This window comes from Motacilla alba, chromosome 13 (assembly GCF_015832195.1).
Source record: "Motacilla alba alba isolate MOTALB_02 chromosome 13, Motacilla_alba_V1.0_pri, whole genome shotgun sequence".
In the NCBI taxonomy this organism is placed as follows: Eukaryota; Metazoa; Chordata; class Aves; order Passeriformes; family Motacillidae; genus Motacilla; species Motacilla alba.
Window position 1 is genome coordinate 6,163,102 of NC_052028.1, and position 70,227 is coordinate 6,233,328.

At 41.4% G+C, this 70,227-nt stretch overlaps 4 protein-coding genes across 8 annotated transcripts; 1 reads left to right on the forward strand and 3 right to left on the reverse strand.

The window, feature by feature from the left end:
- Nucleotides 1-4,520: 4,520 nt before the first annotated feature.
- MAT2B (methionine adenosyltransferase 2B) lies at nt 4,521-17,645 on the reverse strand. 2 transcript variants are annotated; one of them, XM_038150112.1, is made up of 7 exons: nt 17,539-17,645; nt 12,431-12,625; nt 11,477-11,591; nt 11,035-11,187; nt 8,167-8,360; nt 7,150-7,263; nt 4,521-6,140 (listed from the first exon to the last, which is right to left on the reverse strand). In XM_038150112.1, exons 1-7 carry the CDS (start codon nt 17,605-17,607, stop codon nt 5,970-5,972), a joined length of 1,011 nt encoding a protein of 336 aa, XP_038006040.1. In that variant the 5' UTR covers nt 17,608-17,645; the 3' UTR covers nt 4,521-5,969. The 2 variants fall into 2 exon arrangements, with proteins under 2 accessions (XP_038006040.1, XP_038006042.1); XM_038150114.1 differs by lacking the exon at nt 17,539-17,645 and adding an exon at nt 15,571-15,736.
- Nucleotides 17,625-31,717, reverse strand: HMMR (hyaluronan mediated motility receptor). 4 transcript variants are annotated; one of them, XR_005258525.1, is made up of 19 exons: nt 31,571-31,717; nt 31,044-31,142; nt 30,382-30,458; nt 29,492-29,572; nt 28,603-28,791; nt 28,285-28,371; nt 27,918-28,018; nt 26,770-26,844; nt 26,456-26,634; nt 25,511-25,659; nt 25,005-25,219; nt 24,291-24,407; nt 23,318-23,476; nt 22,035-22,187; nt 21,826-21,925; nt 21,399-21,575; nt 20,754-20,916; nt 20,052-20,145; nt 17,625-17,646 (listed from the first exon to the last, which is right to left on the reverse strand). XR_005258525.1 is itself a non-coding variant. In XM_038150109.1 (18 exons), the coding sequence occupies exons 1-18, from the start codon at nt 31,623-31,625 to the stop codon at nt 20,126-20,128; spliced, it is 2,196 nt and encodes a 731-aa protein (XP_038006037.1). In that variant the 5' UTR covers nt 31,626-31,717; the 3' UTR covers nt 19,025-20,125. The 4 variants fall into 4 exon arrangements, 2 of the variants coding, with proteins under 2 accessions (XP_038006037.1, XP_038006038.1); XR_005258524.1 differs by lacking the exon at nt 17,625-17,646 and adding an exon at nt 17,764-17,984; XM_038150109.1 differs by lacking the exon at nt 17,625-17,646 and having other exon boundaries at nt 19,025-20,145.
- A 55-nt stretch (nt 31,718-31,772) lies between these two features.
- Nucleotides 31,773-36,372, forward strand: NUDCD2 (NudC domain containing 2). Its single transcript, XM_038150115.1, has 4 exons — nt 31,773-32,097; nt 33,681-33,729; nt 34,947-35,098; nt 36,033-36,372. Exons 1-4 carry the CDS (start codon nt 31,909-31,911, stop codon nt 36,114-36,116), a joined length of 474 nt encoding a protein of 157 aa, XP_038006043.1. The 5' UTR covers nt 31,773-31,908; the 3' UTR covers nt 36,117-36,372.
- Nucleotides 36,373-39,525: 3,153 nt separating this feature from the next.
- On the reverse strand, nt 39,526-45,132 carry CCNG1 (cyclin G1). Its single transcript, XM_038150111.1, has 7 exons — nt 44,987-45,132; nt 44,346-44,609; nt 42,980-43,233; nt 42,312-42,390; nt 42,131-42,229; nt 41,691-41,885; nt 39,526-41,077 (listed from the first exon to the last, which is right to left on the reverse strand). The coding sequence occupies exons 2-6, from the start codon at nt 44,607-44,609 to the stop codon at nt 41,694-41,696; spliced, it is 888 nt and encodes a 295-aa protein (XP_038006039.1). The 5' UTR covers nt 44,987-45,132; the 3' UTR covers nt 39,526-41,077; nt 41,691-41,693.
- Between the last annotated feature and the right edge of the window lie 25,095 nt (nt 45,133-70,227).

Sequence of the window (70,227 nt, forward strand, 5' to 3'; positions counted from 1 at the left end):
CCTGGAGTTCTCTGAGCCTGTTCCCCAGCTGCTGACCATGCAGGCTGTTCCCTTTGCTCAAACAGCAGAGCCATGACTGTTGGTCCAAGGGGATTTTTTCCCATACAGTGTTTCTTCAATGTCTCTGCTTGACTTTTAGGCACTGTGAGCAATTAGCTTTCCCAGATTTCTTTAAAGTAACAACTACAAACTGTCTTAGCCCCCCCTTTGCCTTCTACCAACACAACAGCCCCATAAAATGCAGCGTAAGCCCTGTTTGCACACATTCTTACTTGTACAGCATTGTCACTGGGGCCGGGGTAGGAGCAGTGGCTTTGGGGATCTCATCAGGTCCATCCCCTCTGATTGCACTCACTGCCATCACCAGTTCCTAGACTGCAGTGAAAAGATTTGGAACTTAACTGCTGTACTCTTTGATACCAATTTGAATTACAGTATCCCCAACAGAGTACTATCAAAACTTAAAAATACATGGAAGTCCATAATCTGTATCCTTATTCACCTCTCATCAAGGTACTCCCAAGCACTGATGCTTAGAAGTTTTATCCTGTACTTAAATGTAAGCATAGTAAGGAACCCTACTGAAATCAGTGGAACATTAAGCACAGAGAGAAATCTTTTCTGTAATAGTTTTCTTAATGTAATTCCTAATCCCTGCTGCCTACACATTTTTTCTTTTTCCATACCTATTAATGACATTTTTTCATGCTGGCAAATGCCCTATGACATTACACAGCAGTCATTATTTTGGAAGTCAGTGTCACTGAACAGTCAATCCTACTCAAGAGACCTCTTTCAGGTTATAAAGAAGCCATTTCAGACAGAAGTCTCACTTCTCTAAGGTTTTAATTAAATACTGGCTCAGGCAAGTAACTGAATAAAGTTGTTATAAAGTAAACAAGCAACACTGCAAAGCCACAAGTTCCCTGAACTCAAAGCTGCAACTCAGGGACCCTCAAGACAGCACTAAGCTTGCCATTCAATGTATCTCTGAAGTCCAAAAGCTCATGAAAACCAGTGGATATTGTAAGAGGCTATATATTTTCATCTTGTTATACAGTTCATTTAAGTTCCTGCTATACTGTAATTGCTAGATGCACAAGCAGTTTTGTATGTGAGGGACTGGTTGTAAAGTAAACACATGAAGCAAATAGCTTAAATAAAGATGTGCCACTTAAAAAGAACATCCAGTTTCAATTTAATTACAGAGCATGTGGGATCAGAATGGTTGAAACTTGAATAATTTATGTCATTAGTGAGTTAATGTAAAACAGCCTCATGTACATTAGGGCAGAAATGACTGATATCATTGGAGATTATGGTACCTGCTCTGCCAGGTGCCCCACACTTACAGCTGGCTTAGGAGGCAGCTGGACCAGCAGCTTCCCTCCCAAACCCACCATGACCTTTGAGGCACAGGTCACAGCTCTGCAGCTACCTCCTGCAGGTACATCCAGGTGCTTTGGAGCAGTTGTTGTTCCCCTGCTGCCATCCTGCTGTCCACGAGCAGGTGCTTCCTGAGCCTCCTGGAGACACATGCAGTCCCTTCAGACACACATTGGGCAGTCTGAGGGGTGCCAGAAGGGAAATTCTCCTTAACAGGCTTATTTCTCCTTATATTAATCACTGAAAAATTGGTTTCAGCCAACTGTCCTAATTCCTATACCCATATTTGCCTCTGGGGCAGAACTTGAATTCAATATGCTGAGATAAAGGCTTACAGAGTGTGATGTTATAGGGGGGTGATGTCAGGCAAGGCTGAATGAATTATTTCAGCTGTTTCTTATGAACTTCAGCACACAGAAGAACTTCATCCGGAGGAATTATTTTTCGATGAAGCTTTTCTTCCCTGATTCAGTCCCTGTAATTCACAACAGCTTTTGAAACACATCTTTCTCAAAGGTAATGGTGAGTTTGGGAGGGAAGCTGCTGGTCCAGCTGCCTCCTGAGCCAGCTGTAACTTGGCACATCAGTGCATTACTGTTGGGTGCACTGCAGCCCAGGGAGGTGGAGATCAGAATGTCCTCTCTTTCTGATCAGGGGTGCAGCATTTGGTGCACTTGGCTTCTGCCTTCCTTCAGCTGCAGTAACTTATTGTGCAACTGACAGGTGCATTGATCACTTGGCCAGATCCTCTTCCAGACTGCAGATGGAAAAAAATGCCAAAATGACATTTTGTGACTTAGAATTCTTTTTGTGTGATGAGAAGTGTCACCAACTTCTGCCAACCTGCCTTTATTTGAAATCTACTGTATAACACAGACAAGGAAGTGAGAGACACCTAAAGGTTGGTTTGAGCTGATGCTTTCCTAGAGATTTCAATGTAAATTTCTAAAAATGTAGAATGTTTTGGTTCTTACTAACCAAAAAGATTTTGAGCATCACCTGATTTTCCTGTTTTGCTTTGACCCCATAAACCATGAATCCCAGAGTACTAAAAAGCAGACATGTAGAACTATGAGCATTTTTTCTTTCAGTTTTTACAGAGCAAGTATTAAATTTTGGCATTTAAGACAATCTAGCTCTCCAGAATCCAGCTATGTCAGTTAATACATTTACATTTTTCTTTTTTGTTTGCAAAATCCTTAGCAAACTGGCAATTTGCCTAATAGCAAACTGAAAATTTAGATTGCAAGGAGGCAGTTTAAACTTTACATAAAGGTTTAAACCTTAAAAGTGAAAACTAACAAAAACTGCAAAACAACCATAAAACTGGCAACAATTTGCTTTTTAAGTCTAATGGGCTTCAAATTCTAGCTCTGCACAAAAGTCCTTGGAGATTACATCCCTGGCACTTCCAAAGAGTTTCTACTGAAAAGCAAACACTTCTTACACTTGTGCTTCCCAAAACAACCAAGACATTTCCTCAAATGACTTACTCGTGGTTGTAAAGGATGACAAAAGCCAGGTCTGCAAAAGCTTATCAAGTTTTATTAGTGAGTTACACACTGGGCATGGAAATTGATAGCAGTTAGTCCCTGACCTCCTACATAAGCACATGGCAGGGGGTTTTGCATAAAGGAGTAGGGTGAAAGGAAAGCAAGAAAGAGGAAGAATTAAATTTAATTAAATGAATTAAAGAGCAGAGAGGAAGAAAGGGAGGAAAAGACATCACCAGTCCTGGCTCCAGTGCTGATCCAGCTGATGTGCCCTGGGTCCTGGGCTTGGTGGGGATCCCTTTCTCTAGGTAAGTTTTCCCTGCCCTAGAGATGAGTTTATCACTTTCTATGCAAATTAGTTATCCTGCAGTCCCTTCTTCTAAACCTTTCTGGAAATGGGTCAGAGAGCTTTGGGGTCTTTTCAAAAAAACATACACTCACTTCTGGGCCACACTTCTGTGCTTGTGCTCCATGTGTTGTGCTGATGTCCAGCAGCCAGAACAAGGACATTTGTCCCAGGAAAAGTGCTGCCCAACCCCTGTATGGCCCTTCACCAGACACCAACAGTCCTTGGCTGGCTCTGCAGCCATCCTGCTATCAGTGTTTGAGACACACATCAGCTCCTGCTCTGCTGGGCTTGCACAGCATCGCCAGCCTGAACAGAAAATGACACTCCACAGCCAGTGACTTTTCTTCCTTTATGCCCACTGCTGACAGACAGCAATGAATCAATGAGTGTGAACCTCCAACAACCCTCAAACTCGAGCAGGACTCTGCACTGCCATACTTCACAATCACTAACCTGGCAGAAACTGGCACTGCTTCTGTAAAAAGAGGCCACGCTTTCCTCCCAACACCAAGACTGGGTCTCATGCAAGCACAACAATTTTGACCCTAAAAGGTTCCTGGGCCCTTGTGGATGAACACAAACACCTCCAGTGTCACGGAGCCAGAAACCAAAAGGAAGAGTATGACAAGTTCTTTCCACAGCAACATATCTTGAAGTGACTAGAAAATGACAGTGTTAGTTCCACTGCCTCTTGTAATATTTATTGGTGCTGTCTTAGACTTCTACAACCAAAGGAGGGAAATGTCATCCAAGGTACCTGTCCAGCAGCAAAATGCCTCAAAACTGCAGTCTCCAAGGGGGATGCTGAGGACACAGATCCCCTCTGACAAGCCGTAACTGGACAGTGGGACTTAACTTGCTCAGTGTGGAAAAAAAAAAGTTCAAATATTTCAATTTTGTCCTCCCAGTAAAATACCCAACTCATCTCACCTAAGTCAACTTAGGTCCTTTATCTTTGGGAGAGAAGTCATCCTTTTTTCATTCCTGGTCAAACTGCTCTCTGCAAGGGGAAGGGACATACAATCTTCTTGATCCAGCCCTGAGGCCCAAGATGTTTCAGGGCTCACATTTTCAACACCTTCTGTATCTTTGATGTGTACATTTATCACATTTCCAAGGCAGTGACACTGACAGAGAAACTGATCCAACCTAATCCAAGTCTGGAAATAATTACTGAATCAAAGAAGGAAAAAAACCCCAACGCTGAAAGGGCACACAGATTTCAAGAAGAATTGCAAACATTTCTGATTCCGACAAACAAATCCTGATAGTAAAGAAAGAATCGACGACTGTTTCCTCATGCTGGAAATATATATTTATTGACATTTTGGAGATAGGTTACCATGTGTGTATCAGGACTTCAGACTAAAACAGATTGGGATTATGACTGCTTAGCATATGCCAGTTGAAATGAAATGACTGAATGTGAAGCTCACCCTCGCAAGACCTTCAAATGGTCTATTTTTGCATGTGTCTCCCCCATACACTTAAAAAAAAAAATTAAATCTGATAATCTTTCCCTTCCCCTTCATTTCAGCCTCAGAAAAATAAATGATCAGCCAACTGGACCCTTTACTATCTTTACTAATAATCTGCTAGCAATATCAGAACATTCATATAGTTGATTCTACAACTTCAGAAGGAAGAAAAGCTTTACAATGTTCTTCCTCCACGTTATCTGGCAATTGAGTCCAGCTTTAAAGACTGCCTTATATTAGCCTACTGCAGTTTTATCATGCTGCAAACCTTCACCACACACACTTTACTGCTCCACAACAAGCTGCAGCAGTGCCAGGTCTGACAGTCTGTGCAAAAGCTGCTGCAGTGCTACAAATTATTGAACACCTTTCCTCTCCATCTCCCATGTACTGACTAACAAACATCTTCCATTAATTTAACAAGTTGCAAATGCTGTCCCCAGAAAGGGAAGGGAAGGATGAAGATATTTTGTGCTTTCATACAAAAAACAAACAACCACCCAGAAAAAAAAAAAATCAAAAATCCTTCAACTCCAATCCCCCACCCAAAAAAAAACCCAGGTCAAAACTATTGGTTGCCCACTGTCCCCACCCTCCCCTAGCTTTTGTAAGTCACCAATAAAACAAATGCATACAACTTACTGTACAAATACAAAGCTGCAGGCATTCAATGTACAGAACATTCTGAAAATATTTCAAGCATAAAAAGTACACTTGATAATTGCAAAAATAAAGTTTCACTTTTTTAAAAAACATCTTGATCAGAGCTCAAGCAAAACAAACATTTAAGGATTCCTACTTCAGCTTAACTCCCTAAGAACACCATCTTCAGAAATTAAAAACAAAAACCTCAGATTTTTGGTGATAAAGTAACTGACCATGTCTTCTGATGAAGAGAAATGGTATATACAACAATGGCACAGACCTGAAGCATCAACAACGTATTTCAGCCAGAAGTAAGTCAGCAAGTGATCTGAGTCATTCTTAGCATCACACAGTACTCATTACTAAGAACCTCAATCCACCAAGAACAGATATCAAGTTAGACTGGTATAAATGGAAGGAAAAAATCCATGACATCAAATAGGCTCAGTTTTTGTCACTGAACTTTTTGTAGGCTAAGTTTCACTAGTGCAAGACCATTTGTTTACCCAATTAAATGAAAGCTCATAAATGTCACAATTTAAGAACACTCATACAAAACTATTTTTTTTTCTTTTAAAAAAGTGCCACATACCATACTTTTACTAAAAAAGTTACAAACTAATGGAAGACTGTCTGTCTCCATCTCTTGTCAACAAGGAAAGGCCAAAGTGATTCTCTGATCCCAGCTCGAAATGGAGTTCTCTGACCTATCCCCAGCATCTCCAACTTGGAGCAGTCCAGCTGAGCGTTCTTTGGACGAAGAGCACCCACAACTGGACTATCAGTAATCTAGAAACAGAAACAGAAGACAAAAAAAAACCTCACACCAATAAGTAAACAGAAGTGACAGAAAAATACTTGTACATGTACATTAGAACTTATTCTTCACAGCTTTCTATATAGGTATGGTTGCCTCCTCCCTTCTATTTTGTGGGAGTTTCTACAGTTTGGATTTTTTTGCTATTTGCTTGTTACATAGTTAACTTTATTTCAACCCATCAGGCCATGTGAACTGTCTTAAGACAAATTTTTCTCACTCTCATTACTGCTACTGTTTGTGATTTTCAACATTTTATTCATATTTTCACTCTGTAATTATCGTCACAAGGTAAGGAATACTCCAGAATGTAAACAGAACCATGTCCTGATCAATATGAAGACAACCATGTCTTGACAAGAAATAGAGTTGGGCAGAAAAAATTAAGTGTTCTCCACTGTTTTTCTTCCATCTTCCAAGTCACATTTCAGCTCCAGTGTTCACCAATTCTGAATCCTTAGAATTTATTTTGTATATAGGTAAAATCTTCTTGACACATCATATGCCCATCACATTACCAATATGTCTTTAAGAGCAGACTCAAGTGTCAATAAAACTGCAGGACAGGTGTTTTAAGCAGAGCAAAAATAATTTGCAGTTCTTAAGTGCATGTACTCAGAAATAAATCTGGACATTGCACAGCTTTTATAGAGCCCTATCTTCAATGTTCTATTAATCTGAAACATTAAAGTATAGATTTGCTTGTGACTACGGGGAACTGTTCTGCAGAAATACCATTACACTACAGACTGGGAAACTGGTGACTGACTGACTGTGTAATTTTCCTAATTCAGCAGGTCAAAGCAGCTGTTTTTTTCCTGAGCTTGATATCAGCCAGTCCCCTCAGCAACAGAGCTGCTGTGCTGGACATGGACAGCCTGTCCTGAAGGGGAAGCTCACTTGTACAGCCAGTGGGAGACCTGCTACTTGCAATCATCAGGCACATCTGTCTGCCTACAGGTCCAACAACACATCACTTACTGGTCTCAAGTGGCTGCTGGGAAGGTTGAAAGCATCTGCAATTGCACAGGCCATCTCATACTTAGTCATCTGTTCATTGCCAGACCAGTGAAAGGTTCCTTTTATTGATGGGTCCTAGAGAAGAAAGAGGAAACAGATGAAAGGAAGCAGTCAGCTGGCCCTCAGGCTAATTCCTGTGCAAGAACTGTGCAGAATTAGCATCCAGCAAGACCCTATCTCAAAAGGCATCTTACAGCACCTTGGTGGTGTTCTAGAAACATCTGTACCCTTTCAGAGAACACCTGACCAGGACCTGAGACCAGAAACTGACTTCACAGACAGTTTGTGTCCTGTAATATGAACAGGAGGGAAAGGAGCTGCCCACCAACCAAGCGAGGTCAAAGAGCTGGGGAGGAGGAACTCAGCTGTTCTGTGATGTTCACTTACTCTAAAACAAAGGCAAAAGGCATCACACACATTCTGAATGTTAAACTGCAAACCCTGTACAAGTCCAGTCCATGTTTTCAAAGTTACTGTGTGAAAACATAAAGGTGGCTGTTTGTTGTTTTGTTCTGTTACCTTGCAAAGATGGTAATCTGAGGGTGCTGTGGTGAACAAATACAAGGAAGTACTTCAGTCCAGGGGCATTGTTTGACCACTTCAGTGTTGTTAATACAATAAACAAGGGCATCTTTGAGAATTACATTCAACCACGTAGGTTTTTTTAGTTCAAACTAGCAATCTGTAAAAGGTATATCAGAGTAAGTTGGCATTTCTAATTCTCTCCTCTATACCAGGAGACTCAAGACAGTTTTCAGAAAGTTCTGTCTGATCTCTTTAACCACTTTTGTTTCAAAGACCACAATACCCTCACAGTCATGCACAGATCCTGTAATATTACTGCCAGTTCCTTCCTTCCTCCCAGCATTCCAGAAATGCAAATAATCCAAGTGATGTGCAGTTCTCAGTTGTTCAGAAGCAAAGCTGACAACTCAAACTGTTTTCCCCTTGCAGAGGCTCATTTCTTGCCATTCTTACCAACATTCTCTTCTCTGCTAGTTGTCTGCAAACAGCTGCTACATCCTTGACATTGGTAGGGAATCTCTGTTGCCAGTGGTCCATGTTGGCAGATTTATTACTGAACTGCACTTTATCAAACATAACTGTCACAGCACTTTCCTCCAGTCTTTCCACCTCTCCATACAAGACAGGAATCCTAAGTACTGCAGTTTCTAAAAGAAAGAATATTTTAGATCATGGGTGGGTACCAATGTTGCAGCATAATCTGAAAAGTGGAAGTGTTAAGAAATATGCTGATCATATTTAGCATCTACAAATCACAAATAAAATGCAAGCAGTATGTTAGCTCACAGAATATAATTTAAATTGATATCAAAACCAGTTTATAAACACTAAGATTATAGACAGTATTGTATTATTATGATTTATTTTCATTTATGCCATGGATTTCCAGAAAGTAAAGAAGCTTTCAGTAATTACAGAAAGATGCCTGTTTGGGTTAGAACAAAAATTAAAAAACCCGACTACTCTGTGTAGTTACTCCAGCACTCCCCATCCTCACTGGGTAAGAGCAAGGAGAAAAATTCCCACCAATCCCGGGTCACCATATTCAAGCATAAATTACCAAGATTTTTCACCCATCATGCAGAAGCCTCCTGTAAAAAGGAGGATATTATTTACCAGAAAAAAAAAGACATGAACCCTGAAATAAATTAAAAGCTTGACAAATAAGGAATAGGTTCACAGAACATAATAGTAAACAATGTTAAGATTCCAGGACAGTGATTGGAGAAATTAACAAAATGCAAAGAGAAACATATTTCATGATGGAATTCATCATACTAGTCTATCTCTGTCATGAAGACTCAAAAAGCCTCTGAGGAGAAATCCAAGGCTATGACAAATTACTTAAAAGTAACAGTTTTGCTGAAAGAGAAAACAAAAAAATTGACCTGAAATTAGAAGCTGAAGTCATCAAAACCTTGCCATTCTTAATATACTTGGAGGAAAATGCTATAGCTATTGGAGAGACAAACAGGAAAAGCTAACAGAGAAGTAAACCAGAATAAGTACACAGACAAGAAAAACAAACAGAAAACCCAACATGACACTGATTTCCTGCTGCTCTAGATGCAGTTATTTGGTCACTCAGCAGATTTTCTCTTCTCTTTAAATACTAGTTGAAACATCTATTTTTAAATTGCTTTAGAAATATTTATTCTTTGAGAATAAAACTGCCTTCCTGTCATTCTCAGCTCTCTGGGATGTGGAGAGGATCAGCCTCATGACTAACAGCTCTGAGAACCTCCTGACACTTTGCCGTTCCATAAGCATGACTTTATACACGTATAAATATACATATACACACATACATATTACACACATATATATATATTTATTTCATTTTTTTAGTTTTTTTAATAAACATGTATCTTCTAACCAAAGTAAAGTATATTTTTTAAAAAGTGTTAAACCTACTTACTGAACATTCTTGCATTTTACAACAGAAATGGACAGGGCAGTTCCTCACACAGTTACAGATTTGACCAGTGGAATTCTACCTACACCGTATCAACAAATTAGTGGCTGGAACACCAGAACATGGAAAGCATTTGTATTTGTATGAATCAAGAGAATTCATCTTTTCAAACTCTTTACTCAGCATGACCTCAACACTCCTCCTGCTAATAATACACTGCTGCAACCCACTGCTGCCTGTCAGATCCTGCTCCAAAAGGTTACGAAACCAAACTGCAGTGCTGAGCTGGGGGAAGGCTCTAGCAGCATACCCACACATCCCTGGATTTGGTAAAGTCTTATCTCCATTACCTAGAAGTCCAGAAGAGGGAGCAAACAGCATCACTGTCCAATTTGGAGATGGTATTTAATCAAGAGGTGGAGTGAATAACTTGCCATTTGAATTTATTTTTACTTAAATGAGACTTTTCCTACCAAAGTATTTTTTTACAAAGTTTCTTTCTTACTAGTAATGCCAAATCCATGGTACACAGCATATGTTTACTTACTGGAAGAACATCACACTAATTTATCAGTAGCTTGGTTCTCTGGTTGGGAAGCACAGAACCACAGTGTGAGTATCAGAAGCCTCTTCTGCACGTGTACTGAGATTACTTTCTTCAGATTTTTTGATTGAATACAAGTGCTTCTTTCCTTATAATCTGTGACTGGACACTGACAGTGCACTACCTAGAAACAGCCAAATCTCTCTTTCATACAAGAAATACATCTTAAATTAAAAAGAACATGCTCTTTTCCCTTAAATAGAACTTTAAAAATTATATTGGTATATTTCATGTGCCAAATTTTCATTAAGAAAAAACGTAAACAAATTTTAAAAATCTGGTTATTTAAAACCATGAATATGTTATTAAACCTTGTGTTACAAGCAGGAATCTGATGTGTGCAGGTGAGTAAAACCAAAATGGGTGGCCTGTTGGCATACCTAACAGAGCAAAACCCAAAGAGTAACAAGACTGCATGTTGATTTGAGCTGTGTTATTACTGAATCACAAGTCTGGTTTTCCCTTTAAGTAAACATACATTGACAACACTTGCAATGCATCCCCATAAATTACTGCACCTATATATTGAATGAAGTATTTTATTTTTCCTTGGGAACAGCAGATTCACAATAGACAAAGGCTTATGAATGTCCATCATGGAGGGACAAATAACATGAATGAAGATTGGAACAGGTAAGAAATAAAAGCTTTAGTCAAGATATAAGCAAGAGGAATTGCTCATGAACAAGGAGACCAACTTCTAATCACATTCTTCTCTGAAACTCATTTCCATGGTTTTCTAAGCTAATACATAACTGAGCAGAAATAGAAAGCCTGTATAAAAAGTGGATGAGTGTCTTACCTTCATTGTTTTCCAGAACTGCCTTTTCACCCTCCAGTTTGGTTTTACCATATAAATTCAGGGGATTTGGCACATCAGTCTCTTTATATGGAGGGCTTGTTCCATCAAATACATAGTCTGTACTAATGTAGATCAGAAATGCTCCAACTCCAGCTAGGAAGGAAATGTTTATAGATCATTTATATCAATTCATGCCTTCTTTGAAATCCCAATAGACTCTTAAATCTCCCAAGGATCTCATCCTCCATGCACATTGATTCCTGCTGTTTTGTCTGTTCTCTGATCCTTCACAGAGTTGTGCACATTACTATTATGGAAAACAGATCAACAGCACACTGATGGCAGAAGTGGCATTAACATTTGTACTGTTTGTACTGATGTCCCTGTATAAAGAGAGGCAGGATTTGAACCAGACAGCAAATCCATGAGATGGTCTCCTTACCTGCCTCCTTTGCTAAGTTTGCTGAAGCAGCCACATTGAGCTGAGAAGCAGCATCTGGTTGACCTTCTACAACATCTGGCCTTCTCTCAGCAGCACAGTGCACTATAACATGAGGCTGGAAATTAAAGACTAATTTTAAACAACCAACATGTCAAGAGATGGCAGTTGCACCCTAACTCTAGTGATGATACCCCTCATCAAAAACTAAGTAATAAAAATAGGATTGTTGTTTTTAATTACGGCATTCTGAGGAACACCTTTTCCTTAGTGTCTCTTTACAATAAAACCATGTGTTTCAAGAGAAGAAAAACATTCATCATGAAATGTGCAATTATGGTCTTTAGTAGCTTCAATCTTACAGCAACTTTGAAGTTGTGGGGATTTTTTATTTTTAACTCCGTACAGTAAAATATATATATTAATATAAGATAGATCTCTCTCACGCACAAGGGTTCTAAAAATTTTTAGGTAAGCTATTTACACATGGCTTACTTGATTTTGCAGATTATTAAGATGATATTTACTATTTTATAGAATGGCACCCTGGATCACGTATTTCAGGTTTCATATATTCCTCTTGGCACTCAGACTGAAAAAACAGTAAACATTGCACACTACACAGAGTTACTGCTGTTGTATTTAAATATTCCTCCACTTGCCCAGAACGGTATATTGACACATTACTGTGTGAATAACTCAAAAGTGTCTTTTCCTTTGCAGTGTGCTGGCATGTAGAGCTGTGCCTGCAGCCTGCCTGTGGTGAGCACAGCAAAGGCCAGAGCTGTCTGTATCCACAGAGCAAAGCTCTGCTCTGGGTGGGGCAGAACACACACCTCTGTGAGAGCTCTGCCAGAGCACCAGCCCCACTCACGCCCCAGAACTCAGCAGCACTATCAGCTGACTGCTGCACACATAAAACACCCCTCCCATCCACTTTATACCACAGAAACTCACCTGAAAATCATGGATGATGTCATGAACTGCAATAGAGTCCAGAAGATTAACATGTTCAAATCTGGGCTGAGCTCTCCTGTATCCACAACCAACTGTGTTCCAATGATTTTCATTGAATTCTTTAAACACAGCTCTGCCAAGAAGTCCCGTAGCACCAGTGATCAAAACTCGCCTACTGGGAACGTCAACATCTTCCTAGGGAAATGACAACAGGAAAAGTTTTGTTTCCACTGTAATTTTTTACAGTTTTTTCTTTAAAAGTATGCAAAACTACAGTTAAAGGCTAGTCTATTAAAAAAGCTTCTCCTGAGTCTCTTGGAGTATCCCACTGAACACCAACATCTGGGAGGACCAATACTGCAGCCACTCAAGCATCTAACCACATATTCAAAGGTAACGAAACAAAACTTCAGTAAGAAAGTCATTTACTTCTACAACAATCCAAACCACTAGAGAAAACAGAATTTTAAGTTCATTCAAAAGGTGATAACTTAGTGCAATCTGAGAGAACTAACTTCTTTAGAAAATGGACCTAAAAGATGTAACATATAGGGTCAAAATCCTACAACAAGTATTTCTGGATAGACTGTGCCTGTTAAAAGCTGCAGCAATAAAATAGCTTATTGTAGTAATTAAAATATTGGATTTCATTATCAAATAGAAGAGTAATTCATTGTTATTCAACACAATAGTCTAATAGTAAGTAAAAACAAGATACAGACCTCTTGTCAATTTTACAAAATGCATCTGGAAGCAATTTGACAATTTCAGCTCTCAATCTAACCAACAGACCACAGCTGCACTTCAGCTCCTGCACATTTTGGTACTTAGGACAGCTGTGAACCTCAGCACACACAAACTTCATCCCACCTCTCACTAGAACATCAGGTTTTCAAGACAGCAAACAAGATCCATGTCTGTTTCTGCAATCTTTATTTTCCATTAATGCATTCCTTCTGTATCTGCCATGAATAAACCCAAAACCCGCCTGCTAAAAACAAAAATGAAACCATATATTTACCATGCCTGTGCAGAAAAAACTCTGGGTGTGCAGAACCCACAAATCTTGTATTTCCTGACCACTTTAAACAAAAGAACCATTTGTGACAAATTACTATAATTGTGTACATCACAGAATGCTTTCTGCTATGCAATCTCAACAGCCCAGTGATTTCTAAGCATCGTACCAGACTGCTTCTTTTTGATTGCAGCACAGGAAGCCAGAGCAATCGCTCCCAAATTACTGTCTATAACCCATGAAGTTACAAAGCTTTTGTTCCATAAGGGTTTATGCAGAGGGGCACATGGAAACAGCCTACCCAAAACAATTGTTCCAAGTTCGCAGCACAGCGCACACATTTTTCTCAATTCTAAATCTCCAGATAAAAGCTGATTTATTCCTATTAGTACTAGATGAAAATTAATAATTTACATCTGGACAGTTGCCTGAAAATGACAGACTATAGCAAGTGACATTTCAAAAAGTTTTTATCCTTAAATTTTATCCAATAACACCAGCTGGTTTACCATTTTTAAGGCTACCCAAGCTTCTCTGAACAGCATGAGCAAAAACATGCTACTACTACTTCCTTCTGTACTACTTCTCTTAGCAAAGTCTGCACAGGACCTATGATTAGGGCTTACACGGCCAGAGGTGCCCACTAATATCCAACACTTGCTGCAGAACAAAGTCAAAAGGCTCTCCAAAAACATCACTGAGTATCTTCAAGAAGTAGGAAGTGACCAACCCAACACCAAGTGTCACTTGCAATACCTGAGGTTTTAGAACTTCATTCATCTAAGTTTGTCTATTTTATGAATCATGAGGATGTGACATCAGCAGCACAGCTTGAACTGGACACAAACACAGCTTTCACCAAACACAGCTCGCATGCTACTGCTGTTGTCTGCAAGACTAATTGATTCCAGTCACTTGTTTCTGAAAGAGCAAGACAAATGATAGATGGTTCTCAGATATCCAACACCAACTATTCACCAGTTTGAACCTTTTCTTGCCAGAAATTTTAACGTTCTGGTGACAAAAAAACTTGAACAGATGAACTCTTTCCCTGTATGCTACCTTGCCCCTTCACAGGACATCACCTAGCTGCAGCAGCATTCCTATGGCCCTCTAACACTACTGAAACATGCAATTATGAGGTTTATAATTAACCATGTTATCTGATGTCTATATTAACCAAGAAAAATAAAAAAGTATTGTGTTTAGAAGTCTAATTCACATAAAAAAATACAAGTCACAGCACTATCAGATTAAATGGCATTTATGGGACACCAGATCACTTTGCAGACACTACCAAAATATAAAATAACAGTATAATTTATAAAAAGAACCAAACATGATGCATGTCAAGTTGAAAACCAGAAACAAGTACTTTTAGAGTTTATTATAAAGCTTTTTAAGCTTTATATTTTTATTTAGAAAATCACGATGAACTCAAACCACCAAATTTAAGGAAGGGCGCGGAAGCTATTGGTGTAAAAGATTTGCAACATAATCCAATGAGATCCAAGTCACGACAGGGAAGGGAACGTGAGACCGAGCTCTCTCATCTCCGACATGCCCGGCAGCCACAGAACGCAGAAGGCACAGCCCGGGGCTTTCCGCAGGCTCGCAGTGACAGGTGAACGCACACCGGCGCTGCCAGAAGTTGTGCTGCCCCTCCCTACGCGCCCATCCCTCATTGCTGCGGCAGCTCACGTACACCTGTGGCTCACCACCGACCCCGCCCGGGACAGCGGGCGCGGACGCGCCTCGCAGAGGAACGGATCCTCTGCGGCAGCACCGCACACGGTCTCTAGCGCCGAGCCCTGTCCGGTGCCTCGGGCCCGCCGATAGCGGCGCCGCGACCCCCGAGCGCCGCGGGCTGCCGAGCGCAGCGTGCCGGGGCCATTCCGGCGGGGCCGTGCGGATACAAAATGACCCAACTCCAGGAGCCCGCGGGCGCTCCCAGCCGCGGCTCTCAGGCCCCCGCGGCCCCTCCGAGCGCAGCCCCAGCGGCCGCGGCCCCCGGGCCCGGCCCCGCCGCCAACGCGTCAGAGCTCCGGGCCTGCCCGCCCGGCCCCGCGCTGCACAGCGGCACAGCCGCCCCGCGGCGGGCTGCCGGCCCCTCCGCCCTCACCTCCACGAGCTCGCAGCGTCCCGGCGCGAAGCGGATCCTGAGCTCCTTCTCCCGGCCCACCATGGCGGGGCCGGGCCGGGCCTGGCACCGCTCCGCGCCCGCGGCTCCCGGCGCTGCGCGACGCAGGCTCCGCGCCCCTGCTCGCCGCCGCGCCACGGGGGGGCGCCCTGGCCGCGCCGCGCGCCCCACGCACGCGCCTCCCGCCGCCGCGCGCTGATTGGCCGGGGTGCGCCGGAGGGGCGGGGCCTAGACGGGTATTTAAAGGGGCAGGGGGGGGGCCCCCCCCCCGCCCCGGGACGGAGACAGCCCGCATCGGGCGGGCAGGTACGGCGGGCGGGCCGGGGCTTCCGAGGGGCCGTCAGCGATGGTGGGGCCAGCCCCACCGTACAGCCACGGCAACACGCCACGGCCAGCCCGTCGCTGCTGGCCTCCGGGGAGAAGGACAGCGGGGGACAGGGTACCGGGGTACCGCACCTGCCCCGCCGCTCCCCTGCGCGAGTTCAGGGTGCTGTAAACAGTAACAGGACGCTGCACTCAGCAGGGGTGGGGCCGCGTTTAAACACCGGACCACACTTCCCCTACTGAAACTGTGTTTTACAAACGAGACCTCTCAACAGAAAGTTCCCAAAGTGAAACTTCAGAATTAGACCAAAATACCATATGATTCTGCACCTAGCTCTGCCACGTGATAGTGGAGAAAAGCATTTCCAATTGCCTTTGATGTAAAAGCAACTGGTAAATCGCACAGAGAAGGGGGGTTGTTTTTGAGAGAGCAGTCACCGCTTCGAGTACTGATCCTGTATGTATCAGTGCATGCCTACAAGGTGACAGATTTGATTTTTTCAATGCAGAGTTTCGAAGGTAACAGGATACTGTATACAAAGTGTTACTGTACCATTTCTGACCCACAAAGGCAGAGACTGTGCCTGGCAAGAGATTTTTTTTTTTTTTTGCAAGAGAACTGAGGATAAGTAGATGCATAAAAACTACTGGCCAAAACTCACTGTACCTACTTCACACTTGTATCTATGCCAATGAATTATTTCAACTTGATTAAAACAGTTTTAATTAGTAGTACTCAAGGAAGAAAATCAGAAAAATCTACCAGAATTTAATAGAATCATACTAAAATTTTATATTGTAAAATACCTTTATGACAAACAGCTAACGTTTAAACAACAAAAAATGTGCATATAGATAAAAAAAATTAAACCACTTCAGCCAGTTTCTGCCTTCATGGAATACAGATGCCCTTTTTTCCCCTGTAACAAGCTATTGACATTTGATTCCCTCCCATTAACCTTAGAATTTTATTTCAAAACATCAGTAATTCATAACTTGAAATCAAAAAGAAAAAACTACAAACAAATACCAAACTGTTTAGCAGCATGGAGGCAAGAACTCCCAGTACACCTGATGTCACACTATCTCCTCCCAACACAGCTTGGAAAAGCTCCCTGTGCATTTAAAAAAAAAAAACATGACGGAGAAATAAAAATTGTATTCTGGGCTCAGAGCAAGAGAAAAATAGCAAAAGCATGAACACTGAAACCTCAAGCTACAATTATCAATCAGCCTGTAAAAGATCTGACCATCTTGGTCACCAGATTAAGTTAAATTATATGCTGTTTTTGTATTATATAATGTAATCTATTTTTCCTCAAATATTTACCTCAAGTTCTGTAGTGATCTACCTATACTTCCAATTTGTTTATTATTGTTACATCCACTTTGTGAAACACTATCATTTTACAGTAAGAACTGTATTGTTGTCTAGATCACAGTCACTTAAGCTTTATGCATCCCTGGGTGATTAAATGGACCATTCATTAAATTAACATTTCAGACTGTAATTCACAGAGACTACAGCATCCTTAAGTCTCCCTCTCTCCTCCCCGTTTGTTTTTCCCTTGATTTTGCAACCAAAGTGTGGTAGCAACCTGTTAATGCAAATATGCAGAGCCTTACCTGCTCCATTTCCAGCAGCATTTCAGGCACTGCCAAAGCACAGAGGGAATTAGCAGCCTGGGAAATCATTGCAGTTCAACTGTGCACTTGTGCCTTTGTCTGCTGTGCCTGCAGAGAGCACATGGACTGAGAGCAGCACTGCCTCTGCTGACCTTTGAAACCAAAACACACATCCAAGCCCTGCATCACGTGTGGCTCTGATTCCTGTTAAGCTTTTGGTTTGGTCCCAGTGGTACCATTTAAGCAGCTCAGTATGAGCTTAAATTTTTACCTCATAACAAGCCAGCATGAGCAAGCACAGCCATTGTGTGCATGAGATCCATTCAAAGCACTGGCACTGAGTCTTATACAGTTTGTCTTTTATAGCAAACAGGAGGAGGGCTCTAATTAGGTCAGGCAGGTTGAGTGTTCCAGGAGCTCTTCAGCTGAGCACAGCCCAGCTCTTGCTACAATACAGCAAGACGAATGATCAGAGATTTGTGTTAAATCATGGATTTTTCAATTACAAAAATCTTCCACAACATGAAAGGAATGGATTCCTGCAGTGAATACTAATGCCAGTTGAGTTACAAATGTCAAGGTTTCAGTTTTTAATACTTCATTTCCTAGCGCATGAAAGCAAAAACACCTTCTAGACTGAAGTTGACAAAAAGCCCTCAACTTCCCCTTGACTTCCACCCTATTCTTCTCTCTCCCCACTCTCCTCTACGATTTAACGTTTTAAAGCTCAAGGATCACCCTTGCTCTAAGGATAGCAGAATTATTTGCAGGAGTTTGTCTTTTTTCTGTCAGTCTAAGCATGCTCATGCCAGCTGTATCAACAAGAATGTAGGAACCCTAAAAGCAGAGTCCTGTGACACCTGCCACTCTTAGCTTCTCTTGGCATATTTATACCTTCAGTCAAAAAAAAAAGAAGTATCTTAACTCAGTGTCTCCATTTTTATGATTTGAGTTTGGTGGAACCTTCCATCAGCATTCAGACAAATGTCTGTTTCCTCTACAGTTTTTTTTACTCCATTTACATCTTTTAGACAAGAAAGCTTTCATTTTTTCCTCCACAAGGAGAGAACTCCAGTATAAAATACTTCTATAGCAACTTCTTCATCAAAATCTCTCAACACTTCAGGCTGAATACCAAGTGCTCTCTTAATTAAAAGACCTGAAACTAATCCTCATCCTCAATCTTCAAAGGATCAAGTAATCCAGCAAATACACGAAGGTGACATTAACAGACAACATCTAGCAACTCCTTTCCTTGGACTTAATGTGCATTTTTTGTATATAATTTCCTAGGATTTATGAAGCCTCTGTAAGCTCAAGATGTCAGCATAAATGCAAATGAATTCTACCAGCTAAGCTTTGGGTACTGCCTCTGCAGCACCTTTGTGTAAGACACACAGACACACAATAACACAATAACACAGACACACAATAACAAAAACACAGTTCCATCTTTGACAAAAAATCAGTATTTATGTTTGTATTAAGAGAATTGCAGGTTCTATGTATTGTACAGTGTTTTTGAGACAAGACTGACATTTGGCTTTGTTTTGAAGACAAGACTACAAAAAAGAATATTAGGTGAATCCCACTGTAATATAATTTTGGGTTTTATACCTGGTTTGCAAAGGAAATTGACAAATTCTTTAAATTAAAATTTTTATTGAGCTAAAATGTTGTTAATTTTAAATGCAGTTTAACAGATTCTTTCCCCATTGTCAAAGTTCCAGTCTGTGCAATGCATGTGAGTTCTGTGGTGTCCTCCCACCCAGTGAGAGAAGTTCTGCTGTTATTCCCTGTCACTGTAGCACTGCTCGCCTACAACAGCTGGCTACCAAGATTTTATGGCAGTTCAGGAGTCCAGCAGACACAGCATTGCTCTTAAGACACTAATCTTGGGCACAGTACACAAACATTTAGATAAATGCAGTCAACTGGACTTTGACCTGCAAATGCTCTTCTGAAGATCAACGGCTGCAACACCCAGCCCCCAGATTTAAGTTCACATATACTGAATATAGATCCTGTAGAATATCAAAATTAAGTGTACAGTCCCATTTCTGCTCTGGTTCTATAGTGTGTAAGCCACAGAAGTAAAAAGGTCTCTTGGCAGTATTGCTGCCATTGGTACCAAAGCAGCTATAAACAGCAAAATTAATTTAACATAGAATTGCATACACTGGATAGATGAAAAAAAAATTAAAAACATATAAAAGTCAAAAAACTCATATGAAATCAGATTTCATTTGTAATCTTAATGTCCAGTGCTTATTCTCCTTTTCCAAACTTAAAATGCTCTGTTCAAAACCTAACTAAGCAGCCTCAGCATATCCAAAATGTGCAACAGTGAACACTTTGCAGAGTTCATGCCTGTAATGATGTTACCAGGAGTCAGGAATGTGCTGTCACCTGTTGCTTCTCAGTAAAACATAAGTTTTTCTAAAAATATATAATTTTAGATTAATACAAATCAGTAGAAGCCCTAGAGAAATTTATACAGCATTCAAGTTCACCTTGAAGAAGCAGTCTGTTGAAGTCTCCTGTAGTCACCTTATGGGTCACTTATTTTCTTGATACCAAGAAGACTTCAAATTTTGTTTTTATTACCTGCAATGGAAAAATATTAACAAGTTTGAGTTTTTCACCTTCTGCTCCCACCACATTTAGTTATTTCTTGTCTCCTGGGGGGCAGAAGGCCCTACAATGAACCTCGCAGGCAAGCCAGGATTTCAGACTCTGGAACAGACACTATAATGAAACTCTCTCCCCCACCCTGCTTCCCTTGGTGTGCCCCCATGTTCTCTCCATCTGTTCCTCCACTTCACATTTATCTGCAGACCTTTTGACCTTACCTCGACACCTACAGTGGTGTAAGGTCCTGCCAGGAGCAGCTAAAGAGCCAGGGTGCAAAGGGGTCTGGCTGAGCCACTTGTACCCCATCATCTGTGCAGGAGACACTTACTGTAACCTCATCAGCAGTGATATGAGAGCTGGTGACAGAAGGAAAATGGCTCTGCTCTCTGACCTGGTACACCACCTATTCCTGCCAGGTTGTAGGGATCTGGGCTGGAAGGTACACCGGGAGTGCCTCCAACCTCTGCTGTGGAACAAGAGACACCATTCACCTCCCTCAGGTGCAGCAGACTATGCAAGACTCTCATACCTTCCTTGGTTAAGCTTAAGAGGGACAAAGGCTACATCAATCTCACACTTACCTTCTTTTAAAGGTGTTTTTGGAGGAATATTTTCCTTGCTATCGTGCTGGAAAGCTTTGGAAGGATCAAAACGCTTAATGCCCTGTACTGCACACAGCTGCTCCTGAAGCTGCCTGTTGGTTTGCTTTTCCTTGGCTAGCAATGCACGCAGCTTTGAGACATCCTAGGGAAAACAGGACTTGGAAGTTAGATGAAGAACAGGAGAAGAGTCTGCTTCATCATTTACTGAGGGAGCCATTTTGCCTAATGCTAAACATATAGACAATTATTGGTGGCACTAAAACCCAAACATACAGGTGCAGAGAAACCAGCAGCACATACAGGTACTGTGTAACACCAATAAGCAGTATGGCAGTCTGAAACTTTCAGCAGATAGCTTATTAAGTCTAGGATCCCCCCCAAAAAAAAAAAGAGTAGAGGTACTTATTTGTACTGCTGATCCCTCTGTATATTGGAAATTCAGTCAAAAATAAAATTTTTGGCATTTCTGGAGGCTGGTGGTTTATTGTAATCTGCTTTGTGCAGGGAATTTAAGAACCAAGAAATAAGTAGCTCGAAGGACTAGTCTATAAATATTTAGAGTAACAAACAAAGGCATCAAGCACGTTAGTAACTTGCAGATTTCCAATTTTTCATTTCACTAACCTGCTTCAGGTGGGCATTGTCTTCCTTCAGCTTCATAACATGCTTGATTTTTTGCTTCATGTTCTGGTGGCCAAGTAGTTTTGCATATGCATCACTCAGTTTATTCAGTTCTACCTGGGCTGCCCCGTGCTCCTCCAGGAGAGCATTCTTCTCTGCTTCAAAAGCATCTAGTTGTTGCTGAAATACATTTGAAAATGTCTTCAAAATCTTTCAACTAAACATAACTTTTTACTGAACTGAAATCTACCAAGGAAGATTAGTTTGGGAAGGGGAATAGCTGGCTCATTGGATAGTGACTTCAGAAAACACTGCAGAATAGATGCCTTAGAATGGGAAGCAGCATATTTACTTCTCAAGAGTAGAACTTGAGCCAAGTGTAAAAGTCTTATGTCAGCAGATACTAACAAACACCTACTTCACCACACACCTGAAAAGGCTTAACTTTGTTATGTAAGTCTTCATACAGTTTACGCCAGGTCTGGATCTCTTTCTTTAGGCTAGAGGTCACATCTTCACTTACAGTTTTCCTAAAAAGCAAGAAGCAGAGTTTTGTTATGTTCCTTGTTAGCTCTCAGCACTTCTTCCCAATAAAACTTAGCTGTGCCATCATGTGCAGTTTAAGTTTGAGAAAGTCACCTTGATCTTTCTGCTTCAAGTTCTCTTTTCAGATCTTCAGTTTGCTCCTCAAGTTTTTCCTGAAGTTTAGTCACTTGTGCAAGGCACGACTCCTTTGTTCTCTCTGTTTCTGCTTCTTTTAGTGCAAGCTTGGTCTGGACTTCTAAAAGCATCCTGAGGAAAATACCATAATTTATTAATGAGCCCTTGATTTTTACTTTTTTTCCACTATACTAAATCTAAATCCCACAAGTAACCATGGTTGAAAAGCTGTTTGTAGAACTGAAATAAAGGTTTGCACAAAAAGGGCCACAAAGAAAACAATAGTACAGAAGGCAATTAAGTTTAAGATGAACAACATTTTAACCTTTTTCTGTAAAGATGCAAGCAGTCCTTTCAAAGCAAAGAAAGATCATGTTGTTTATTTAAGGTTGCTCAAGCCAACAGCTTTTATCAGGGATGGTTTACTAGTTAGGTTTTATATGGAGAGATTTGCTCAAGCAGGAACTAATCAAGACTGTTCAGTGTGGACATATGCAAGACTTCAAAAACCCTACACCTAAAAGCACTGACCCCTCTTCAGCCCCTGCTGTTTGCTCTATCCCTCCCCTGCCACCTCAGCCAGGAAACAGCTCTAATGAAAACTGGAGATATTAAACAGGTGGGAAGAAAGCAAGGGCAGCATCTTAACCAACACAGAACCACAGAGAACATGGATCACTAAACTGCTGTCGAACAGTCAGAAGCACGTCCTCAGCTACTGGCCTAACACAACTTCTTTGGTGTTGTTTCTCATCAGCTGCACTGCAATGCCTTGTATTAGGCAGAGAGAGGACTTAGTTTATATCATCACAGTGTGGCAACTCATGGGTGATTAATTGGCATCTGCTTGTGAGCAGAATTTGAGGTGACATCATTCAGACTGGAGTGGTAGAGAGTGAGTTCTACATTAAGTGTTTGTTTGCCACCCCTGGGGATTTCATTTGCAGAGCAGCCACTGTAACTGATATTTCTGAAACAGACAATATTCCAACGTATTTCATTCAAGTATTTTCCTTTTCCTCTATGTTCCACATATAAACAAAAGTCAAAATAACTGTTTGGACAGACCAGTTTCCTAATGCATATAAACTGAATAAATTTTATCCATCGGAATTTTCAGCTTTCTGCACTGGGAAAAACAAGAAACTTCAGCATACACCAAATACTGATCTGATCTTTAGAGCATCACATAAGGTTCTAGGTAGAAAGGCAAGCCTCAGTTTGCATTCTTTAGCTTAAGGAAAAGTTTGTCTGTGTAGTACCTTGCATATTCTTCATTTGCTTTGTTTTTAGTGTATTCTGCTTCTTGAAGCAACTGCAGAGTCTCTTGACCTACTTTTTTTAGGTTGGCAACTTCTTCTTGCAGAGAGGAATTCTCCAGTTTAAAACTGCAAATTTCTTCAGCTGATGTTTTCTTGTAGCTGGTATTACAGTACAAATGAGAAAAACCTTGTTACTTCAGGCAAAATACAGATTGAAATGTTCACACCTTACAAGAGAAATATGAGCTCATGTTAGCAAGTATCAAAGATTTTATAACCTGAAGAGCTGGCAGTGTACAGGCACTGATAAATCCAAAGGTAAGAAAGAAACCACAACACAGCTCCATCAAGCCATAAGCAGTAACACTATGACAAATTCTGTAATACAGATATTACTATGTTTTGTAGGTATTTTAAAACATATAGGACCTACTCACTCTGAAGGTTATTTTAAACAGCAAAGCACCTACTGTCTGTAGTTGACATTGGCAAATATCCCACAGGATCCTTCATGGGTGACACACATACCTCATAATAACAGTATCACTTCTTATATACTTTCTAAACCTGAATATTTTAAGTTAAAAGAATTGCAGTAACTGTAGGAAACTACTTTCAATTCAGTGCAAATTTTGAGTCTATATAAGTCTCTTTACAAGATATTTCAGTGTCAAGAACACGATCACTAGTTACAAATCTCTTTGTGATTCAAGACCACTGAACTCCTCCAACTGGTTACATTCTGGAAGAAGAAATACCCAATTTCCTGAACTTGATAGTGATACTATCTAGTGATACTGTGTCACTACATTTGCCTAGTACTCAAGAAATAAATTCTTAATGCCACCAAACACCATCACAAAATCCTCTGCTCAACCATGCCAGCACTCACATGTGGCACATAAACGAACAGTACATTTTACTGTCATCTTAGAGATAATGCTTGTCCTATACATTAATAAAACCTAAATACCTTTCAAAGTCAGCAATAGTCTTCCCAAGTTCCTGCAGTGTATTGCTGTGCTCTTCTTGGATTTTCAACACAGCACTGCTATGCATTGCCTTGATTTGCTCCAACTCTGCATTCTTCCTGAAATAAAAATTCAGCATAGCACTCTGAAGAGAAGCATGTGTGAACACATCACCAAATGCTGCTATCAGTTACAGAAAGCTTGAACAGCAGCAATGAATTGTGACAAACCAGTAACTTCTCACATACAGGTGTTACTAAGGATTTCCCCTCTCCTTATTTTCCAAGAGAGCTATAGAATAGACTGAAGTCTATTACCTAATAGTAAACTTAAACAAGAAACAACTGGCTTGAAAGTATTTTTGTCATAGCCTTTTACAGGACAGAAATAGCCAGTACAACATGCACATACCTCATCCAGCACAGCAAGGTCAGAGCACTACAATACCAGCCTTTCAAGCAAATCCCAATGGGCTTTTTTTTGTTTTGTTTTAAATTACAACAATGTAAAACTGACTAACATTACTATTAATACTGACTCTAGTTACTAGTGCTAGTGATGGGATCTCATCACTATCAGTAATTAAAAACCAGCAAGAAATAACTTCAGATCTGCAAAGGTCTCTAAAACATGAATTGGGCTCAGAAGCTCTGCTTACACTACTAATTTAACATTTTTCCTTTCAAAACTTGAATCAGAAAATTTCTTTCACAAACCCTTTCAACTCTTCTTCCATCTGTGCGAGTTCAAGACCTTGAGATTTGATTTCTTGTTCCAGTCGCTTCACCAACTTTTCAGCTTTCTTCTCCTTTGCATGCAATTTATTCAGCTCCTTCATGGTACCACTCAGCTCTTCTTCCAGAAGATGTCTCTCACTTGTTACTTCATCTTCAAACTCTAGTAACTTCTGCTGCATTGATGCAGATGACTCCTGCATGCCAGAATACCACAGACTTTAAAACTACCAGTACTTCCTGGGTAGTTAAGGGTTAATGTACAGTGTTTAAGTTTCGAATCTATGGGAAGAACCAAAACCCTCATCCCACCAGGAATGATTCTTAGTCCTATTACATCACACAAGTTTCTGCAGGCCAGTACCTACTTTGCCATATTAATGATAATTAAATCTGTGGAATGCACATCTCCTGTGCAAACAACAATTTTTAGTGCCAGTCCTTGGGAATACAACCTATTTTTAGACTAATTCATAGCCTGTATTTACCTTCTCTTGCTGCAGCTGAGAGATGACCACCTCATGTTTCTGAAGGAGTTTTTGGTGTTCTTGTTCCACCAAATCAATTTTTTTTTTCAGGTCTTCTATTTCAGCATTCATATTCAGGAACTGTCCTTTGGCCTCAGACAACTCTTTCTCTACATAGAAAATTTGTCAATACAACACAAACTCCCTTATTTATCTTCAAATAGCTACAATACGTATTAATCATAACACTTCCATTCCATCTTAGTTTTTCCCTTGCCTAACTACCAAAAACAAAGAAAGAAAACCCTCCACAAAACAAATCCATACCTATAACCCATCTGGAAACTCCTCAAAATTGGCTCAGGGTATCCCACTTTAAAATCATTTTAACAGTATGAGTGTTTGGACCAAGCAATTCGCCTTCACCAGAAGAGCAGGGAAAAGCAACTACATGAGTTCCCCAAAGCTTCTCCCACAAACTAGCACACAGAAGGCAGCTGGTACAGAAAATTGACTACATGTCTCAGATTGCAGTTGCTAGAGTTGGGAGAGAAGGAGTAAGGAGGTGAAGGAGGATCCTTGCCACATTTCCAACACCTCAGTGGATCTGTGAACAAGCTGCTAGCAGTGAATTCACACAATATTATACTGCTTCTCAGTGAAGAGTAAGGAACAAGAACTTCTTAGTGTTCACCCTTCAGATTAAAGCCACTCCTACAGTTTTCACTGTATACTATGAAGCCAAGTTACCCTCCATGGAAACACCAATTCAGACTTAACAGATGTCAGATGTGAAGTGATTTCCTTGTTGTTAAAAACATGCCTTGCTGTTTCTAGCTGGAGCTCAGAGACTTGACTTCTCATTTAGATCAAACCAGTCTAAATTGACATTGTGGAAAACACCTATTTGAGATGCTTTAAGACATGAGTGATCCCACATATGGAACAGTGCACGAGAACAATTACCTTTCTCTTGTTGAAGCAATTGACACCTCTCTTTAAGTTCTTTCATCAGTTTACATGACTCTTCCTCTTTTGCGTTGAGGGTATTCCTCAGGATTTCAATATCTTGGTCTTTCTTACTCAGTGTCTCCTCCATCTGGGCAACTTCCAGTTTGTATTTCTCTGCTGTTTCTGCAACACTACTGTAGAAGAAAATTCAGGCTCTTGTTTAACCATTAAATTTTGTTTGTAAGCTTACACATGAACACAAAGGAAAATGCTTAGGATTGTTAGTTTTCAAGAGGAAAACTGCCTTCTTGAGAACAATTTGATGTTACCTGAGCTCTGTAATATATTCCAGGAGTTTCTCAATGTCAGACTTTTCTTCAACTTTCTCTCTCTCAGTAGCAGACCTAAAACCAGACAGGTTTTAGGACAGATACATTTAAATAAATTCAGAGTTAGGTAGTAACATACACTTCTCATCTCCCAGTTTGGCTGAAAAACTGATATTGGCTCTAAGAGATGATTCTATTCTCTTCATCCCTGTTCCAGATAATCTTCTCATTGTAGTAAATATGCTAAGCCACATTTTGCCACAAACAATATGCCACAAACATAATAATGCATTAACATAATGCAGCTTTTTTAGCAAATCAGCATCTCCTTCCTGTGTGACCTGCACTACATACATTATTACCTTTGTGTATTTTCACAGCCAAGTTCTTGCTGCAGTGCCAATTGTGCCAACGTGACACTGAGCATAGCTTGGAAGCTCAGCCCAGGTCACTATCCTCAGCATGTTAGTGCACTGTTCCTGTGCAGCACGTGACATTTTTTGGGCAGAGTACAAAGTGCTGAGATAGAGAGTGGGTTCTATCTACCTAGAGCTGCTGAAACCAAGAGACTCTGCAGTTGCCTTTCTTCAGAGCACGTGTCTGCATCAAAGCAGCTCTGAAGGCACCACAATGGCTCTTCAATGCACTTCTCTGGAGAGCATGAATGTATTCATCAAATCCAAGCCAAATGTCTGCTGAATTAGGATTTCAGCTCCTGATCTAATGCTTTTCTATTCTTGCTTATTCCTGACTCAGTGGTCTAAAGGGCCAGAAACAGCCCATCCATACAAGTGTCCTCCTCTAACCTGAACAACAACTCTTTTCTAAAGACACGTCTTTCCTCCCCACCCAATACCCAAGAAAACCCCACCTACACCACACTGGAAGATAAAGGGTTGATGTGATAGTTTGTATTTTGGAAAAAAAGCTAGATACACTAGAGAAACAATGTTTCTAATGGTATTTTTATCAAACCACAGCCCTTGTTAGAACTTCATTCCATTGTATTTATTCCAGATTACAAACACTGATAATGTCTGTTCCTTCTCTTAGGGAGACAGCCTTGATTTTGGTTACTACAAAGGAAAAGCATGGAAACACAGCCAGGTCTTATCATATCATATATCAATTCCCTTCCTAGCACTTACAATTTTTCTTGTAACTGTGCTACTTTTCCTTTTGAATGCTCTAGATTCCTTTGCACTTCCTGCAGCTTCAATTCCATGTTCTCCTGCTTTGCCAGTGCCGTCTTAAAAAAAAAAAAAAAAACAAAAAACAACAAAATACACCATATTAACATTAAAACAAGATTTAGTAAAAATAAAATGCATTGTGGAAGAGACAGTGGTGAAATTAAATATAATCATTGCTAAATGTGATTGCAAGTATCCCTCTGTAAAGATATCAGCCGCTTGTTAAACAACAACTGCCACCAAGAGCTTCAAGCTATCCTGAGGATCACTGGTTTTAATTCCTGAGCAGCTCAGAATTGCTGTCCTGTGCAAATGGTCATACCTTTTCCTTGGCATCCCTCATGTTTCTGAGCTTCATCAACTCCATGCACAAGCTGCTCATTTTCTTCTGCACACCATCTTCAGACAACTTGTTAGAAAGAAGATAAAACCACTAAGTGTAATTCCTTTGTACGAATTGCAGTTCACACAACCCTTTCCGTGTGTTCCCCTCCCTGTGTTTAGACAGAAGGGCGCAAAATCCCAAACCAGACATGCTTTACATCAAAACACCTGCTGATCAGCAAGTAAAGCTTCCTCTTGCACAGGAAACTCAATAAGAGCAAAGGCAAAGCAAAGATGCACTTATTTGTCTGAATACCTTTGACTTTAGCAGTTCATTGCTTCTTGTTAACTCCAGAAGCTGTTTCTTCAGGCATGCAACATTCGCTGAAAGAGAGGTTTTCTCCTGAACCGCAGCACTCAGCTTTGCTTCAATCTTCACAAGATCTTCATCCAGAGCACGAAGTTTTTTATCCTGCTCTCCACGTTCTCTCACTAATGCACGAATCTAAAACATAGTAGGAAATAAAGAAAATACCTCATCATTAGTTTAGCCAAGTAAACCACAGGCATAGGTATCCAAACTGTATTTACTTTCATTCAGAACACGTATCTGCAACTCTCATTCACAGGAAGGAAATAACAGAACTACCACAATTCCCCATTATCACACCATATAATAGCAATATTTCATCTGACTTATTTTATGCTTCCACACCAGTATAAAATGTTAAAATTATAATAGTCTTAGCTTTAATGAGCAACAGAAGCCAACTCTCCTTTTTGGCTGTGACAAACAAAAAGGCAGAATGTGACATTTAAGACGCAAGGCCCCAGTTAGCACACCAAAGTGTACTGGTACAGTTCAGGGTGCCTCTTAAGCATTAGAAGTATGACAATTAGTAAGCAAAAAAGTTCAGCTAGAGATGGTTCAATAAAACAGAACTTCTTTGGGGTAGCCAACAGAGGACTTTGTTCTGTTTTTGAAAAGACTGACAGAACAGTTGTTCACAATCAGCAGGAATTAATGCAATTCCATCAGCTTTGTACATCCATACTATCCGATCATCTTTCTTTTGCACAGAGCTGTTTGTAAACTACTCGTATGCTGTCTGATGCTAAAGAGGTCAATTCTACCAGCTGGTATTTTTTATTATTCTGAGTGAGAGGAGACATGACAAGATTTCACTCACACAATGGATTCATACCTCCTTCTCCAGTGCCTTCTGTTTCTTTTTCTCTTTCATAAGCAGAACATCTTTTTTAGTCTTCACAATCCCATTAGCTGGCTTTGGAAGAGAGATGTGTTAGAAATCTCTAGCTTCATAGTAGCTGAACACGATTAAATACAAGAGTGGGTACTACATACAGACAATACTACAAAGATACACACCAGATACAGAGCAAACCTTTGTCTCCCCCAGACAGGGCAGAAAAGTATCAGGTTAGGATGGAGTTCACCCTTGTACTTTCTCATCAGCATTATTCTGAAGGGACAAGCTCATAACCACAGGGACAGGAAGACTAACAAAGTTAGAGACTTTAGCTCCCCTAAGTTCCATAAAAACATTTCAATATCTTCACCTCAGGTTTGTTTGCAGAATTTCATCCTACATCACCAGTAGCCGTGAATCTAATTACCACATCAGGGCTATCATTTTTATCATTGCTGTTAAGCTATTAATCTTGAAATCCATATCCTTGCATAGGACATTCAGAACCTGTACATGCAGTACCCTGTTTCTTTCACCACCAGGTTTCCACTCTGCCTTGCCCAGCCCCTGAGAACAGGAACACCACCTCCTTAAAAAGGAGTCCCACCATAATTACGTGGTGAGCAAGAGGAAAAGAAATCCCAAGAGCATAGCAACAAAAATAACAAGCTGCTCTGTAGTCCCAAGTTAATTATCACGATTCCCAAGGATGCAGCAATTTCATTTTTCCTGCTTAGATCTTAAGGAGCACAGATAAAACAGTATGTTCCACAGTTCACCTGGATAGATTTATAACAGTTGTATGAAGAGGCTGCATTGTTTAAACAGTCAAAGAGATTTAGCTGGGATTTAACAGAGCTACAGACACCCCAGCAGAGTCTTACTGTTGATCCAAGAGATGTGAGTCTCCTTGCAGTTACTGGAGTGGGTGCACTCTTCTCACTGCTCAGATTTGTCTCACCTGCAGAAGGAAGTGGAAGGGAATGCTGAAGGAAGAGGGTGTGCATGCACATAGGGAGGCAAATGTAACAAAACTACATGAGGCTAATTGACTGTGTATAAAAGACAATGTTCTACCTGGTTGTTAGACTATGAACTTCACAACCCAATACCAGCTACTTTTTTATTGCAACCAGCCAGTTAAATATTGGTCATCTAGGTACTTGACAAAGTTTAGAGAGTCTACCAGGTAACAGTTTTGATATTTCCACTTCTGCCAAGTTTCCCTGCCATGATCCAGATGAATAATGTTAGTTTTGAACTGAGGAATGCTTTAGATGTTAAATGTGCATGAAATTATCTCTAAACCCTAGGTTAATAAGTAGTTTATTAGACCTCCAGAGGGCCCCCCTAATTAGCAGAAGTCACACATAAAGCTATTTTTATTAGATTCCAATATATGTTTCTACAGCTGCTCCTTTGAGCCAGAAGGTAGGCAGTGAGTCTGAAGCAGAAACCAATTTCTGAGCAGCAGAGCAGTAACAGCACTAACAATTGCAGCACGTACAGATATCTTATCATCGTGTTCTGTGCAATTTTTACTTACTCTTCTGTTTCCTAGCCCCTTGGCATGCTTCAGAGGACAGCAAACTTCCCACTCCACCTGATGGCTTAACGCTTCGGGATCCTTGCAGGGGAGTACGTGCTAAAAATGAGATTTTCAGAACAGCGGAGAACAGTGAAGGCAAATGACAGGGTTTTCAGCTTCGATGAGACTGATAACGCATCTAGGGTAAATCTACAGACAAAATCTCACTGTGAGAGACTCGTACACCAGCAAACGCTCTCGCCAGCAGTGCCTCAGCCACGACAAGCACTGCACGTTCCTCTTACAGCGCTGTACTACGGACCAGAGGCCAGCAAGGGCCGGCACCGCTTTAGTTACCACGGACATTATACACGTTCACAGCTGTATTACCCATGCCAGGGCTAGACACGAAACCGGGACCCCTGCGAGAACTCAGAGAGCCCTCAGGTACCGCGCTACGGGCTGCTCCTCACGGGAAGGGACACCCCGAGGCCGGTCCCCGCCGCCGGGCTCTCCCGCTGCCCCCGCGCCCTCCCCTCACGTACCAGCGCTGCCATCGCGGTGCGGGGGGCGGCGGAGCGGCGCGCGCGCGGAGGCCATGACAGCGCCGGGACCCCGCGGCCCGGCGTTCAAAAGGGCCAACGGCCGCGGCGCGCGCCGACCAGCCAATCAGCTACCGCCGCCCCGCCCGTCTCGGCCAATCGGAACGCCCGGCGCTGGGCACGCGCGCTGCGGGCCCGGCGGGGGGCGTGGCCGGCGGTGCGCGTGCGCGGGGCGGGGAGCGGGCCGGGGCTCGGTCGGTGTGCGCGGCCCTCAGTCGCGCCGTGCGGGGCTCCGGGCGGGCCGGTGCGGGTCGCGGAGCCGAGCGCTGCCGCCGCGTCCCATGTCGGCTCCGTTCGAGGAGCGCAGCGGGGTGGTGCCCTGCGCGACGCCCTGGGGCCGCTGGTACCAGACGCTGGAGGAGGTGTTCATCGAGGTGCGCGTCCCGCCGGGCACCCGCGCCAAGGACGTGCGCTGCAGCCTGCGGAGCCGGCACATCTCCCTGGCCGTGGGCGGGCAGGAGCTGCTGCAGGTACCGCGGGCAGCCCGGGCAGCGTGCCGGCGGCCCGTCCCACGCGTAGGCCGCGGGGCGCCGGGGGGTCAGGGTTGGGTTATAAAATACCTCAGAGATCACCGAGTCCAGCCTGTGACCGAGCACTGTGTCAGCCGGCCGAGGGCTTTCCCTAAACACCTCCCGGTATGTGGCTGCGACACCTCCCTGCGAGCCCGATCCGAGGTCTAGTAGCTGTTTCTGGGAAATCTCTTCCTGATATCCGAGGTTTGCTCACACTCTCTGCCAAATTTCATCCTGATATCCGATGTCTGGTCACACATTCCGTGAAATTTTTTCCTGATGTCCAACCCAGACCTGCCGTGGCACAGTTTAGATAGACTGTGTCCTCATGTGCTGTCTTTATTCGCCTGGGAGAAGGTTGGCACACCTGTGCTGCCTCTCTGTTCTTTATCCCAGGTTTGGTACATTAAAAATGGCACTCATTGGAAACAGTTGTGTTCACCTGCACCAGGTTTTACAGATGGTGCCTGTCCTCCAGTACGTGGAAAGAGAGCTGGAGAGGGGCTTCTTACAAGGCCATGCAGTGATGGGACAAGGGGGAAGGGCTTTAAACTGTCAGAAGAAAGTTTTATATTGGATATTAGGAAGAAATTCTTCCCTGTGCGGGTGGGGAGGCCCTGGCACAGGGTACCCAGAGAAGTTGTGGATGCCCCATCCCTGGAAGTGTTCAAGGCCAGGTTGGATGGGCTTGGAGCAGGCTTTAAACTGTCAGAAGAAAGTTTTATATTGGATATTAGGAAGAAATTCTTCCCTGTGCGGGTGGGGAGGCCCTGGCACAGGGTACCCAGAGAAGTTGTGGATGCCCCATCCCTGGAAGTGTTCAAGGCCAGGTTGGATGGGCTTGGAGCAGGCTGGGATAGTGGAAGGTGTCCCTGCCCATGGCAGGGAGCTGGAATTAGATGAACTTTAAGGTCTCTTTCAATCCAATCCATTCTGTGATTCTATGAAAAATAAAAATACAAATTCACGTGGATTTTAATGTGAATGTGGACAGCATTTCAGTGCACAGCTTCAATTGCTCCAGAAAGCAAAAAAGAAAAACAAACCCAAAAGAAACAAAAAAACCCCAAAAGAAAAAAACAAAACAAAACAAAAAACAACCAAAAACCAGCCTAAAGACAGATTTACTTTCACATTTATAATTAACTGCTCATACTACTTGTATCCTGCACTAGAGCTAGATGTTACTCCTGGCAAAAACACTTGCATTTTCATGACAAGATTATTACAAATGGCATTTTCTGCTGAGAAACACAGGCCTTATCAATGACTCCAGATACTGAAACAAGGTATTAAATGCTTAAATTAAAAATAATAATTGTGTAATAAGCAATAATTCTTTGACAGGCTACATGCAAGTGTATACTTGTGGGGCCAGACTGCCCTATTCATTTTCAGCAGAATACAAGGTGGTTAAGTTGTGAGTAAAACTTCATAGCTCAATGTGAACTGGATGCTGAAAAAGTTTTACTGATTTGTAATATTTACTTGTAAATATTTATTTATTTACTGATTTGTAATATTGTACCTGTCTTTTGCAGGGTAAACTTTTTGACTCTACAGTAACTGATGAAGGAACGTGGACCTTAGGTAATAATCTACATCTGAAGTGATGTTATAAAGACAGCAAAACTTGCCAGTAGACACTGCAGAATAATTTACCCCCTCTTTATTAATGGGAAAGATGACTTTCTTCCCATAGCTTTGTAAAATCCAGCAAAGTCATTATTGCTGGATTAAGGAACTGAAGTATTACAAAAACACTGGAGACCAAGGTTAATGAGAAAATGCCACATCCTGGAAGGTCATAATCAATGGGTTGCAAACATTTGCATATAGTGGGAAGTTTTTTGCAAACCTTCATTTAAAGATAAACAGTTGTGGTACAGCTGATGGTCTATGACTCTCCATAATTAATACTTTTTATGCATTACATTTTTTAAATAAATGAAAAAATCTACAGTCCAAGAGAATCAGAAAGAAAATTTAAAATCACACAAAGGTTCCTACATATAATGAGGAAAAAAAGCATATCAAGCCATTATATCATAAATACTGTAAAGCATTCTGAATATTTCAGGGTTTGGCAATCATATTTGTGGATTGTGCCTCTCAGTGTTTTCCTATGAAGGGTTTTCTTTTCCATTCAATATTTATATTAAATATTTATTTATAATTTAGTAATTTAAGCCATTAAAATTAAAAATGCTAATTTTGTGAAGTCCAGTCTTTTTCAGTACACAAATAATCTTCAAAATACACTTCTCATGCTGTATTTATTCACTTCAGTAGAACTAAACACCCTGCACTGCACATTTACTTTGAAATATGTTTCCAATATATTCTCTATGGCTGTACACACTTTGTTTAGTCATCCATTCATATGTTGCTAAAACTTGGTTCTGCCTTTTGTTGGTAATAAGTCTCTGTAAAGCCTGACCTTCAATTTTTCATTATTGCCTTAGCAGAGTTGTCTATATTCATAGATTAAATCTTTGTTGTGAACATCTCTAAGAGCTTACTTTATGTTTGCAATAGAGGTACTTATGAACTGTGCTGAATCCCTTAAAACAGCTTCAGCATCTTAGAGGCCAGAAGGGGAGAGATGGCAGCACAAGCTATCTTTGCTTCAGCCTTTTTTCTCTTGTTAATGTTTATTTATTTATTAAGAACTAGGTTGGCATTGGCATTAAGAATTTAAATTACTTCACTTCTTGTGCTTGTTAACGGTGAATTCACCAAACCAAGAAAGGAACCAGCACATAGGACTGAGTTTAAAGGTTGCTCTATGTGTTTTCATTCAACAGAAGACAGGCAGCTGATACGAATTGTTCTAATGAAGACAAATAGAGATGCTGGGAATTGTTGGACCTCTCTGCTAGAAAATGAATATGCTGCTGATCCTTGGGTACAGGACCAGATGCAAAGGAAACTTACACTGGAGCGATTCCAGAGAGAAGTAAGTTAAAGCACCATAATTACTCCTTATATATTTTGTTAGCACACAGAGGTTATGGCCAGGAAAGCTGAGCAAATGCTATGGAAATAGATGCTTTAGTTCAATATGTATAAGATGCTTACAAGGTTTTATCACTGTGCTTTGAAGAGGTTATTCTGTCTGCACTCTGCAGGGTTTGTGGTAAGTTCAGGTGAGTTTGGAGGTGCTATTGCTGTTTTAGTAATTGCATCTTCCTAACAACTTTTCACTTATTAGGCTACACACAACTTCTGTTATTATCTAGAATTATGACAAAATTATTTTATTTTACAATAAAATTTGAACATCAAACTCTACTGGATATGCTTGTTTATAATGTAAGATGGAGTGAAATAGTTTGCTGGAAAAGATGTTCCTTGTGCTTTTACTAAAATTGCCTAAATTGTTCTGCTATACTTTGGCACACAACTATTGCTGTACATGTCTGCAGAGGTGTAGAATTACAACATTTTATGTACCAGCTGAATCAGCAGGCTGTGTACTGCAGCAGAGAACAGCAGTTTTATGAACATTGTTATCCATCAGGGCACATACTTGGATTTTCAAAAGCCAGTTTCCAAGGACACCAAAAGCCAGATCTCTTTCTTAAACTTTCCTTAAAATTTCTTTTCTGGGAGATCTGACTGCTTGCTAAATGAAGAACAGCATTACAAAGTCACTTCGGCAGTAGGTGAACCAAACTATGACAATTCAGAGTTTGTTGATGCATGCTCTGATAATTTCAGTGCTGTGATAAATGTATGACAAGTTGATTGTTATATGTTCTTGTTACAGTGGCAGAATAATAACAAAAAGCAATTTAGGGTTTTTTTTTGTGGGTTGTCTGGAATTTTTTAAAGTAGTTTTATTCTAAATAATTTACTTACTAAACAATTTTTAATTCTACTTCCATCAGAACCCTGGGTTTGACTTCAGTGGGGCAGAAATTTCTGGAAACTACAGCAAAGGAGGACCAGATTTTTCTAGTCTTGAAAAGTGAACTTTTTATATGTGACCCTTTAGACAAATTACATGGTATGTTAAGGACTGGAATCATGTAACTGTTGAAGACTTCAGTGATCTCTTCAATGGATTGCTGTCAAAAGTAATTACTTCAGTGAAGAGAAAGAAGATCTTTTCCATCAGAATGAAGACAAAATGTTACCAGCTGATTTATAAGCTGTGATAACTGTATGATATTAAGGCACAAACGATAGCGAAAGGTGTACATAAAAAAGTAACATCTTTAAGCAGAATGTTTGGTTTGGATTTTTTTTTTCTTTTTAGAAACACTATAGTAAACAAATCAGTTATAAATCTACCATTTGTCTTAATGCAAGGATATCTTATTCTTGCTTATCTACACTTGGGAAGGAGTCTCCCCATGCACCAGGCTGGGGCTGATCTGCTGGAGAGCAGCTCTGTGGAGAAGGACCTTGGGGTCCTGGGGGACAGTGAGCTGTCCCTGAGCCAGCAGTGCCCTGGAGGACAAGGCCAATTATATCCTGGGGTGAATCAGGAAGAACACTGCCAGAAGGTCGGGGAGGTGATCCTGCCCCTCTGCTCAGCGCTGGTGAGGCCAGATCTGGAGTGCTGTGTCCAGTTGGGCTGCTCAAGACAGGAGGGACATGGAGCTCCTGGAGCGAGTCCAGCAGAGGCTGTGGACGCTGTGGAAGGGATTGAAGGATATCCCTACAAGGAAAGGTTTGAGAGCTGGGGCTGTTCAGCCTCCAGAGGAGATACAGCTGAAAGGGGACCTCATTCCTGTCTCTGTCTGCTAGGAGGGCTCAGAGCAGAGACCAGACTCTGCTCCATGGTGCCCAGCTACAGGACAAGAGGCAATGGGTACAAACCAACCAACTTTTGTTCTCTGCTGGATGCAGGAGGGAACTCAGTACCTGTGGTGTTGCATTTTAGTTAAATGGTGTGCTCTGTGTCACCCCTCGAAAATGTAGTTTATTCCAAGCCTGTGATCCTCCCCTGCAGTATCATGGATCTGTAATCCCATTGGCCTGAGTCTTATTCCACGCCCACTTTGAATCTCCCTCTTAAGCTGTGCAGAGGGGACCAGACTTTCTCTTGGCCCCTTTTCTTCCTAGGCTCTCCCTCTCCCCCTTTCCCCCTTTTCCCTCAGCAACCATGCTGCTCCTGGGGGTGGGACCCCCAATAAACCCTCATCTAATCAGCACCCTCAGAAGCCGTGTGGAGTCTCCTTGCCTGCCTGCTGCTACCAGTGAGCACACAGCTTAGGAGGCCCCCAGGGGCCCCCTCAAACCAACTGCATCAAGTACCCACAGATGAGGAGGAGGAAGTGCTTAACACCCTCTTTGCTTCAGTCTTTAGTGGCAAGATGCCTTGTCCTCAGGACAGCTGTCCCCCTGGGTTGGTAGATGGTGTCAGGGAGCAAGCTGAATGGGCTCCCTGTTACCCATGAGGAGGCAGAGAACTGCTGAGCTGCTTGGATGTTCATAAACCCATGGCACCAGATGGGATCCACCCCAGGGTGATGAGGGAGCTGGCAGATGAGCTTGTGAAGCTGCTCTCTATCATTTACCATCAGTCCTGGCTCACTGGTGAGGTTCCAGATGACTGGGAGCTGCCCAGTGTGATGCCCATTCACAAGGGTGGGAAGGAGGATTCTGGTAATTATAGACCAGTCAGCCTGACCTCAGTACCCCATAAGGCAATGGAACTGTTTCTATGGAGTGTCATCACACAGCACTTACAGGATGGCCAGGGTATCAGACCCAGCCAGCAGTTTAGGAGGGGTAGGTCTTTAGGTCTCCTTTTATGACCAGGTGACCTGCCTGGAGGATGTAGGAAAGGCTCTGGATGTTGTCTGTTTGGACTCCAGCAAGGCCTTTGGCACTGTCTCCCACAGCTCCACTCCTGGAAAAGCTGCAGCCCGGGGCTGGGACAGGAGCACTCTGCTGGGCTCAGAACTGGCTGGATGGCCAGCCCAGAGAGTGCTGGTGCTGCATCCAGCTGGCAGCCAGGCACCAGGGGTGTCCCTCAGGGCTCTGTGCTGGGGCCAGCTCTGTTCAGTATCTCCACTGATGACATGAATGAGGGGATTGAGCCATTAGTACATCTGCCGACAACACTAAGCTGGGAGCATGTGTTGATCTGGTGGAAGACAGGAGGGCTCTGCAGGGAGACCTGGAGTGGTGGGATGGATGGGAAGCATCCAATAGGATGAAATTTAATAAATCCAAGTGCAGAGTACTGCATTTTGGCCACAGTAATTCCCTGCAGAGTTATAGGCTGAGGATGCTGTGGCTGGACAATGACCAGCCCAGGCAGAAAGGGACCTGAAGGTACTGGTCAACAGCCAGCTGAATGTGAGCCAGCAGTGTGCCCTAGTGGCCAAGAAGGCCAATGGCTCCTGGCCTGGATCAGGAATAGTGTGGCCAGCAGGAGCAGGGAGGTCATTCTTCTAAGCACTGGTAAGGTCACACCTCGAGTGCTGAGTCCAGTTCTGGCCTCTCAGTTTGGGAAGGATGTTGAGATGCTTGAACGTGTCCAGAGGAGGCAACAACGCTGGTGAGGGGCTGCGAACACAAACCCTGTGAGGAACAGCTGAGAGAGCAGGGGTTGTTTAGCCTGGAGAAAAGGAGACTCAGGGGTGAGCTTATCTCTACAACTCTCTACAACTTCCTGAAAGGTGGGCATAGTCAGGTGGGGTTGGCCTCTTTCTCCAGGCAGCAACTGACACAATAGGAGAACACAGTCTTAAGCTGTACCAAAGGAAATACAGTTTGGATATTAGGAACAAGTTATTTATGGAAAGAGTGATGAAGTACTGGAATGGCCAGCCTGGGGAGGTGGTGGAGTCACCATCCCTGGATGTGTTTAAAAAAAGATTGGATATGGCACTCAGTGCCATGGCTTAGTTGAGGTGTGAGGGCGTGGGTTGGAGTCAATGATCTTGAAGGTCTCTTCAAACCTCATGATTCTGTGATGCCCAGGAAGTTCCACCTGGACATGAGGAACAAATTCTTTCCTGTGCAGTGACCGTGCACAGAACAGGTTTCCCTGAGATGGTATGGAGTCTTCCTTATTTGAGTTAATAAAGAAATGTCTGGATGAAATTCAGTGCCATGTGCTCTGGGATGACCCTGCTTGAGCAAGGAGGTGGGACCAGCTGATCCCACCCACGGTCCCTTCCAACCTGACCCATTCTGTGATTCACTGCTGAAGAACAGATATTATAAGATATTTAGCATTTTCTCATGTTGTTCCTCCCACACAGCCTCAACCTCTTATAACAATAAATTGGGAAAAAGAAATCTGCATTATGTCTTACCTCCTGCCTGAAAATTTTTCTCCAGGTACTGTTCAGGTGTAAGTCACATTTATAGGCCTACTAGTATGTTTCATAATGTACATTACAGGAAAAAGCTACTTAGTTAAGCACATTTCAATGTTTAATTTAAAGGTACATATCTTGAGACAGGACAATTATAATTGCACACTGCATCCTCTCCCAGTAGGCTGACCACACCTTCGAATGACTTTGCACAGGTCAGCACAATGCCCAGGCAGCACTGACAGGTGTGATAGCCAGTTACACATTTCGCAGTGCAATCACTCCCATGAGTTCATGAGAAGATTTGATTTGTCCAGTAGAGAGCTTTGGTATGGAGTCTTCTGTGAAAGCTTTAACTAGTTTGAGATATGCAAAGAATGGTTTCCACCTCAGCTGCTATCATTACAGGGAAGGGTTGGCTGGCCAACACCTCGTCCCACACGCTGATCACTTCTTCTCCACTCCATCAGTCCATATGACAATCAGGTGTAAGAGCCTGTTGCCAACAGCCTCTGTCCCACAGTGATGCAGAATTCAAGAGAACATTAGCAACACCCTCCCAGAACTCCTTTTTATCTAACATACAGTAATACATTCTTTTATTCACTTCCTTGGTAGCACTAGAAGCATGAATGCCTCAAATATTGACCTGGTCTTCAGAACAAACCGTTGTGTGTTACAAAGCTTACCATGACAGAGATCAGAGTTGAAGCAATCTTCAATGTTTCTCATCTGGATTACTCCTACAGAGAGGCCACGGGGGGAACTAGCCCTGCTCCTACTGTACCTGTGACAATGTGCCTGTTCAGTATCAGCATTTACCTCTAGTACAGCAAAACTCTGGAAAACTAATCTCAGATTTAGGGCATGACAGGGTTACACGTGACCCAGTTCTTTCCCTTAGTCCTTCATTAGGTATCACCAAGTTTTTACACTCAATGAGAGTGGCATCAGCAAACTACAGCTCTTACAAAATGCTGCAGTTACTGATGCTGTGCTAGTGACTGTCTTTCCTAAAGGAACACAGTAAAGTTCCTCTTTTCTCCTGCTCTACCTACTCGACACGCTCAGTGGGTATCACAGGCTGCTGTTTAACGTGTCTGTGGTAGGAGGGAGTGCCCATCCTGGCAGGAACACGTGGACACAAGGTACTGCCCAAACAGCACACCAGGTGAGCTGGCAGGCATTTGCTGTTGTCACCAATATTGAGTTGGATTAGTCTTTCTGTTCTTAACACACTGCAGCACTGCACTACTGCATATCACATTTTGGTAATATTGCATAATCCTCAGAAAGTGAACCAGGTTTTAAAAATTAATACCTAATTCAGCACCTGCAGTTACTGTAAACCAAGTTTAGATTACACAAGCTGCTCTACAAACTCTAAGGTGTTAAAATTCCTTGTATTGGGATTGTGTTATTCCACTGACTAGTGAACTGTCTACCGAGTAAGACCAAAAACTGACACCACGTACTATTGAATTCATCATGAAAAGAACTGGTATTTGCTGTGAGGATCTTTAGTCTGAAATGTCACACATTCTTTCCATGAGCTGAGTTCTTCATTATTAAATCAGGGTTCAGACTGTTTCTCAAATATCTGTGTGCCTGTTGACAAGGTCACAGGATGGTCTTCCCATTTTACTGCACTCCTGTAAAAAAACCCAAACAAACCAGTCAAATGAAGTGCTTTCTTCAAGAACCAAACACAGCATGAGATCTTAATACAGCAAGACAACAGCAAGATGGCTGTTATAGAACAATGCATAGCCTCTGGAATTAAAGTCTAGGTAAGGAAGTTTACCGTTTTACAGAGTAAAACAACAGTAACAGGAATAACTGAATTACAGATTTTATCCTTCACTAAGCAGTTATACAAGTAGAACTGTATAAAACTGTTCTAAGTGGCTCAAGTGAACAATTACAAGAAACTCATTCTAACAGGTTGGTTTTCTTTGTGGGTAAGAGCAAGGCAAAGGTTTTTTTCCCCTTTTCCAAGCTTTACTTCACGTTTTAGTGTGCATGTGGTCCCAATGTCTGTAGAACATTTCTGCTACCACAACACACATCAGTTCTTTCCCAGGGTTCATACATTAATTAGGTTGTCCCTTCTTTAGGTAAAGCACTGGTTTAAGCATGAACATGAAAACAGGCTGACTACACTTCTGTTCCATGATTCCAGGAGGTAACCTGCAAGGACCCTGGAGGTAGTTAACAGCTACTTTTACTTCTACATTATCAGAAGTTAATTTTACAAGGACTTACCTATTATGAGGTGTTCTCTGGAATGGTAGGAAGGTGTGTTATTCTATAGTAGCTATGTTTAAGCTGCCGAGCTGTACGTCTAGACACAATCCATTTTAATTTCTGCACATTTGGTTTGGAACACTTGTTTGAGGAATATTCTGTAAGGCACTTCAACACCAGCTCCTTCCAGAAGGTCAATTCTCTGTTGCTTATCTACATAACAAGACATAATGTCCTATGTTAACAACTAGCTAAATCTTTACTTTTTACGTGTACTTTCAGTTTCTTCAACAAGATAGGTAGCCAAATATCCCAGGCCAAATGAAAAAAACCCAACAAAACATGACAAGAAAGCCACAAAAGAAACCAGTATGACAATGCACCTGTTCCTTCCCCATTGTGTAGACCTTTCCATGCATTTTTCTTCCACCCTCCCATTAAATTTTATCTGCACCTACCTTGGAATGTAACTGTAGAAATTCCAATGGCTCTATCAACTCCAGCAGTTTTTGTTCTTCTATCTCTAATGCCAAAATAGACAGTGCCAAGACAGAAGGCTGGAGAGAGAGAAGATGTTTTTAAACACTGCTTCGCTAAGTTTCAGCAGTTTGATTTTCTCTGAACTTTCAAGATGTTTACCTTGGCTTTAGAAAACACGATTCTGCAGTGACAGACCTTAAGCTGGGTCTCAAGTCTCTCAAAATTAAGGTATTTTCTCCTGTAATAAAAACAGATGAGTGAATCTAGAGGAATGCAAGCTTGACCAATGCAGCATCACTCTGGGAACTCACAAATGCAGCAAGAATGTTCAGTATCTAAACAAAGGCCTCATTTGTCCCAGAACTTCTGGGGTTACATTCAAACAGGTGTTCAGTTTTGGCAGTCCCAATGCCAAAAATAAATCTTGTGTTACACTGGGGAAGAGTTGCAATACCAAAGCAGGCTTAACAAGGAATTTCAGTGCTTGCTAGCAAAAGGAATCCTTTTTAAACCAGATTTTGCAATCTTTACAATGAGGCAATACTTCACTGCAGCATAAGAAGAGATTTATTATACCATCATTATTGAGCAAGTTTGGTTTTCGGCTCAGAGAGCAATACTCAATTCATGCAAACAATATTTAAAATGACAATAATACTAAACCACAGATGCTCACATTTATGACTATTACGAGTAGGGGGTAAAGTTTGTGGAATTTTAAAGTATAGAAAGGCCAATTACTCAAGCCATTTCCCTGTTTATTTTTTCTACATTCTACATTTTCTGGTCTTAGGCAGTTATAGCAAAATTAGGATTAGTTATTGTACCTTTCACAGCTTAAATTCTCATAAATGAATGAATGATAGAGCTGTAGAAATTGGAAGGCTGTTACAGCTTTGACTTTCCAACACAATTTCTCCAATATGATTTTCTCCATTCTCATCATATCAGAAACAGTGAACCTATACTGGCTTATTCGAATTAAATCAGTGGCCAAGGGAACATTTCTCTCTTCTTCTGATGCCTTCACAGCCAAGTAGAAGCAGCTGAGTCCAACACAGCCCAAGTGTTTACGCTGTACCTAAAGAAAAGTAAATTGTTATTTTCAAAGAAGAAGGTGTCTGATCAGCTATTACAACATGCAAGTATCAAACTGCAGGCAACAATCTATTTCATGAAAAAATAATGGGGGATGAGGGGTTGTTTTGTTTTTTGGAGATTGAAAACTAAGTCTTATGCTGTACACTATTATCTTAATTTAACCAAACAGTTACGCTCTGTTTGGTTAAATTAAAATTAAGTAGTTAAAAGTTAAAATTAAATTAGAAGAAAATAGTTCTGGCACTGTAAATTGCATCTCATTAATCTAAAAAGCAAGACTGCAGAGCAATTTTGATTGAGGTAGAACTGACTTGTTAATAAAGTCCTAAAATAGCCTAATAGGAAGCTTTTAGGACTTGAAAGTGTTGTACACTTAAAAGTGTTGTTGAGTGATAGTAAAAAATTGGGCGTTTCTAACTCTATTTTAAGTATATATACACACATATACATGTACATGTATATATAAATGGTATTATTTTATTCCATAGACAATGCAGTCCCGATTTTTACTGCTTAATCTGGACTCACAAGTCTTTGGAATCATCATTTTCCCATCCATTCCATCTAGCTTTCTCATTTTTGTTTGAACACACAAGCAAAACAAGCTTTTGTTCTTGTCCAAATTGTACGGTGGTAATCCTGTCTTGTTAGACAATTTAAAACAACTCAGGTCAGCATGTCACATCTGCACGGGAGAATGCAGCGCTGGTTGACCAGATTTTAAGTGGTTGACCAGATTTAATGGTTGACCAGATTTTAAGTGTTCAACAGCACCTTGATATACACAAGGCTAATTGATAGGTTGAAAAGGCAGTTAAATAAGAAGTAATTTAACTTTTTTTGTATCTATGCAGCAGGACAGACAGTCTGTCTTGGTCTAAGCCATTACTGCCAGCCTGTGGACATCCTTTGGTTTTTCCTTCTCCAGAGGAAACAGCTTTCTGAACAATACCAAAATCTGAATGGAGAACACAATTTTTTAGTTCCGCACAATCAAGAATCTCTGGAAGGAGCTTAACGTTTATCTAAACCCAAGACATTCCAGCTTCGAATAGGAACTAGGCTGAGAGCTTATCCTCTAAAAAGCCTTACCTTCATTTTTGACAAGAATCTATCTAAGAAATTCACAGCTAGAGAGAACGTCTCAGTGTGGAAGCCGAAGAACTGAGTTAAGCTGAGGAGATCCTTCACCTCGAAGTCTCGCAGCCGTGCGGTCATTCGCAGGCCATTGTCGTGGGCAGCCTCGAGCAGCCGCAGGCCGGCGGCCCGGGGCTGAGCCCGCAGCTCCTGCTCCAGCATCGCGGGCAGCTCGAGCACCGGGTCCCGAGCGCCGCCGCTCGCCAGGGTATCGATCATCTGCCACGAGAAACAGCGCCGGCCCATCCAACAGCTGCAACGCGGCAAACTCACCAGAACCCTCTCAAACTCTACGGCCGAGGTGCGGCAGCCCGGGCACACGCACCGAGCGCCCCGCGGCCCCCAGCCCGGGGCTGTGCGGGGCACGGCGGGGCCGCGCAGGCGGCGCCTCCCGGGACATGCCCGGGCCTGCCCCTCGCTGCCGCGGGGCTCTGCCGGCGGACGGGCGACCTGCGCGCTCCGCCGGGGGACGGAGGGACAGAGGGACGGAGGGACAACGCTCACCCCACGGAAGGAACGGGAAGGGACGGGACGGACACGGCACGGGGACGCCAAACGTACAGCCGGCGGGACGGGAGCCGGCCGCGGGCCCTTACCTTGTCCGTGCGGCCCCGCTCCCTGCCCGGGAGGGGAGGGGCCGGGAAGGCCGGAGTGTCCGCAGCGGGGCCGGGCGGTTGGAGCCGGGCTCCGTCCGGCCCCGCGGCACCGGCGCGCGCCCCCCGCCCGCGAGCTGCCGCCCCGCATGCGCACTGGCGCCCTCTGGCGGCTCCGCCGCGCCAGGCCCCGCCCCCGCCCACCGGCCCCGCCCCCGCCGAGGCGGGCGCGCGCGCTCCCATCGCCCCTCGGCCGGAGCGGCCTGGGAGGGACCGGCACGGCCCGGCCAGGCCATTGAGGGCTCAGCCTGGGCATTGAGAGACCGGCCAGGCCAGGCCATTGAGGGCTCAGCCCGGGCATTGAGGGAGCGGCTCGGTCCGGCCGGGCCATTGAGGGCTCAGCCTGGGCATTGAGGGAGTGGCTCGGCCCGGTCCGGCCCGGCCAGGCTCTTGAGGGCTCAGCCCGGCCATTGAGGGCCCGGCACGGCCAGGCCAGGCTCTTGAGGGCTCAGCCCGGCCATTGAGGGACCAGCCGCGCCTGGTCTGGCCGCTGTGATGGTCTCACTCGCTGGGCTGCTGGGAGCTCCCTGAGCATGCACCCAGCCCTGGTACTGACACCTTAGGTTTTTACTTTTGTATTTTTCAGGTTCTGTGCTGCTTTAGTGTGTAGTTCTGAGCTTTGTATTAAGTGTTGGTAAGCGTTCTTCACAGAGTAGGGAGATAAAACAATTCCTTCTCTAGCTTGGGACCAAGGACGGCCACCCAGATTTCAGGCCCAAGAGCATGGACAACAACATGGCCAAACAACGTGGACTGAAGAGAAAAAAACAAGAAGGATGGCACTTCATAACCTAAAGCTGTAATGGGACAATTAGCTCTAATATGCAAATGGACCAGAACGTATAAAAGTGAGAAACCTCTGACCAGTCATCCATTTTTTTTTTGCGACTATTTTTGTTCATCTTGGGTGTAGCCCTGGCTGGGCTCTTGTGCTGCCCAAGGTGGATCCATTGAGGCCTCGTAATAAACACCTACTTTATTCTTTAGCTCTGTCTAGCCTCTGTTCTAGGTCAGCCTTGATAAGGCATCAGTACAAATGGCTCTTGAAGCATAAATGGATTCTAAGCCCTGGCATGGCTCCTGGCTGGGTTTCCAGGCCAGGGCAGATGCTGTTCCCCAGGGCTGAAGGCTGGAGGGGTTCGGTGCTTTACTGCTCCCACCTCCAGCACAGCTGAAACCTCTCCAGTAAAAGGCATTAAAGGGTTCATGTCTTTAATGCTTTCCAGCCCCTCTGACAGCATATGCATCAAAAGTGATATTCATACTACTTTCTCCTATTGTACTTACCATGGATTTATTGTGGGTTTGTTTAATTCTTCCTATCACCTGTGGAAATTAATTAAAATTTGCTTTATTGGAAGAACCATTCTACTTCAGAATAACTCCCAGCAGGCAAGACTAGAAGGAATTATAGTTAGAGATGCGGAGGTTTTTAAGAAAAATGTGTTTTTCATAGCAAGAGCTTGGATTTGTGGGAGGCTCAATGGAAGTCAGAATGAGGGAGTCCTTGGGTGTGAAGGTGAAATGACCAAATACTGTACCTGTGCCTCTTTCCGCTCCGAAATGCTCGCATGAAATCTGAGTTTCTACTTGCTGTTGATTTCCCTTCCTTACTCTGACCTTTGTGAACTAGTGAGATGCACTGAGAGAATGCATCTAAAGGCACTGGTTTGACCCTCATTATAATGCCCTTGATTTGAGTGTCTATTAGACAAGAAAAAGTAATTTGTTAAAAAAATGAGAGTGGAAGCATCAATTCCAGGTCTCATGCCATAGCACATCTGAGAGAAAATGAATTGTCTTTTGGTGCTGCGAAGCCTAAACTGTAAATCAATCTGTTGCTATTGGATGACATTCCCATATAATTGCCCATGAATGCAAACTCAAGTACTTCAAGTATTCACAGATGCAGCACATCAGAAATAAAGATTATAGCAAATCAGATGTCATGAATATGGATATTTATGTTGCCAGTAAATAGTCTGAGTTATCTAAATTAAAATTCAAAATTATATATTGCAAAGGAAGTGTTCTTCTTTTTTTTTTTTTAAGAGTTGGAAAACATTTGCAGTATTCTTCCTGTCATTACTATGCACATAATAATCATGTGAAGCAAATGATACTTCTTTTCATGCTGCTTGTTTTAAATAGCTTTTATTTCTCAAATTGCTCTTAAAAATAGACTAAGGGAGTGCTGTAAAAAGCAGTGGGCCATGAATTTGGTTTGAAGCCACTGACAGCAGGCAAAATCACTGGTCTGTTTTTTCTTCTTGCAGTAAGGATTCTGGACTGAGGTGACAGCATGCAAAAGCAGTTCATGTTGATTAAATATAACAGATAAGTTATGATTTTCAGATGATCTTTGGGCTTAGGCATTTGGTAAACAGAGCCCAAAACACCTTCATGGGGCTACTGTAGTCACTCGGGCAGCAGCTTGAGAAATGTCTTGCTGTGAGTTGCCAGACTTCACGCTGGAGTGGCTGAAGGGAGTGCTCATACTCTGCAGGCTGCTGTGTGGATGGAAGGTGCTTCAAGAGAGGGGCTGCAAACACTGAGAGCACAGGAACTCCTGAAATGCAGTGCAGCTGTTCCCTTGTAGCTCTGGCAGAGAGGAGATAGAGGATTCAGACTGGATAGCAAAGATGCTACATCTTCCCTCCTAGATGTCTGTTCCGCCTCTTCAGTGGTTGTCACGCCTGAGACAAGGACACGCAATTTCCTTCTGGGTTGGCCTGGTAGCTGAGGCACCCATTGCCCCCAGTGCCTGTGGCAAGCCGAGGAGTGCTGGGAGTGCTGCAGGGCTGGGTGCTGAGCCTGCCACAGAAGCAGAGTGGATAGTTGCAGGAGTGATATCTTCACCTCTCTTCTACTTAACCTGTATCGTGTCTTTCAGAAATCTGTGTGTGTTTCATCCTCAGTGCTACAGTCAGCACCTGCAGGGTGTAAATATGTGCACCTGAGACTTCCACATGTTACAGATGAGTAATGAGATGGTCGGCTCTCACAATTAAGGGGTGAACATTATATGTATGTTAAGGGAAGTTTTGTAAATGTATAGTTATCTTACTGTAATATGTCCTCCCCCTTGCATTGTTGGCACAGGATGGCCTTGGTAGTTGGGGCATTTGGAAAGGGCTGGCTTGTTCCTGTAGTAACACCTGACCTCCAGTCCAGGTGTGAGAAAGTGATCTCCACCACTGGACAACAAGGAAGGAGTCAACTGACAGAACTTCAGGAGGGGCTAGAGGTATGAAAGGCAGAGCATCCATTTTGAACACAAGCACTTGGCTGAGAGTCACAGGGGCTCCCAGTGCTGTAATTTTGCCTTTTTTACTCTTTTTGTTGTATTTTTGTTAAGGTTTAATAAACCTTTGAAATTTTAAAAGTGAGCAGTCATTTCTCACACATCCATACTCCTTGCCCGAGGATCCTGGAGCCTCGGTAAGTTCAAGGTCCAGGAAGGACTGTGGCTGGCCTTCTCTCCTGCTTGGCTAGACATGCCACCATGTTGACATGGTGTTTCTGTTGACATCATTCAGGAAAATCCTTTGCTGTTTCACACTCCTTTCCCCCAGCCCTTGTCAAGAGCATCAGTAAGCATTATGAATATGACTGGTGTGTAGTTAGCTGCCCTAGAAGAAGAGGGTGTGGATGGGATATGAAGTCATGGATCTGGAGTGTAAACTTAAAAACTAGCAGCAGTCCTGTACTCTTCATGATTATATCTTCTCCACTGATAATTTTTAGCCAGGTATTTTCTCCCACTTTGAGAAAATTCAGGAGTGTTTTTTTTAGGAAGAGTCGTGTCAGCTGGATTTGGAGCACAGGGTAATTTGTTGAACAGACAGAGAAAGCTGAGGCTGGGCACTTGTGATGATTAATAAGCCTGCAAAAGTGTCTGTGTTTTTGTTAATCACCCCGGGAGGAGCTGCCTGGGGAAAGTGTCAGTTTCCTTCAGAGGGAACTGTTAGAAATACTTGAGTCATTACAAGACAGTACAAAGTCATGCTTCATGTTTCAATATTTTAATTTTTTTTTTTTTGCTTATGGACTGAATGTTTCCAATGGTTGTGTGGGTGCTGCACATTTGCTTTAGGCTTACTGATAATGGGCTCATTGTTCCTGACTACTCTGGAATAACAGTTGGTGAGCCCTCTAAGCTGAGACTTGGCATGATGGACAGAAACAGTTTGTCTTTTTTTGTTAAGAAAAAAAAATAGAAAGTCAATCACTGGCACTTGGAAGTTTATTTCTTAAAAAAAAAAAGTAAACTTTTTGATAAATCCCAAAGGAATGCAGCTTGAAACACTAATTGAGTGCTCAGGAGTTCTCAGTGGTTGAAAACAGTTTGCTAAAAGCAGTACTGGGAGTCTTTGACACTGTGCTTGGCTGAAGAGCCCAGAGAGATGGCATGAGCAAGTAATTTTTTTTTTTTTATGGATCACGTAGGACTTGGAAATAGGCAAAAATTCACAGAAGAGATTGTTGGTGAAGAAAAAAAGTAACTTGAAGACGTTATTCCTGCACAACCTCCAGAAGCAGGGTGACACCTGGTCATGGGAATTTGCCTTGGCTAGGTTTGTGTCTTTTTCAAGAAGAAATATTTTGTCCTGTTATCTGTCTTTTATTTTCAAGAAAAGAGGTTCTGCTAATTCCTAATGGGATTTACCAAATGAGTTAAGTAGTTCGGGTAATAGTTTAAACAACCAAGAGTTGAATATCTTTTTCTAAACCATCGGTTTACAGTACAGCAGTCTCCAGTCAGTCAGTATCCATGTTGTTGTGCCAGCTCTGTGGTTAGAGCTCATCTCAGAATATGGAGAATCAGGATATTTCAGTTCATGTGCAGAACTACATTCTTCTTTTCAAAAGGTGTTTCAGAAGAAAAATGGACTGGTGTTCAGGAAGGCAGAGCTGTGATGAAAGGACAGGCTGCTTCCCTGATGGCCCCTTTTGGTTTTAGTGGAGATCTTCAGATAACCTAATGAAGTGAATTTTGTTCTTGCAGGGGGAAACCATAGCAACCTGCCACTTTAGAATGCAGGGTATATAATCTATCTGTCCTTCAGATAGCATTTTGCAGTCCAGAAATAGTCATAGTCTCCTAATGTGTGAATGTAAAATGTCAGACAAATGTAGCTGGAGTGACGGTGTTGTCTCTGAGGTAAACATGAGCCCTGTTGTGCTGCTTGTCTGGTGCTGCACATTTGAAAAGCAGGTCCCACAGGAGGGCAATGAAAGTCTGTTTTTTAGTTTTTAATATATGGGTGAGAGAGATGCTGCAGTTCCCCCAGTGCTACTCTCACCTTGCTTCCAACCTGTATGCCTCTACTTATTTTTGTCATAGTTTTCTTAAATTATGGTATATCGAGTTCCAAGTTTTTTGGTCAGTGGTCTCTGGTACCACTTTGTGGAGGCTCAAACAGTGCTGGGAGTACTCAGTAATCCCGTAGTGGGACTAAGTGCCCTGCAGCCTGCTCACAGCTGGCCAAAGCTGTTTGCTGAAAACATGCAAAACATTCCTTCTTGCTTAAATAAAGAAATACTTGTGAGCAGCCTCACTGACTTCTGCTTGTGTCACCCTCCCACTACAAGATTTGAAACAGCTGAGACAAGTAATTTCTGCAGAAACCAGCACTGATTACTGAACAGTTAAAATTCAGCTTGTGAGCCTCAGAATTTGCTGCCAGTTTTAGGGACTGAGCTACCAGTCTCAGAAGGGATGACTTAGCTTTTTTTTTTTTTTTTTTTTTTTTTTTTTTTTTTTTTTTTTTTTTTTTTTTGTGAAAAGGGCCAGATGAGAAGTTCATTGAAGGCATAAATAGGCAAATATTTAATGGTAATGCTATGGATTGATTTAGACTAAACAGCTAACTAAATATTTTCCTTAAAAATATTATCATGACCCCAGCTTCTGAAGGGAGTGTTTAAAAATCAACTTAAATGGCACAGAATGCTCTTTATGAATGTATGTTTTGTTGAATAGAGGCATTTCAAATAGTTTTTTTTTTATATTAATAAGATGCTAACAGCCAAAATTATTGTTTAAAATGCTTAATTATTTTAATAGGGCTGTGATTTACTTAAGAGGAGAGCTAAATAATGTTGTTTGGTTGGATTTTTTCTATTTCTGTGTCATAGTGGGTCAAGGCTTTGTGATTCCTTCTGCTCCTTTAATCTGATCTGGCTCCTTATTGCTTGTGACACATCAGTTTGGTTTAAATTATGGCTAATCAAATTTTTCTTGTCACGACTCCATTTCCTTGCCTTTTTTGGACATCATACCTGTTCAATAGCAGTTCTTGTCCTTCTGCCCCCTTTAGGTTGGTTTTTCATCCACCATTGAGTAGTTATGCCTTTATGAATAACAGTGGAGCATGTTTAAGCTATTCCCATTGTCAGTGTTTTTGTTCTGTTACCTCTTTCTATTTGATCTGAATCCCAGTTGTTTTCAGCTTTTGATTTGTTTGCACCGCGTATTTGGTGTTTGTGTTTGTATGTAGATGGATTCAGCACTGAAATCAGTTGTTATCACTCGTGTGGAAGCAAACGCTGTGGTTTGGTGATTTGTTTGTTTGCCCAGGTGTACTAGCAGGTTTTTTTCCTTGTCTTGCTAGGGGATCTAAAAGAAATCCCTTCGTTGAGAGAGGACACTTAAACTTGAAGAGAAATGTAAATGGCAGTATGTATTCTCACATCTGTATACCAAAACTAATGATACAAACAATCATGTGGAAAATTAAAATCTCTACTGGTAGAACGGGAGATTCAGCCTTCTCCCGGATGAGGGCAGTGGTGGCTCACAGATAGCACAGTCCCTGCTCATGTTTAATGTAACACTCATTACAGACTGTGAGATTTGCTGTATTTATATTAGGAGTTTCAGCGAATGTGTTGTGGAATTACTTTTATAAATTCAGGGCTGAGAAATACGAGAAAAGAATGTGAAGGGAGTTATTTTTATATAGAGAACTTTCAACTTAACCTCCCCCTAGAAGGATTTTTGAGTTTTGAAGAGAATCAGGACAACTTGCTGAAGGGAATAAGATGCACTCACTTGACAAATAGAGTTTGCAAATCTAAATCTAGAAGTTTTCTAGATTTTCAAATGATCAAGTTTACAATAATGAAGAGTTAATTTTTTCTGAAGGATTATTTTCCATACACAGTGTTTCATTTTACCATTTAGCTCGATACCCAGCAAATCTATTTACATGCACTTAAATCTTGTACTTTTAATTGCTACATCCTCATGTGACTGCTTTGCAGCAGCAGTTATGGAAGTTTTAGATGAGTAATTTCTCCTCTCTTTGCCTTAACATAAGACCCATCATGCTTTTTTTAATTGGCTTTCAGTATTGAGTAATATTAAGGGATTTGCAAGAGAACAATGTATGTTGTTGCAGGTGTTTTGATGGATGTTGTACTTGAAGTGTGACTTCTCTACCGATTGAGGACTTTTTGATGTGGCATCTAGGGACAAGGGATTTGGGGCAGTTAATGTTGCAATGAAGATAAAATTGTAACTAGACAGATAGCTTGCTGAGGTGGCAGAAGAACTGGATTGAATAAGAGAATTAATTATGTAATTGGGTATTATGGTTTTGAGAATCTGCTGATATTATGCCCAGTCTGCTTTTGTTTGTTCTCTGTGTCTGCCCAGCTTTACATAAGCTTGTACTCCAGTGAGTCTGGAATCTCTGGAGTCACAAGCCAATAATGGTGCAGAACAGTGAGCTGAGGTCTCTGCAGAAGACTTGGGAGATTATTAAATGAAGTGAAAGAGTAATTCCTTGCAAGCACAACTGCTGCTGGCTGTTGGAGGGTGGGATGTTTGTATTTATGTGCCTGCTAACACCACTGTTCATGATGTGAGTTTCCTGAAGGCTTTGCTAGAGCAATGTGAAAGATGGATATGTAATCCCTGGTTGATGAAAAGTGGTAGAGTCCCTGCCTTTGAGGTGACAGGGAGCACATCCGCACTTCAGTTCTGAGTGTTAACTACTAAAAAGAGCTTTTCTTTTAAGCTGAAAAACAAGTATATTAGCTTTGCTTGCAAATAACTTTAAGAAATTTATCCAGCTAAATTTTTCTTTGTTGGATTTATCTTCTAGTATGCCAGTGGAGTCTATACCGTAGAATAAGGCTTCCTGCTCTCTATGAGTGATAAGCAATGGCACAGATAGGCCTTGGAGGTGGGAATCTAAACTCAGTCTGTATAAAAACATAATCATGTTTTCAAAGTATGTAGGCAGCAAACTTCTGATGAGATGAGAAGGGTGTTGGAGGAGTAGGTCTGTATGCAGTCCAAGGGGTAACTGCAGGCTAAATGTGCTATGGCTGCTGCCTTCTCAATGTGCAAAAGGAGCAGGTGGCACTTTCCAACTGAACTTTGCGCTTTTGTGCAGGAATTGTTTATAATACAAATACACCATGTGTGTTGAATGGAGCCATTTTGGCACCTGCATGTCTTCAGGCACTCTGCAGATGTTCTCTTTGTGAGGAAGGTGTAGGTTAAAGCATCCTTGCCGGTCACTTTCTGTGCCTCAAGTAGTGGGGTCCAACAGGGACTGGCTCCTTCCTTTGAGGCTACTGGTACATGCATGGTTAGAACAAAGTGATCAGTGACAGGACTTTGGGAATCTCTTCTTAGAAAATGGACAGGGAAAACACCCCTCCTGTGTTCTGCTGAGCTTTGTGGCTGCCTGGAGAACCTGTGCTTCATTAAGCACACAGCTGTAAATTGTCAAGCTGCCTGAAACAAAACCAATACTGATTAGTTAAATATTTATGGACTCCTGGCTGGATGTTTATTATGTGGTAACTTAGTATGGTTTTCAGGTTAAAGCTGTGAAATAAAATTAATTCTGACCTCGGCTTGGGAAATCCTTCCCTAGGAGGCATTTACAGATCAGCTGGCTGCTGATCTGAACCTAGCGCGAGTCTAGGTCCGAGGAACTGCAGGAGCATGAAGAATTATGGTAGCATTCTGTTTGCAAACCTTCTATTTAACATTTATCACGAGGTTTGTGAATATGTGTATTGGCCAGGAAGCCTAGTGCCGTGCTCCATGTGCACTGGACTTTTCTGGGAGGAAAGCCTACGCTTTGGTGCTTTGACAGGTTGTGTGCTGAGGTCTCAGAGACAAGGGGCAATGCTCTTCCTTTCCATTTTGGTTACTCTTCATTACCTTTGGGAAGCACAGTTTGCAAATTAAAAGGCTGTTTGTCAAGATGCCTGCTTTGAATAAAGAGAGTTTTTCCATAAGGGTAAATTTCCATGTTGTTATCTATCTTGACAAAATTGCTGTTGCTTCTATCAGTTTCTTAGGTGTCACTTTTCCCTTTTTGATTTGTTCCTTGCTTCCTGTAAATGAGCTTATACATTATGCATCTAGAAGCTATTTTTCTGGTATTCCTCTACAGAATAACTTAAAATATGCAGCAATCAATGCTGCTCAGAAAAAAACTGTCATATTTGTGTTCCCAGACTTCTTGGAAGGTTAAAACCCTGTAGCTGACTCAAAGGTGATAGCATTCTCTCTAATGGATTGCACAGAAAATCAATAGGAAAGAACTATTGTTTGAAAATGTTATTACAAGCTAATGTCAGGTTTAAAAATATATATCAATAAGATTGTTTTGGCTGGTGACACAAGAATGTGTGGTTTATGCAGTTATTCTGTATGCAGTTTCATTTTTCTTTCAGGGTAATGAGCATATTTACACTTTAGTGTTTCATACCTTTCTTTTTCTTACATCTGATTTGATTTAATTGTAACATGGAACTTTTTTCAGACTGACAGAGGAAGACCTATAAAGGCTGTCTTCATAATCATCTCAGTGAGATACAGACCTGCAGCATTTCAGATGTTTGTTTTTCTTCCTTTCAATGCTCACTTATTGAGAGTCTCAGTTCCTACTGAGGAAAATAATTTAAGGAAGATATGAATTACCAATTACTGCTTTGTTTATCCCAGTAGATAAACAGAAAATGTGTTTCCTGCTTGTCTTGTAAAAAAAAAAAAAGTATGGTTTTGTTAGAAAGCATTTTAGAACTTCAAGCAGAAATTAAAGGACTGTTAACAGCTACCTCCATAACCTGGCATTAGCAACTAATGTCTTGATTTACTTAAGAATAAGTTGAAAAACCGGCTGATAGAAATAATCTGAGTGTTTTTATTGTGAGCTACAAACAATATAACCTGTAATTTCTAAGGTCCTGTGGTGCTAAACTTTTCTGGCAGGACTAGATAGTCAGGATGGTGTAATGTCAATTGCTTTTGTCACTCGTGGTCCAAAATTTCTTTTCAACCTCTTGCCTACATTTGTGATTTCCAGTGCTTGCTGTGCTATAAATCTTCTTGGACCTGTTTGCCTCAGTCAAGAGCTGCTTTGCATTGTAGGGAAGGCCCATCCTGCTGCTGGGAATGTGTAAGGAATTTCTGCCCTGTCAAAGATTTTCAGCTCTACCTTTTTTATTTCCTTTCACCCAGAGCTTTACCCAAAATCTGCATTGTGATTCTCTGCTAAGCAGCAGCATGTCCAAATGCTAATGGCACAATTTGTAACCAGGCCATAGGTGATGAAGAATTTACTGAAGAAATCCATTTTGGGCACTTATATTCAGTTCTTCCCTGGGCATAGAAAATTATGAACACCCTAGAATCCAGGCAGGAACTATGATACTGATGTCTGCAGTCCCACCCTTCTAATAGTACCTGTAGTCATCACTGCACCAAGCATTGACTGGACATAATGCAAGAACTCCCAGCTTTAATAGCTGGTAACTACTCAAAGCTTGTCTCTTAGTGAAGGGGAAATGGCAGCTTTTTTGGTGACTCTTTAAATCCTCATTCAATATCTTTCATCAGAAGCATGCTTTGCTTCTCTTTGTTTTTTTTTGTTTTTTTTTTTTTAATCACGCTTATTAGGAAGATCTCTGAGACAGCACTGAAAGCCAGATTCCATAAAGTACTCCAGGGAGGTTCTATGCTCTAACTCATCACAGTGTTTACTTTGTAAAGGCCATTCCTGATGGGGAGGCAAAAAGGATTTCGAAAGGAAGATTGAGGTCTTATTTATTATATTTATTTATTTATTATATTTAAAAATAAAAGTCTTTGAATAGAGAACTACTGATCTGTTGAGCAAATCTCAAGTATTTTCTCCATGTGATAGAAATAATTTATTTGCAACAGGTAGTTATTGGAAACTACTTTTCCCCAGTAGTTTTGGAGAAAGTAACTCCCCACATATCCTCCCAGCCCTTAAAAATTGCGGTTTGAGTCTGTGAGGTACACGGTTTGTGGTAAGTGGGAGTGGGGCTGTGGCCCAGCCTCATCCCCAATGGGCACAGCTGTGCTGTTCAGGGGAATCATGTTGAAGGTAACGAGCCACGGAGTGCCCAGGAGCACTGAGCAACCACCAAAGGGAGCAGAGGGCACACAGGTGCACTGCATCAACATGAGGGGATAAAAGGTTGGGCTGAAGAGCAGTAAAGGACAGATGCTTGAGGTCTTCTGATGTGGTATGTTAGTTCTCTGTATATTGTTGTTGTTTCAACTTCATTTCTGTCCTGTTTCTTAAGTGTTGTTTTCTATAGTGCCTACCATGTTCTAGATGGCCTCCTGTATGCTTTCATGGAACTTCTCCGGTACTAAAAATAGTATTTTGAGGATAAAATTGACAATGTGTTGTGGATAAATGCAAACAAATTTGCAGAAGTACATTTTAAGTACCTAAGTGACTTGTGGTTTAATTAAAACAAGAATTTCGGTAGAAGACAGCCATCTTTGGCTGAAGAAAAAAAATATAAGTTCTGGCTTATTATACCTACAAACCATGAAGAAAGAAGAGGCTTTACTGCAAGTCATGCAGAACTACCTTGGCTTTTAAGGTGTGCTGAAATTCCCACATCTTCATTCACAATGTTTCAGTTTATAGAATGCTTTGGTTTATAGTTTGAAGTTTACTGAATGCTTCACTTTATAGAGAAGAATTTTACTAGGTCTGTATTTATTTCTGAGACCTTCTGCAAGTTTGCAGCCTGTGCTTAGTCTTCTTGACTGATTCGTTGAAGTTCTCTGTCACCATCCTTCTCAGGGCTGTCTTTCTTGTTAAAGTAGTTCTATGCTTTTGTGAGTCCTGTGGGGTGATGATGTGACTAAAATTGTTTTGCATGCAGGGGACATGCTCTCCCAGATGTGCTGCTGAGCATTCACCACGACAGCTGAAGTCAGCACACATCCAGCATGTCTGAAACTTAAGCCCCGAGGCCCAATCAACCTTTTGCTGAAATTGGTGGAGAGGCTGGCAGCAGTGGGAGCTGGACTGAGGACAAAAAGTCTTTTGAGGCTGAAGTCAGAGTGGGAATACAATGAAATACTGGGTTCCTGCCCAGCTCAAGTTCTGGCTCATATGTGCTCTGTGGCTCCGTTGCTTGGCTTTGTTTCTATGAACAATCATTTTAGCACTCTGAAATGTAACATTTTGAAAGCTCCTTCTGGCACAAGCTATGTAAGTAAGTTGCCATGTTTTGTTTGTGTCTTTTTTGATGGTGTTCTGGGAAAAATTATAAAACTCAAGTGTGCTGTTTCTTGGTTGGAGTATTGTGGACTTTGTAGGATTTTTCCTGAGACACAGAAGCAGACAGGCCCCTGCTCTAGAGCAAGTGAACATAAAATCACATAGGGACTGTTTTGTACTTGTGCCCTCCACAGTTATTGCAAGTTTCTGTTTCTCTTTAATGTGGTGCTCAACACGGCGTGTCTGAGCCAGGACTTCTGCTCAGGGTTCAAAAGGGTAATTACAGGAGATGAACCTAAGGGACTTCTCAATACTCTTGGGCAAACCCTTGAGTGGATGAATAATGCTATTACATCCCTTTTGAATGCAGGGAGCAGGGTAAGGGTTTTTGATGCAGTAGCAAAAATTGCAGTGTAACTTTGAGAGCTTCTCAAATAGCAAACAGCTCCTGTTCCACACCTCGCAGGCTGAGTTGCAGTGGGACACCAGTCACTTGTAAGCACAAGGGCTTGTTTGGGGTTTTTTAATTTTTTTTTTTTTATGCTTTGTTTGCATGAGTCCGTGTTTCACTACAGTCTGGACACTTCCACAGTCCCAAACTATCAAAGATTTATAACTTAGAATCACAAATGAACCTGATGTTTGGCAAGTCTGAACGGATGGCATGTTTTCATTCCTACTGCCTATTTAGTGATGTTCAAGCTCCTAAATCTATGTTTCTTGACAGTTTTGTCAGCTATCAAAAACAAATCTTACTTTTTGTCTATAAACTCAACAAGTGCCGGGCTCTTGTTTCTCACTCTTTCATGTGAACATGCTTTATGCTCAAATGTGTGGCGGAATTGAGGCAGCTGTGTGGAAGGTGTGAGTTTTGAGCTGCCTGTGTGAAGCAGGGGTGTTCTTACTGCAGGTGTATGGAAGACAAGTAGAACAAAATAACCTGCCTCTGTGAAACTAAATGCTTAACTGGTGAATGAGAGCTGGTTAAGGTGTTTCTGACAAAATGCTTTTCTTACCATAAGCCAATTTCAATGGAAAGTTTGGTTTGAAAAGGTTGAGATGTTGCTTCTGGTCAGAACTTAGAGGTTGGACTCCAACCATCATCAGCACGTATTTCCTACTCCTGTACTTTCAGTTATGGGGGACTTAGCTTGAAGCCTTGGTAATTTAGGCATTTCTGAAGTAGAGATTGATGTGGGTCTTGTTTAAATCCCTGATGAACCAGAGGAATACGGTAATATTGCATCCTTCTGGATCTTCAGAGCCCCATTCCATTACTGCATTTTAAAGGTCTCATCTTCAATAATATCTATTTAGCCTGCCTATGCTGGCTAAAAACAGATGCAAAAAACTGTACCCCTTGACCCCTGTATTGTGTGAATATCAACAAATGTTAAACAGTCCTACTTTGTGTAAAACGAGTGTCTAGTGATGGATCCTTTCCTGGAGTACCAGAGGAAGTTTCGGAGATGTATTTTCACTGCTCTCTTCTTTTTTTTTTTTCCCCTTTCTGATAAGCTTCTTGATTACCAGAAGCAAGCCTTAGTAAGAATTACTGCTGCCTTAAAGCATTAAACTCCATTCATGTAAGTCTGGTTGTGTGTCCCAACTAGATGAGGTTTTCCCCAACAGTAAAGGTGTTCCTTGTGCATTCCTCTTTGTTGGGTTTGCTTCTGAGTGTTGTGGAATTCAGTGACCTTAGGGATAGTTTGCAAAATAAATAGTTTGTTTAGAAGCTTATCTAATGCTTGCTAAAGGGCTCTGTAGTCTTTTCAAGGTGCTTGAATTAGTTGTTCTGCTTTGTTCAGCATTTTGCACAGTTTGGAAGCTGAGTAAGGCTATTAGAGGAAATTGCCATACAAATGACCAAGTCGCTGAGATGAGAGAGGGTAACAAAGAATAGTGGGATGTGGATGGGGGAAGCATGAAAATAATATTTGTACTACTCAGTGGTACTGCAGCTCAACTGAGATAGACTAAGTGTTTGTGGGCTAAACCTAATCAAGTCAAATATCCTGATTTAAATGGTGTTCATGATGTAACCATAGGTTGATCAAATTCTGTTTTGAGGTTGCAGTGGTCTGTAAAATATGCATGTAGCTTCTAAACCAACTATCATGAGTCCTTGGATTGTAAAGTCTTCATTTGTCTGTAGTGTTTCTTGATTATGTAGTAGGTCTTAATTTTCAGACATATTACCCTGCAATATTTTGAACTTTCCCCCAGTTCATCTAATCAATGTCCTTCCAATCTACAGAAAAATGAGGTTTTAGTGTGCTATTTCCTCTGGTTGACATTGGAGTCATTAACAAATTAGACCTGTATTTCAGATACTGTATAGTAAGACAAAGAAATGATTTTAAGTGTTCCAACAGTTTCTGCTTAAAAATCAGAATACGATGCCAAGTGGCATCTTGTGTCATTTGCTGCCAAATATCATTTTGCCTCACAGAATTTGAATCCAATCAAGTGGTGTGAAAGCAAAATTAAAAATCGGCCTACTGCTGTTACTTAGAAGCTTTCAAGTGCACTTGGAAAACTGAGATCGATGGAAACCTTTACTGAAATACCAAATTAAAAATAGGGATTATCTCACTAATTTAAAAAGTAATTTAAAATCAGCTATCTGCAGCAGGGATTCCTGTTCCATGGAGGACTTTCAAAATTCACTTCATATGGCTTCTGGTGAAGTTTTTGCACTTGGGTTTTTGAAAAATGGGAGTGATTGTAGAATAGTCTTCCATGTTTATAAATATAGTAATGCAAATTGGAGAGCTGGGTACAATTTCAACCTGTTTTCTTCCTTTACAAATCCAGATAAAAAGATAAAACTCCTTTAGAAATATTATGTAGATACTCTAAAACCTCCCCAAATTAACTTGCACTTGGTAATGACAAATATTGAATTGGTGTATTTGCATGATTCTATACCTAATGGTATCACAGTCCAGTAAAATCCTTTGTGTGGGAACTAAAATATTTCTGTAAGGTACAGGTATCTATGAACTGGTGAATCTGACTGAGGCTTCCCTGGCACATCTCCACCTGGACATCCAAGTGAGACTTTGGTGTGTAATTCTGTGAGCAGTGACCATTGCTGTCACACCGTGCAGATGAGAACAGTGTCTTAGTTTCTTGTAGGAATTGGTGAGTCTAGCAGTTCAGTGTGTGCCAGGGGGGTTGGAGAGTTTGCCTTTGGGGCTGAGCAGGCAGGGGGAAAATGCCTTGCGGGTTTCCTGTGAACTGAGTTTTCTTCTGCTGCATGGGAAGTGTGACCCTTGATGCTCCCTCAGTTTGATCAGTGCTGCTGATGGATGGAGGTATCAGACCTCAGTGCTGAAAGCAGAGGAACTCTAAATAAAATCACAAATGGTGTTTAGATCATGCTAGTTGTATGAAAATGTTTTATTTCCCAGAAGGACAGAATTCATTATGGAAGGGAGATTACCACTATATTAGTTTCATAGTTTTTTTCTAAGAGACAGAGTTATTAGAAGGCATGAGCATTTTTAAACTAAGCTACTTCATTGACTAGCTGTGCATGCTAGAAAAAAAAAAAAGGAAAAAATTAAAGAGCTACATTAATTTGTGTAATGTGGGTAAAGCATGAGCACCTTCTGTGTTGTGAAGAGTGTGCATGGGAGGGCTTTCTGCAAGGTAAAACATCCCTTGAAAGTTCACCTTCCTGTTCCTTCTATTTTTGTTCAATAGTCCTTGAGCTAGAACTCCTTATTGTCTTTCCCAATAAAGAGACAGACAACCCCAAGGGAGATGTGGGCATTGCAGGGACCTCGCACCTCACCCTGCGCATGACGCTTGTTCTGTGAGTGTGTTTGGATGTAAGTGCCTCCCTTTTGTCTTCTCTCTCTCCCCATCATTGCTTTCAAGCCTAAACAGTCTTGACATACACCAAAGTGTGACTAAAGCTCAGATCAAAAGGGAGTAGCCATTAAATAAAAAGCCAGTGTTAGAATTGGATATGTCTGTTCATCTCCTAACACTGCACAGTTCAAAACTCTTTCTGCATTACGTAAAATTGGTTAAATGCTTAGTCCACCTGTATCCCATATTTCTTCTTTCAATTTCTGTTTTTGCTCTTGATTCTCTTGTGCAAATCTGTTTTATCAAAATGCCTTCAACTTTGTCCATTGGTGAACCAGTATTAGAAATAACCTTTAGGAAAAAGAAAAATTAGTCATTACATACAAGTAATTTAGAAAATAGCTTCTAATCCTGGTTGACTGAACTACATTCAAAAACTGCATTATTCAAAAACAAATACAAAATTTTGATGAAGGCAAAAGGGATTGCTGCAACATTTGGGGTAAACATTTCAATGTCTTAACACAGGAAATGTAGAGTCTCTTTCGGTTTTGCTTGATATGTAAATGTGAAGTGGATATATCACATGTGAATGGTTTTGCAGTGTGGTGACTGGCTGGATTCTAATTTATTTTCAGATTTATATGCTAGTTTCTCTCATTTATACTGTGTTTTCATTTTGACTTGTAAGGCTACTTCTTTTACTTGTTTGCATCTATTCCCAGAAGAGCCCTGTTATATGCTGAGTAGAGCACCAAGAGGATGCAGATCATATGCCCTTTGAAAATGAGAATTTGGGGTTTGTTTGTTGTTTTTTTTTTCAAATAGTGTTAATTAAATTTCAGGCAGAGTTTTATTTCCTGCTCATACCATGTAGCAGTATTAAGGGTTTTCATGCTCCGTCACTTGTTTTTTTTATTACTTTTCTATTTATGGTAGTTCCTTAGAAAACATTTTATCTTAATAAGAACAGCCTATCAAGCACAAAAGCCAGCAGACTTCACAGTATCAGACTCAGTGTACAGGAGTTAATCTTGCTGCTGCCACTGCTGCATTCCACACTGCTCTGATGGTGGAAAGTGAGCCTCTCTTAATGGCTGATGTTTGACTGACAAAAGCAGAAGGGGCACCAGTGGCTCATCAGAAAATGACACAATCAGAACCAAGTGAGCAGACACACAAGAGGTGACAGAGCTTTTGGGAGAAATGTGCTGAATACCAGCACCTCTGATCAGCATTTGCATTCCCTGTTCATAGCAGAGACTCTTTAAAATGCCATTTGCATTGATGATGGTATAATTGACATGGCTCCCTAAGGAGCTGTGAGGATTGTAGGAAGCTTAAATCTCAGGAAAAGTCATCTGTTCTTGGGACTCTTTTATAGTCTGACATCTCATTGCTGGCAGGTTTTGCTTTGTTGTGTGTTATCATTCTATTAATAAAGAGCCATCAGTATTATGGCTTCTCTCAAGTTCCCAGCAGTATTTTTGTTAAATCTAATTGAACATTAACTTGCTAATTAGCATTACCACTTCATTCTATTGGATAATTGACTGCATATTTCTGTCTTGAATGGCTTTTCTGGAAGATATAGTGAAATAAACTTTTATAATGAAATTATTAACTTATATAAGGTTTCATTATTTCAGCAGTAAAAGTAGTAGGATATGCCGTAAAAATTCCATATTTGGTTTCCAGAGCTCTAAAGGCTGGGGATAATGCAAGTACAAATCAATGACTAATGACTACAGAATTAAGGAATTAATATGTTAAAGGGATTTGGAAATGAATGCATGATTTGTATGTCCACATGTTATGTATTTAGTGGAAAGATCTTGGTAATGAAAATGGTATCAGAAGGAGTAGGGGAGGTGCTGACTTAATGAATATGTGGCATGTAAGTGGATTGCTTTCTTTGGAAACAAAGCTTTCATTTGAATTCAGTAAAAGATAGTGGATGAAGTTCTAATCTGATACTGATTTATTAAAATATGGATATTGATCTCGTACCGATATCCAACTGTGATGGACAAAAACTCTCTAACAGTTTAAAGTTAGAAAGTGTATGTTTATTACAACACAACACTGGGCAGCGTGCGGGATAGCTCCCAAATACACACCACAATTTACAGGTGATTACAGAGCTCTTTTATCTGTGCAAGTATTGAATACCCAAAATACAAATACATATTCATGATTTTGGTACATCCCATTCCCCGCTTCGTATGGTAATTAGTTCAAAAGCTATTAAGCATGTGTAGTGTGTTCCTTGAAATGGGTCAGTGGTCCCTTACATGGGCAGGGCTCCCAAAATGAAGAAGTAAATGTAGTCTTCCTCGTTCTGACCTTTCTACCTTTTCAATGCAAATATGACAAATGAACCCTCGGTGGAACTCCCATTCCTTGTCTTCAATTGGTTTCAGAACAGAGGAGTCCCACAATTGTCTCATGTTCCTCAAAGCTATTTGTCAGTTTCTATATTCTTCATTATAAACCCAGCTAACCAAACATTATGTTGACAAGCAATCAATTATTAGTTAACTACTAACTCTTAACTTCATCAAGACCTACCTATTTGTTTCAATTAGCTTCAACAAAGTTTATCTCTAACTAAAATCTTAGCTTCTCTAAAATCTCTAAATTTTTAAAGTTTGTTTCAATACTTAAGTGCAAATTTGCTGTAGTTTCACTGAAGGCTTTGCTTAATCCTTCACTAAACCATCACCAAAAATTATATTTAGTTAGTCTGTATTCTTTTAACCTATGCTTCAGGTGAGGCCCCTTGCTCTCAAAGGAGGTACTGTGTGTTAAGTTAAGCTCCTTCAGATGGGCATTGGGCAAATTGGTAATTTTAGGCACTCCAAAGAGAAATTGCAATGGTGAACAATTTTGAGTGCTTATTTCATGCAAAGGTTGAAATGCAGTTCCTGAGCAGTGAAGGATTGCAGTTTAAATTTCAGCTTTTTGTATGGATAAAAGAGGTTTGAAAACAGTTAGTAATTCTGTTTAGCAAGCATTTATCTTAAGTGTCTTCAAGACACAAACCAACCATATTACACATCAAATTTATGGAAGGGAGAAGGGGAGGAAGATCTCTAAGTGTTTATTATTTTTTTTTTTTTGGTGCAAGTTTTCTCATTATGTTGTTCTGAATTCCCAGCAGTTTATGTTAATTATGTCAGTTAATTAATTATTGAAGGTTTGGAAGTGCCTGTACAGAGTAGAGACTGACAAAGGATTTCCTTTTTTGAATCTCTAAATGAAGTAGGAAGACAGCACTAGATGTGTGGAAAGAAAAGTGGAAAAATTTGGAGGAACTAGTAATAAGGTAGATGCAGTTTATGACACAAAAGCTTTGACTCTCTCATAGACATCTTTTTTTTGGGAATCAAAAGGAACATACCAGTGCCTTTTTACAGGTCTAATACTGATTGGTGCAGCATTGGAAAAGAAGATTGAGGCTGGAGGTGTAACATGAACAGTTCAGGCACTTCACAAAGATTGTCTGACACATGGCCAAGGGAAGGACAAAGTCAGGCTACCACACTGTTAGTTCCCCTTTCCTTCTCTCTCTGTGTTTGCACTGTACCCTTATTTGTCTGAAAATTAATTTTGTGTGCCATCTACAGAAACACAGTGTGGTGTGTGAAATGATTTAATATTGGTGCTTCAAATCTAGATAGTTCTTTCTTCATTTAAATACTTTTGAATCAGTTTATGCTATCACAGGTTCAAGGAGGTACTCGAGAATGGGGAGCTTGATTCTGTTTATTTGTACTTTTGAAAACATACTAAAGGGCATTGAAAGAGATGCCTTCCTATAATTTTTAATCTTCAAACTTCTGGATTACACAATAAATGTGAATCATCACAGTGACCCATGGCATGTTGCCTCTTGCCATTTTTCAAGTAACTGCTGCTATTTGCAATTGTAATTCTCTTTTTGCATCTTGCCCTACATTTTCAAGGAGCTGATGCTGAAGAGAATGACCCTCAGACTGTTAGTTATTTATCACAAAACATTTACCAATGGTGGCATCTTGATCAAGTTGTAGCTCTGGTAATTTCATTTCCCTTGCCTCAGGTATCTGTATAATTGCCTGGGATGATATTTTTCATGTCTCTCCTTATTGCCTGTTGAGCAGTGGCTGTATAGCACCCCCGATGAAGAATGGGATGCAGGGGGTATGAAGTGTTCCTGATGTTTCTTGAAACAATCTGAAAGGTTATTAGTACTCTAGGAATTTTTAGAATCCATGTTCTGTTAATGCCTAAAAAATTATTATTCAAAGCTTAGCCTTCTTTCAGAGGGGTGGGGGAGGAAATTCAGTCATATCACTGGTGTATGCTCAGCACAGAAATTGCTTACCAATTTGCATTGTAGCTTATTACTGCTGTGTTTTCAGTGCTCCTGCATGCTAGTATAGAAGGAAAAAATAAACTCCTTTTTCTTATCTTTATGCCATATTGGAGAGAAATTTTGTTGGGTTTTTTTTTCTTTTTATGGACAGCTGTTTTAAATTATACCTGACCTTCATTAGCCTTGTCCTAAGAGCTGCTGCAGATTTGTTTTTATCACATCATGAAATGGCTCTCAGTTTAAAACCCCACCTGAAGCCAGTCAACCAAAATACTTTGCTTCCCTGCCATGGCTGTGTTACAAGAGCCTGCATGGCAGTGATTCTGAACATCTTCTTTATCCAGGACTGATTCTGGTTTTGTCTTTTTTCTCCAGGAAAAAAAAGGAAATTCTAAAAATATTAAAATGAGTATTTTCTGGCTTGACCTTTGTAAGACACTGATGGCTCAATTTAAGCTTTTCAGGCCAAGGATATGTTCTGCAGGATGGTACTGCAAAGTAGGAATTTGGATTTCTCAAAGAATACAATGGTAAAATGTATTAAAGGTGAGAGGTGTTGAACTCAGAACTGTTTAGTGAGCCTTCAGGGGCTTCACTGGAACTTTGTGTCCTTCTGGGAGCACCTGTCCACAAGCACTTGGCAGTTTAGATTGTTTGCCCCAACCATGCGAGTTTATGTTTAATATGTGGTTTATGTGGTAACTGTGGTTCATGCAGTTTTCTTGGACAAGACTACAAGATGGAGCTTTCCCTTTTTGCTAGACAAAAAAGAAAAATGACATCTCATTGCTATAAACTAAAAAGAGATATAAGGCATCCACATCAAGAGTCGCAGACTTCTTTTTCAATCCAAACTTCATGTAAGAAGCAGCAAATGAGAGCTTTTTAAATTCCCACCAGTGGTGGATTCTCTAGAGATGCCATTCAGATATGCCAAAAGAATTCAGCATACACTAAAACCTGTTCCAAGCTGTGCCCTGGTGATGTCTGGGAAGAGTAGCTGTCTTTCATATAAGTGCAGTTGTCTGCACACTGTCCTAAAATCAACAGTTAACTGAGTGTTTTCTATGAACTTTGACACCAGGTAGGTATTTCCAGCTCTGCTCCTGTGTCAGGAGTGTTACAGTTGGATGCCAGGAAGCCAAACAAATCTGATATAGTGGGAAATTAACATGGTTTAAACTGGGCCTGGCTTTTTCCTTGGAACTTCACTTTCCTTTTCAGCTTGAAAAAACAGAAATTCAGTGAACAGAGTATTACCAAGGCCCTTGGTGAAAATGCAGATGTCTTGATGCTGGAATACATGTCAATCCAGAGAGAGCCAAGCGTCCTTTGTTGTCAAGTTGCTAATTATTCACAAAAAAGATTAAAGCTGAGCAGGGTTTTCCCAAATGTTTTGATATTATACTCTGAATTAAAAATACATTATGTAAAATGCTGATGTGGTAGAAAGGATTTTTGTCAGTACAAGGCTACAAGGTTGTCATGGTTTTTAGACTAATAAAATCTAGGACAACAGGTAGAATGGTTGCAGGGTAGTATACTGCAGCAAGGCAGCTGATGTCATCATGTGTATCCCCCGTGCTCTGTGTAGGATGAATGATTTATTGCTGACCATCTCCCCTTCCTTGGAAGGTGCAGTAGACTTTGGTCTCTGGTTGTGGGAATTATTTGCATGTGTGGCCAGGGTCACTTGGCAGTTCTAGACGTGTAGCTGAGGTCAGTTTGACTCACAGCTAGTTAATGTAATTTGGACTTCTCAGCCTGCAGTGCCAGCAAGTATTAATTATGATCAAACTTGACATTATGAGCAAAAGTTTTGGTTGAATATAATTTTAGGAAGGCATCTGTGCCTTTTGGGCCTTGTTCCCAATTATGCAGGTTGTCTAGAAGATATTGCTTTAAGCGTCCTAATAATACGGTTTTTCATCTGAATTTTGCATATTACAATTTTTTTTTATACAGAGAAAACTGATGTGTCTTGAAGACAGTATGTTATTCTGGAAGCAGACATGATGTGAAGTTCTGGCTTCACACAATGTAGATTGTCCCACTCTGCACTGCACTGACGTGACCCCCCCTGAGTTCTGTGTGCTGTTTTGGGTGCCTCAGTGCAAAAAGCACATCAGGCTCTCACAGTGTGTCCAGAGATGGTTTCATGATGGGATATAGAATTTCCTTAGTCTCTCTTCTGGGATTTATTAGGAGGCGGGTGTGAAGTTCTTTGATGGAAATACTATTAACCTCAGCTGAGCAGGAATGTCAATACATGTAATGAAAAATGGTGATGGTCAGAAGCCTTGGATGTGGGGAAGAAAAGGCAGCTGGCTACCTGTAAGCAAGTGACATTTGATTTCTTGCTTTGTTTTTTCCCCCCTGTGTTCTGCAGTCTGAGATGGAGGGAGCAGTTGGTAACAGGAATTGAGAGGCAGAGCAAGCCAGTGCTGAGAAAATCAAAGCAATTGTCAAGCAGAGGCAGGTGAGATCTCCTCTTGGGACTGCAAAGTTCATAAATCTGTTATGCACCCTTTGTGAGTAAGGAGCACAGGCCTTGCACAGATTTGACATTCATGGGACTGCTTTACCAGCTGTAACTAACTGCTGTGGCCCTTGATCCCTCCTCATTATTTCCAGCTATGGCTCTTGAAAAAAGAGGAAAGGTCCCTGATACTCTGAAAGAAAACTAGAAACAGAGCTCTATGTGTAATTTTTTGCTTCCTTCCTGGTAAAAAGAGAAAAGTAGATGAAATTTATTTCATCATCATTTTTTCCTTATGCATTATTATGTAAGACAATTTTACCAAAAATACTTGGGAATTATCTAGGTTGAAAGGAGGGTCATGCTTTTGTCAAAGTATTAACTATTACTCAGTTTGTCTCAGCCCGTGCTCCTATTATTCCTGGGTATTTTGATGTGTTTTACTGATAAACACTGGGAAATTAAAGAGCTGTTGAAGTTGCTGTAATTGTTAAACATGAATCACATCTGATGCTGTTGACTGCAGCTGTTAGCTCTCTTTATGGGTGAAGGGGGACTGCATGATAGCTGCTAGGGGAGGCTGTGCTGGGAGCCCACAGCTGGTGCACACCCCAGGTTCTGGGTTTGTCTTTAGATATTCTCAAGCAATCAGGGCCATGTGCTCCATTTGGGCTTAGAATCATCTTATTCATGATGACTGCAGGGAAACCTGGTCCCAGGTAATACTTGAGAATAAGAAAAGGTATTTCAATCCAATCTGTTAAGGAACTCTTGCACATTTTGCCCTCTTTACTAGGGAACAAAGTACTAATGTTTGCTTCTCCTCTCATAAGACATTGCTTGCTATTGACAATTCCCAGCATTTAGAAGAAGGAGGAAGTTGTTAAAAGCACAGGGATTGATTGAAGTTCAGGTCTCCCATTTTTTCTCCATTTCAGTCAAAAAAATCCCTAATTTTCTTCCCTCAACATTTTCTCAATCTCTCTAAGCACAGTATTACCTTGCTTTAAAAAAAAAGAAAAGCAAGTAGTGTTTTTTATTCTGAGAGCTCAAACAAAGTATCATGACTTTTCTAGTTTCAGGGGTCTGTGCTGTCACTTGTTTTGTCCATCTGCTGCTGTGCCTGTGGGATGGGTTTTCTGCCCATCTGTGACTTCATTCCATTATCTGTGTGCCTGGCTCTGATCAGGCTTGTCTCCTATTAATGTGCTGTGATTCTGTTTGCTATTCCTAGTAGCAATCACTCGATGCTTCTCTTTTCACCTTATTTCTGCTTGGTGCCTTTGATTAGTGTTTGTCCTTTCTGCTTCACTGTGGATGGTGGCTGGGGAAGAACAGGAATAAGTTTTCCCTCCTACAGAATAAAAAACAATGGTTTATATGCTATCACAGAGCTCACTTCAGGTGACTTCTTGCCAATCTAGTTTCACTCTTGGCACTGACACTGCTCAGTTCGTGTCTGTTTCTTTTAGAAAGGCTCCTACTCTGCTGGTGAGAATCCCTTCCCCCCTGCTTTTTAAGAGAAATCTTCCCTGCTTTTATTTCTAGATAAAACTGTAAAGGCTAAATAGGGCTCAGAGTCATCACTTGTTTCAGCTGAAGCTTTGAGTGTTCAGGAAGGCCTGTCGTGTTTATTTATCTGTTTGGAAATGAGCAAGCTATAGAATAAGTGAATGTAGAATGGGAGTCATGGAGTCTTCACTGAGCTTTTCACCACTTTCTCACGAGCCACTAACAGGCAGGCCAGCATATCCAGAAAAAAATACCCCAGTTCTAAGGTCACTGAATGAAAGCAGGGCTATTTTGCCCCCTCTCCAAATCTAGAATTGCATCTCTCTGTCCGTCCTTGAAGTGGCTTAATCTAAACTAGTTCAAGTGTTACATTGGAGTACATTTGATCTGCTTTGTTTTCTTAAAATCATGTTATCATCCTATTGGCCATGTTACTCATGTATCACTGCTTTCTGGTACTTGATTTATTGTTGAGCAAACCAGC

Excerpts from the sequence above, each read along its gene's own strand:
- HMMR (XM_038150109.1), bottom strand. The coding sequence starts at position 31,625 with ATGGCCTCCGCGCGCGCGCCGCTCCGCCGCCCCCCGCACCGCGATGGC. Across the intron at positions 30,459-31,043 it reads AGGGGCTAGGAAACAGAAGA|GTGAGACAAATCTGAGCAGT; the intron begins GTAAGTAAAAAT and ends TTCCTTCTGCAG. Across the intron at positions 25,220-25,510 it reads CTCAGCTGCAGCAAGAGAAG|GAGTCATCTGCATCAATGCA; the intron begins GTAAATACAGGC and ends TCTGGCATGCAG.
- NUDCD2 (XM_038150115.1), top strand. The coding sequence starts at position 31,909 with ATGTCGGCTCCGTTCGAGGAGCGCAGCGGGGTGGTGCCCTGCGCGACG. Across the intron at positions 32,098-33,680 it reads GCGGGCAGGAGCTGCTGCAG|GGTAAACTTTTTGACTCTAC; the intron begins GTACCGCGGGCA and ends TGTCTTTTGCAG. Across the intron at positions 33,730-34,946 it reads TGAAGGAACGTGGACCTTAG|AAGACAGGCAGCTGATACGA; the intron begins GTAATAATCTAC and ends TTCATTCAACAG.
- MAT2B (XM_038150112.1), bottom strand. The coding sequence starts at position 17,607 with ATGATTTCCCAGGCTGCTAATTCCCTCTGTGCTTTGGCAGTGCCTGAA. Across the intron at positions 12,626-17,538 it reads TGCTGCTGGAAATGGAGCAG|GAAGATGTTGACGTTCCCAG; the intron begins GTAAGGCTCTGC and ends TCATTTCCCTAG. Across the intron at positions 11,592-12,430 it reads ACATCATCCATGATTTTCAG|CCTCATGTTATAGTGCACTG; the intron begins GTGAGTTTCTGT and ends TTTAATTTCCAG.
- CCNG1 (XM_038150111.1), bottom strand. The coding sequence starts at position 44,609 with ATGATCGATACCCTGGCGAGCGGCGGCGCTCGGGACCCGGTGCTCGAG. Across the intron at positions 43,234-44,345 it reads GATTCTTGTCAAAAATGAAG|GTACAGCGTAAACACTTGGG; the intron begins GTAAGGCTTTTT and ends ACTTTTCTTTAG. Across the intron at positions 42,230-42,311 it reads TCGTGTTTTCTAAAGCCAAG|CCTTCTGTCTTGGCACTGTC; the intron begins GTAAACATCTTG and ends CTCTCTCTCCAG.